Below are 65,792 nucleotides of genomic sequence, written 5' to 3' on the forward strand. Positions count from 1 at the left end.
TCTAGATCTTTGGAATACACTAAGACAATGAGTGTAGATTGGGTTGGTAGAAAAATATCTTGACAAATCATTCCATATAATGAGTGTTACATGTTATTTTTAATGGCCACAATAATGCATGTGTGTGTGTCTTGATCCTATCATGCAAACAAAGAAGGGGCTTTGGTGGTCATGGGCTGTGATTGGAATTTAGATGATTTATTTTGTTAATTAAATATCCATGCTCTTCGTCTCTCTCTCACTCTATATTTATTAGTTTATATGTTTAGTTCTCTTAGTGTTGAGTAGTAAAACGAGTTCACTTATATTTAACTTATAATGTTACGTACCCATATACATCTAACGCGCTCGGTTGTGGCTGTGTGTGCATAGTTTGTTATCCCTAGTTGATTATTTACAAGACCCGTGCTTATTTGAGTATAAATATAACATTCGAGCCAAATATTATTTTAATATCATAGCTGCAAAACATAGATATAAGTTTTTGTGTTGCCACATGTAGTATTATTAGTTTTGTCATCAACCTTCTATACTTTTGTGTTAGTGACATTTCACGAAATTGGTTTGCTATATTAATAACAATAAACGCTCGAAAAATTAATTCGTCTTAGTTTTTGATATTCTACAAAATATATTCGTTAGTATAAAATCAAACCTTAGAGGTTCGTTAAATGCGTTCAACTTGTTTAAACAAACTATCATCAATGCTCATATCTGTCGGGTAACATCCAATAGTTGAGCAATTTCAATAACTTACTTATATTCAATGTAGCGTGCACATGAGGGATTATGCTAGATTCATTGTGATTAAACTTAACAAAATTTAATCTAGAGGGAATTAACATAAAGAAATCAAGTTTAGTGATTGTACGGAAAATGACTGAATTTAAGGAGTGTCACATTCTCCCCATGTTATTAGGATTTCGTCCCGAAATTCAGTTGCACTAAAATCTTTAAAAAGCATTATGAGGACGACCTTTATAGGAACAGGTCATTGGAATTTAGTGGAGAGATTTATTTGCCTAAGAAGATTGAATTCGGAAATTTACTGTATAAAGGCTTGGCCTAAAGGTCAATGGTGTTGTGAATTCTTGATGAATACATTCCAAGGAGCGAAGTTACTAGATCACGGAAATGATTGAGAATTTTGGAATTGCACCAAATGCTTGAAGTGCTTTCTCTATTTTTTTTTAGGTACAAGGAGACACCAATGAAATTGCTAAGGCAGGAAAAACGTATAGTTTAAAATGTCAACCCCATTAAGGAGTTAGCAGTCAAAACCGCAATAAATTGGGCGCCAGCAGTGGGAAAATAGGTCGCATACTAAAAGAGCGTGTCACCACTTTCAAAATTCCGTTGTCCAAAATGATAATTTAAGATGGTATTGTGGGCATATCGTTTGGTATAACAATACGCATGAGAGAGAATGTGCATAGGATATACAAGACATCCATTACCCAGAAACAAGAGTATATTAAAATCATTTATTGCGATCAATAGTTGTTGCTCTCAACAGTTGAGATGATCTGATTAGAGTGCGAACTCCAACAAACGGAACAGATTGCTTTTAATATTAGATATTAACCAGAAGGCATGGAGACGAGGGCTAAATTATGCGGGGAGTGAACTCAGTCGTTAGGAACTTACTTGCTAGCAAAGATTTCGGATATTTTGCTGGTATCAAGGAATGCCGGTCTAAATTTTTAGATACACCACGTATCCATGGATTAGGGATCACTTGGATGCAGGGCCTGATAAAGAAATTAAAGGGAAAGAAAGAAGCCTCAGGCATCCGAGCAAATGTTACTTCCTAAAGGAATTTTTAGGACTTAGGCACGTAGACATGTCATTCATTATTTTTATGGATAATGATGAAGTAATCATCGAATTTTGTGTGTTTTAGACTTGAAAGAATCGTTTCATGAACAGGGGTGGGTGCTAGGCTTATAACAATTGAAAATGACAAGGCTCTAGAATGTTGTTCTGAGCGTATCAATACTAACGATCATTTCAAACCTCATGTCCCAAAGTTGGTTTATTGAATTTAATCGTAGACACCAATGTCGGTTATTCCTCGAGTGGACATTAGGGACCCAGTGGTTATGGAAAAGAATATATCAATGTTTTATTATGTTCCAATTCGGTTTGAATAGTAAGATTGCAGCATTGTATCGGTGTCCATAGAATCAACCGATAGGAGGTTGGTATAGAAGTAACACGAAATTCTGTTTTTGAACTCTAGTGTCCTTGCCAAGATGGTGCATGTAAACAAACATATAGCTATGAGACCGAGATAAGATTTGAATAATCAAAAAAAAAAAAAAAACTAGGCGAAACGAAGTAGAATCATTACAAGGAACCGTTAGACGAGAACTTGACGAAGTCCAAGGCTTACAAAAGATTAAAATAACCCAATAATATGTCGTGGGATTTGTTGAGACTCATGATTGTAACGGACGAATACAGATAAGTTGACCTGTACAGGAACATGTAGCAGAAGAATATTAAAAGAATTTAGTAACCTATTTATTTCTAGGGAGATTCAAATACTTCACAATTGGTTTTTAAAAATAACTATGTTGTCCGTAATTATAAAGATCTCATTTTGAATAAAAGAATTATTTCACTATTATTACATAAAGTCAGCGACGCTTACACACCAAAATTGTTGCGAAAAGCTAAAATTTGTACCCCAAAAGTATTTAACTAACCTTTTGTATAGTATACAACAACCTTTTTAGCAAAACTTGTATGATTTTTTTTTTAACCGTCATGTGCTAAAGGTCAACATATTTTTCTTAGAATTGTAATCTTGATCAAATAGGTTATAGATAATCAATTCTGAAAACCTGATAGTATGTAGATCTTTATTAAAGAAAGTTCTCGCATTTGAGTGTGGATTTGAATGTGTCGTGAGTGCAAGAACAATAGCGCTTAGTGTGGAATCATATGGTTAAACATGTACCTTTATCTTAGGGAAATTTGTTTTTAAGTCTTAAGGAAGACTAATTAGTTGTGAGTGTTATCAGAATCAAGCCGCGTTGCATAATTAGGGTAAGAATAAGTAGGACAAATTTGAGATATATTTATGCTCAAAACTCATAATAGATGAGCTTGATACATAAGAGTTTTGTTAAGTTTTAAACTTCATTTATAGAAATACCGTTCAACGAACTTTATAATGATAGATAAAGGCTCCATCTTCATATTAAAAAAATAAATTTGTTGTCGGCAATCGATCTAAGTGTTGTAGGAACGATTAACAAATTTTTTTTTTAATTCGTAAAAATCATGTGGACTTTATATAAAATTTGCGAACTTTAGTGTTTACATGACGTGAGTCCGGGGTATGAATTTGTTAGAACAAGACCATATGATCCAGTAATGAAATTTAATTCAGAGAGTTCCTTACATCGTTTTAGTTGGAAACTTTAGGCATGTCTAGAAAGTTGTCTAGGTGATTGAAAATTCTGACTGCCACATGAGGATCAACTTAAAACTGAATAGAATTAAATTTTGAGAAGTACGCGCATTCAACTATTAACATAGGTTAAGATAGAAGAACTTGATCTGTACGTGCTTAATAGGCGCAATCATTCCTCGTTTGAAGCCTTAGAACGATATAGGGTGGGTTTCGCCATTACAAAACAATCGGTCTATGAATTTAAATCAAAGAGTTGTATAAACGAACATCACATGATTGAAGATCGTTCGAGTAATGACGATAAACGCAAGGGTCGTGATGCAAACGACAGTCATCATGAAAGAGTGGAGAGCATTGATATTAATGTAATGCGTAAGCCAAGGGAAGCACACAAATGTATTAAGAAGTTTAGCATTTGGGAAAAAAAAAGTCCCAACGAAGATGAAGTACGTTCGAATTTTTAAGCAGATCAGGCTGAAGACACTGGGAATGCTTGTGAATTTTTAAGCAACCGACACCTTAAACAAAAACGGGTTGGTGAAAGCAACCGCCACAATAAATGAAACAGTCGGTTGGTGAAATCAACCGGCACGAACGAACTAACGAAACTACTAGTTGGGTGAAAGCGACTAGCATAAACCGACTTGCGAGTCAATAACGGTAACCAACTGACTTTACGCGTTTAGGACGTGTGAAGGCAGCGGACCCAGGTCCAAACTGAAATTGCTAACGAATTGAACACTGAACGTATGAGGTGAGTTTCACGACCCCTTTTTACTATTTTATTATTTTATAAATATCGGGGTGGAAAACATACACAACTGCTTTTATATACGATAATTAGAAACAAAACACCAATCCTTATGCGAACATGAGTTGAACTATGTAGTGCTATAAGCCCCTTGCTTACATACTATAACCATTAGCTAGCGGAGTTAGCCATAGGAATATATGGATATTACTATTGATTAATGAATAATGTGATTTCATATCGAATCTCAAAATCGGTGAACTCAACAACCATTGTGTTAACATTTTAAAACGTATGTTTTTCGGGGAATTAACAGCGCACGTAAGGAATCATGAAGACGGGACCTCATTGTACAATTAGGATACCATTTTGATGTTTAACTACTTTTTCTTAAAAACAAATTATGGTTTGTAAACACTTTTAAAACTATTGGTATCCTAATACATTTATGTTGGTGATAATCATATGCTTACGGTATGAATGACGTCACGTGCCCGCGATTCCGCCTTGGCGGGGTGTGACACGGTACCAATTACCCGGTTTGTTCCCAGTTCTCGAAAGACACAGTGAGTTGTGTAAAAGGTTACAGAACAATTGTTTTGTTTGGTAATCTGACTAATGGAACAAAGGCTTGTAGGAAATTTAGGAACGAAAAGGATAGAAGACATGTTTATGTTTTTCGAGTTACTTATGGATCCTATGCCATGAACGGGGCTTGAAGATCCATCAGCAAGACGAACCGGTGCATGAGAAACATAATGCAGTCTAGATAAAATACCTTGATTCCCAGTCATGTGATGTGTGGCTCTAGAATCGATTACCCACGAAGAGTCGAGGGTTGAAAACTTACCCGAATGTGCCGAGTTGGTTTGAACATGAGAAGATTGCGAGGCAAGAAAACCGTTGAATCAAACAATACTCTTCTTTGGTAAATGTATATGTGTGTTTGTTATCTCCCATTAAATCAGAAAGTTAGTACCGAGAGAGAACAAGCACACGAGCTGAGACAGAAAAATAAAAGTGTCCGAATCGGAAAACTAACAGCACAGAGAGGTTCGGAAGTAAAAAATAAGTGGCCTAGAAAAATTCCGGTGACCGGAAAATGAGTCACGCGCCGGCGCGTGGGCGGCAGTGGCGGAGCAGCGGTGGTGCATGGGGGCGGGTTCGGCGGCGGGTTTTCAGGGTAGGTGAATCGGGGCTTGCTGGTTACGATGGTGGTGGCGGTGATGGAAGGAGATGTGTCGAAAAAGGATATGTGGCTGGACAAGAGGTGGCGGCGACTAGGGTTTGTGACTGAGCAGGAGGTGGCGGCAGTTAGGTTTTGTGACTGAGCAGAAGGTGGCAGCGGCTAGGGTTTGTATAACGAGACCGGAACTCGTTTTTAGTTTCAGATTTGGATCGAGAGCCGTAGCTCTGATACCATGTTAAAGAAAGGATGTTTATTAATTGAGTGAATATTGCAATGGTGAGCACACCAATATATACAAGAAGAAAACCCTAATTACATCCAATAATAGGCCCATGGGCTTTGTCTAACCATCTAATGACATATGGGCTGAAACCCAATATAAACTAACATTAATGTTAAATTTTATATTTTTGTCGTTTATATATCAATATCAGTAAAAAGGTTAAATAAAATAAAAAATTAACGAGCTCGGCGCGAGCTTTTAATTGACTTGAGCTCGAGCTTGATTTTCAGCTCGAAAAAGTTAACGAGCCAAGATCGAGTCAGCTCGTTTAAGGTTGATCTCGAGCCCGAGCTTGCCAGCTTGACTCAGCACGCCATGATCTAAGCTCTACTTGGTGATAAGCTTATATTAAACATGTACAAAACAGTTTATATCTCAAACCGGTTTGGGTTAAAACCAGTTCGGGTTGGTCAAGGCACGGTAAAAACCGGCTTGGATGAAACCGGCCTTCATTTGGGGGCAAGAATGTTCAACTTGATCAGACCGGTTTGGATCGGGTTGAAACCAAGTGGTCGCGATTCGTGAACTAACAGGTTGGATCTTGAACCGAACCAGTTTGGGGCATCCGATTTGAGTTGTGACCGGGTCAGACTGGAAACCGATTTGTTTGTACATGTCTAGCTTAGATTCGAGTTTGGAACCATTAGTATTCTTTTGCATTATAAGTTTTTTTTACCCTAATAAAACTGGTTTTGGGATTATAATATATATATATATATATATATATATATATATATATATATATATATATTAATAGTTACGCAGTTTCGGAATTTTGTTAAACGTCAAGCCGTAAAAACCAAACCATAGAACGAATCGTTTAGATCTTAAACCGACTAACTTATTTGGATAGCATATATATACAGATTATAATATTATATAGATATCTATATTTCATACACATATATAAGAACACAAAATGTACTTGATGCAATCATGTGTTTAAATCAGCATTGTTTGAGTAATAATAGTAACAATAACAATAATAATCTTACATAGTTGAATTAAAGAATTTGGATTATTGCAAAATCTAAATCTATAAAACTGGAGAAACCAAATTTATCAGACTCGAAAAAAGGTGTTGGTTTACTTCTTGGTTTTCCTCGCCTTTTCTAGTTCTGCTACCACTTCTCTAAGCTCTGTTTGTAGATTCGAAACTCGAAGTTCCAGCTCTTCTACGGTTCCTCGAACAATCGTTTGTTCGTACGGTTTTCGAAAATGCTGCGAAAATGCTTTCAAAGCTTCCACTCCACAAACCTGTCCATTAAATTATGTTTTTTTTTTAATCAAACAAATAGAACACAAGCCTGCAAATTGTTGTCTCATTGATGAGGGGTCAAGGGCGGTTTATTTTCAAGGGTTGGTTAGTCATTTTGCCTAAAATTAAAAAAAAAATTACAAGAATGAAATTTAGAGAAAACATGTGTCCTGCATGACTGCATTGAAGAGTCAACAATGAAATCTTATTAAGGTGAGTTATAGTGAGGGTTCAAGAATGCTTGTATTCAAGGGTAGATTGGTCATTTTGCTAAAAGAAAGTTTCCTGCTTGCTAGGCTAATCACTCAAGATTGCAACAAAAATCACATATTATGGCTTGATACCCTTGAGGGATCAATGATGATTATCCCAAGGGTAGATTAGTCATTTTTGACAGTAAAGCTTTCAACTTGGAAAACCATACCTCTTCCGGCAGCAACGGCAACTTTGTAATATTGAAGTCGTCATATAACATGTAGAACTGATCTAGGTATTTTTGTTGCATTTTCATTCTAGCTTTTAGCAACTTGGATTCAACACCTAAAACCGGTACACTTTCATATACTCAAAAAAAAAAAAAAAAAAAAAAACTGTATTAATATGTACCTTCCTCATCAAAAAGCACTTGATTGATGATAATATTATGCGACTCTATCTCAAATTTTGTGAGTTCTTGCACCAATCTCTCGGTCTCATATAACGACAGGAATTCTGGGATGCATACGCATACAAAAGTTGTCAAGTCCTATTAAACAAGAAAAAAAGTCAAACCTTTTGATATTTAATATCACAGAAAAAGAAACTAAAACCGTTACCGGATCTTTGAACTGCTTGTTGACTTGTTCAATCACATCTTTCATGCCCTCGAGCTTTCCAAGTATCGCATCCTCACCAAACTCTTCTCCAACACCAAACAAACGACCCATCTGCCATTAACGTGACAAAAACAAGGCAACTCATACAATGTGTTGTTACAAGTTCAAACATATATTTATAGAAACAAAAAGAAAGTACCTGGCCCAACAAGCCACCAAATTTACTCTTTAGACTCATCATTTTGGTAAGACCTTTTCCTAACGTTGACGGGAATTGTAACAACCGAAGTGTGTGACCAGTGGGAGCAGTATCAAAAACTATCACCGAGTAATCCATCGTTTGTACCAACCTTATATCAGATTTTAACAAAATAAATAACATTATTATATACTGCCTATATTTCACTTAAGGCGTCTTCCTTTGACATTTTAGTGTCAAACCTTTTTAATTCTATATCCAAAATTAATGCTAATTCTTTTATATTATTTTCCTGAAGTTTTCGTATTTGCACAAATATGTGTAAAAAGTCTAACTTAGCAATTAAATTTACGCAATAATCAAATACATTCGTACAAATTATGAGGTTGGAAAAAATTAATTTGACATTCTAAAGTCAAAAAAGTCAAAGGCAGACACCAAAGGTGAACAGAAGGATTTATATATAAGTCACATTGAATGACATTAATTCCAAAGTTTAAAGGGTATATTTGAGTGACAAACTTATACATGCTAAAAAACAATAAAGACCATACTCAGTGGATAATTCCATGATCCGAAATCGTTAACATGTTAACGGTTGACAAAAATCGTAACAAAAAACTTCTAAACAAATTTCAAATTAACCCTAGTGCTGACAAGTATACATGAGCACTAATATTTGATCAATCATGTGTGGGGGCGCTTGCAGGGACCGTGTGGAGTGTCGACTAACGGGACCAAAGATGTCAAATACTAAAATGCCATGGTAAAGCAATATTGTCTATATATTTGAGTCCACAAGATTCTTTATGATACCATTATTGAGAAAAAAGTTGGATATCTAATAACTACTTTCTTGAGCCATTTCGTTGGCGTTTGTCAAGTTTTTTTTTTTATATAAGTATAAAAAGGGAGTCTTACTTTAACATCTCTGCAAAACTCATAGCTTCATCGATTCCAGGAATTGAATTTGCTAAATCTGACAAGAAACCGTCCATTCCTTCTTGCCCGTTTTCTCCTTCCTCCACATTCGGATCCACCTCCTATAAAACATAACACTATCCATTATGTCACAATATTAAGATACAAACGCTTTGGTTTGAAACTAGACATGTGAAAATGGCTTAAGCATGATAAACCATTTCATCAAACAATATAACACAATCAACTTAAATAAGAACCAGAACTTGCCACAAGTTATATAGTTAACGAAATAATCGTTCCACCACTTCATCATATCATGCAAATTAGTGAAAAATTAAACTAGAGCGGAAACCCCTTGGCCAACTAACCGTATCAATAAAAGTCAATTACATCAATCACTTATAAATAAGAAAAAGAAAATTCACAGGACTACCAATACCCTGCTAACAACTAGGGCTGTAAACGAACCGAACGCTCGGCAAACTGTTCAGCAGGAAGTTCATTTACATTTGTTCGTTTAATAAATGCGAACATGAACAATGAATTCCATTTGATTACTAAATGAACGAACACAAGCAAAGACTAAGTTCGTTCACTTGTGTTTGTGAACGTTCATTTAAGCCCGTTTATGTTCGTTAATGCTTGTTCATTAAAGGTTTTTATTATTTTTTAATGACTATTCTAATCTCATCATATAGATTTAAGCAATATTATTCACTATAAAACATAAGTATATGAGTATTATGTGATTAATTTATATGTAAAATTAATATGAATATGAATATGAATGTTAAAAATAACAACCAACACAAACTTGGTAGTCAGATTGAACCGTTGGCACTGACCATTCTCGGCTAGCCAAATAAAAAAACATTGTTTATGTTTGTTCTTTGTGTTCATCAACCGTTCACGAATAAGTTCATTTCCTTAATGAACGAACGCGAACAAGAAATTTAGATGTTCGTGAACCGTTCGCTTGTCCGATAAAACCTCAAAGAACTAACATGAACATGGCCTGGTTCGGTTCGTTTACAGCCCTACTAACAACTAATGGAATAAGGTAAAAGGCAGCTTGCTTCAATGGGGTTAAGTTAAGAGGCGAAAAACAGTAATGAATCATGATAATTATCAGTTGCTCTGTTTTTGTAAATTTTCAAACTAACCAATAACAAGAGCCAAGACTATTAAACATAAACTAAACACATAATTATTCTAAACTTTCAAGCTATTAATTAAATCCTATTTAATTCATAATCTTTCAAAATACCCCTTCAACTTTCACTTTCTTCCAAAACCGACTCGTAAATATAGAGTTCCAACAAAATGCTCTGTTTTCCAAAATTAACCAATAAAAAGAGCCAATACTATTAAACTTAAACTAAACACATAATTATTCTAAACTTTCAAACTATTAACTAAATCATATTTAATTCACAATCTTTCAAAATACCCCCTTCAACTTTCACTTTCTTTCACAACTAACCCTTAAATTTTTAGTTCTAACAAACTGCTCTGTTTTGCCATTAATTCCAAAATCAACCAATAACAAGAGGCAATACTAACCATAGCATACAAATTAGTGAACCCATTAACCAAAGTAGGAGCCTTTGTAAACCTCTGCTGGAACGCATCGCTGAGATTATGAGCAGGGTCAGTAGAAATAATAAGAACAGAGGATCTTGCAGAGGCCAACAAGATTGACAGAATCGAACTGCACGTGGTTTTGCCAACACCACCCTTGCCACCAACGAATACCCATTTCAGAGACTGCTGTTCCAGTACGTTTCGCACCGTTCCTTCCGGCATTTCACCCATTTTTCACCAATCTTGATTTGGGTTTCTCAAACCCTAGAATTTGGGGTTTGAGGAAATTGGTTTGGGAAACGATCTGGGTGTTGTGTGTTTGGAATTGTGGACGTGAATTTGGAGGGATTTGCGTTCAAAGATTGGATTTTTATTGTGAAATTGAAATTGGTTAAGAAACAAGAAACAGGGGAATTTGGTTTAATTTGATCTAGCTAGCAACAACCATTGATGGGTAAAAAAAATGCATGTTTTAAAAACCGGTACGTACCGATCGGTTGAACCGGTTTTACTGGATTTTGGTAAGGCAATCGTTTTTGGAGCCCGGTATTTTTGAGTGGTTTGCTATAACATTGTATCGACTGTTTTTTTGTAAAATACCGGTTTTAAAATCAAGAGATTTTTTATATTTTTATGCGGCCCATATTTTTTAAATTTGATTTTAACCTACAGGGTAAAATTTAAACAAGCATACACAGTAAATGACGATTCGCAAATCAACAAATTTTGTATCCTTCAAATCCAAGATTGGTTTCTTTGCATCTTTTGCAATTGATTAAGTTTGTATACGAAATACGAACTTCCTATTTGACTAGATCATTGTTCATGTGTGATGTTTATTAATGTACTTTTGGGTTATATTTTAAGTTAATAGTTGTATTTATATGGAATTACATGGTAAACTATTCAACTCGATTAAGCCTCCCGATAAATCCCGGTTCAACCGGTTTGTACCATTTTTGAACCAAATCCGGTACGAGTAAAATACTGGGTTTTAAAACATTGAAAAGAATCATGTTTTAATATTTGTTTTATTAGTTATTTTTTTTAACGGCTAACAAATCCTTCAAACGGGATGCTGGATAAATTCACAACATTGGGATACACTCGTCTTTGATCCGGAAAAAACTCTCACCTAAGGTCAAGACATGTGAATTTTAAAACTATTAAGAATTGTATATTTTGTCATTTTTTTAGAAAATAATGAATTTTAAAAATAGCATAGCTGTTAGAACTCGTTATGTAACATTGGCTTCTTGTAACAAGAGCGGTATTGTTGGATCATATAAATATTTAACAAAAGGATCCAATTACAACAGAGAGATGGGTAAGCGGGCAACAAGCTGCGCCGACACCCCTTTTGAATAGCAAACCCGATCCGACTAGTCTTGTTAAAGGAAAATGTCATACCGAAAAGGGGACCTCTTCTTTCATATTCGTTTGTTACATAATTCAAACGCTATCCATTACAACCCGCGTCATAGTTATTGCCTACCTTAAATCCGACATGTCATGAATGGTCTTCGAGTGAGGATGAAACCAAACCGGTCGAGGTTCCCCCTTAGTTATCATTTACTATGTACAAAAGTCGCACCGAACTAATAAAGAGAGTTGTAAGTGAAGGAAGTGGCTGCAATGGTGCCAATGCAAATAACCAATGAAGGAAGCAATGTGATATTCAAGAGCTCACTCATACCCCAATATCCTGCAATCGTAATCGTCCCATCTGCAACCACTCAAGCTAGCGTCCCAGCTTCAGTCGACAACAAACCACCATTGTAGGTCCCACGTGATAAGCGAGATGACATCACTCGTGATAGCAATGACAAGTTCACCCCTATAAATAAATAGTCAAGATAAAGAAAACTTATATATTATTAATCAACTGTATATAGGAATACAATGAGAATTATTAATAAACCTTCAAGAACTTCAGCAGACACGAATGTTAGCAAAGCCGAGAAGATGTATTGTGGAGCCGAATAAGGGATGATCATATGAAAGCTTAAAACGATACCTAAGAATACCATTATCTCCGAGGCCAACAAAACTTGCCTGTAGTAACAAAATCTTGTTCGTAAATACAACATTTATTTAAATAAAAACTTTAAATGTATGTTGCTTTTGGGATTTTCGTAGTTTTTACCTTTCTTCGAACACATTGCTAATGTAGCTCCCGACGAAAATGCTGACGGGAAGAACCGTCAGCCCAAGAAAAGCAAGAAACGTAGCGACGTTGCTTGTTGACCACACAAAGTAGTATGACGTGACAACACTCGATTCAGCAAGTAAAATCTCCATTGCGTATTTGAGCATGAAGTATATAATGAGTTGAACCTGTTATACACGGGCAGGTTGGGTAACAGGTCAAAATGTATCGCGTAACCCGTGGAGGCATTTTTTGTTTCATGATCTAAAGTTTTTATAAATAATATAAAAACTATATTGTTAGGATGATAATATAGTTTTTAAAATGAACCTTGACTGAAGGAGTAAGCAGCCGGTATGCAGACATAATAGAAGTCACAGGCTTCCGGTTATCTTCAGATAACTCGTCACTAGGATCATCGTCTTCTTGTTGCTCGTCTTCATCTTCGTCTTCTTGGTTTTTCCCCAAATCCAAAAGTAAAGGCTAGGAAAAACCAATTTCTACAGTGGTACCTACTTCAACAACGTGGCCCGTTTACTTTTAGCTATTTTTTTATTTGGCCCGTTTGAGATAAAAACTCGGAAGTAAATGAGTTAACATAGTCACGTACGGGGTGTTTCGTGTTGCACGATAATATCTTCTTTCTCGAGTGGTGGCTCTTTGAAAGAGAACCATAGCCATAGTAAATAGACGAACCATCCAAACGCCATGAACCACCCGGGTAAGGTATCTTGGTTAAAGGTGAACCCGAAGATTTTAAACTGTGTCTGAAACAAGCAAGCAAGAGCGGGCCCACAAGCCATTCCGAGAGCACTTGCGCTCACGAATCCAGCTGACGCTTTCATTCTTAGCTTTAGTGGCACGCAGTTGCTAATATAACGCCTGTTAACCGCCCGAGCTGACCCCAGTCTAACAAACAATCAAGTCAAACTCTTCATAAGTCTGACTTTTACGGTCAAATATATTCATTCTAAAAGTCAAAATGGTATAGATAGCGGGCTTACCCGCAAAACAAACGTCCAACGAGAAGAACATATATTGAGTTAAGATCATAAGCGAGAGCGTACATCGTATTTCCCATAAGAAGAACAATGCTGCTGAATATAAGTGGTTTGAAGTATGATTTATTCGACCATGTAAAATAAACCGAAGAGAAAACTTGTGCAACCGCCATTGATCCAATGACAACACCACAAACCGTGGCTGCAGCTCCAAGGCTCAACGAGTAGTCGTCTGCGGTTGGTACAATGATGTATGTATTCACCATATATAAAAAAGTGTTCACTAAGTTTAAAAGAAGTGACATGAAATGATATCTTTCATTCCCAATATTGTCTTCAGATGAAGGCGATTGCAACTCGTCTTGCATAATGAACGCGTGTTTTCCCAAATAGTGAAGGAAATCGGTTGAGTTCAGTAGTCGTTTTTCGGCTGCTTTTATTGATTCAACAACCGGATCCTGTAATTTGTAGCAGGAAGTGAAAAAACCAAACAAAAATCGACGGTTTGGTTTTATGTTTTCGTTAAATCTGAATTTTCGGTTGGGTTTCGATTTTGAATGTGGTTAAAACTGAAAAAATCAAAACATAAACAAGTTTATGGATTTTCACTTTTTATTTTGATTTTTAAGTAATTCATAAGAATTTAATAGATAGCGTAAGCTAGATATTTTAACACAACACCAATGTATAATAATTAATTAATCATTTATTAATTAACAAAAAGATTTAGCCCAAAATTCTAGGCTCAAATTCATTGAAGCCAAAAAAAGAAAATTACAACCAAAATTTTAAAACTAAAAAATTAAAACTGAGCGGTTTCTAAAAAACAAAAAACCGAATTTTCAGTTTTTGGTTCAGTTTAAGCCCAAAACCGACCCAGTTCCAACCCCCCCCCCCCCCAAAGCACCGAATACATTAAATGATTTAGGTGAATCTTACAAACCGAAGAAATTTTAAAAAAAATATACCAAGATGTCAAGATTCGGTTGGTCATAAATTGAAACATAACGCCTATCGTCGTCCTGCAGATCAGCAAGATTCCTAGTAATGGATCCAACAACCGCGGATATGCCCTGTAGTAAGGTACATAGTTATCAAACAACAAAAGTTATTTATGTTTCCAAATGCAATAGTGTCGTTATTATCGTACCACATGCTTAAACACTTGACGGAGCTGCGAATAAGGATGGTTGGCTCGAGTTTTGACATAGTAATTAGTGAACTTATATCCGAACCGCTTATCAAACTTTTTAAGAATCTTTCTTAAACCAATAGCATTCATTTCAACAAAGAACAACAGCCTCAAAAGATCTCTTCCCACTTCTCTATATCCTTCTCTTCGTTCGGTTATCGAGTCACTATGTTGTCCATGTGAATCATACTCATCATAATGGTCAGCAAGACTCGATAGCCTTGTCGCGAGTTGACCTTGTTGTTTTAGTAAAAACAACACTGTCTTCTCAATCTGAAACCAAATAATATCCTCATTAAACAGCATATATTATAGGCTTCATGAGATTTTTTTTTTTTTTATAAACAACACAAATTAACCTGTTCATCGAGCATTTTGGAGAAATCGCGTAGAACATAATCGCGATTATCTTCAACAACCTTGTTTTGTTGTGCATAATGTTTAACTTTTTTCTTTAGTAACTTGTAGTCAATATAATAACTGAAAACATTAAAACAACAACATAAGAAGAACATATCTCCTACATTTTACTGGTGTGCATGAAACCGAAAAAACCGATCCGAAAAAACAAAACTGAAACAAAAACCGACTGTTTGGTTTTATGTTTGTAAAAACTGAACTTGTGGTTCGGTTCTGGTTTTGCATGTAATAAAACCTGAAAAACCAAACGAGACCAACTTTATAGATTTTCATAGGTCTGTAAAAGAGCCGAACGTTTGGTGAACTGTTTGTGAATTGTTCGTAAGCGAATGAACATGAGCACGTGTTTCATTCGTTCATTTGTGTTTGTGACCATTTGTTTATTTATGTCCGTTTATTTATGTCTGTTTACATATTGATAGCAAATAATTAAACATTATCCGGAAGAGTTATCTACTTAATGGTTTTATATTTGTTCAATTGTTCATTTGTTTTCATATATGTTCGTTCATGTTTGTTTGTGTTAATTTATGTTTGTTTATCATTGTTCGGTTATGTTCATTTATGTTCGTGAACTATTCATTTAGATTTTTAAACAAACGAACATGAACATGTTCATATTTTAAATAAACGAACACAAACACAAAATATGTGTCCGATTAAGTGTCCGTGCATGTTTAAAGTTAAAATGAGCGAACACAAGCATGCCCTTGTTCATGTTCATTCGGTTCGTTTACAGGCCTAGATTTCATTTTTCATTTTTTATTTTAAGTAATTTATATGAATTTAATAAATGTGTAACTCATATATTTAGCCCACATGTATAAGAATTTAATAATTTTAATAATCAGCTAGTTATCAGTTAACAAAATGATTTACGCCTAGGGGTGCAAACGAGACGAGCCGAGCTCGACTAGGCTCGGGCTCGGCTCGTTTAACTTTCACAGAGTTCGAGCTTGAGCTTGGCTCGTTTCGAGCTCTATTTTCAAAGCTCGAGCTCGGCTGCTGGTAGATTTTCAAGCTCGAGCTTGGCTCGTTTGCTATTTATCAATTATTTTTTATATAATTATAATTATTTTTATATTTTTTTCTATTATAATTTTATGTATAAAATAATATTTTTTATTTAATTTTCATAGCATTATATATATATATTAATCAGTAATTATTAAAAATATATTTTTAAAAATTATGACAAGCTTGTCTACGCTCGCGAGCCGGCTCGAGCTCGATAAGTGAAGCTCGGGCTCGGGCTTGTTTATTAAACGAGCTTAATTTTAGGCTAGAGCTCGGGCTCAGGCTCGATTAAGCTCGGCTCGATCGAGCTTTTAAACGAGCCGATCTCGAGTAGCTCGCGAGCAGCTCGGCTCGTTTGCACCCTTATTACGCCCAAATTCAAATTGGCTCAAAATTTTTAAGCTTAAATGACAAAACTGAAAAACCAAAACTAAACAGTTTTCAAAAACGTAAAAACAGAAATTTCAATTTTCGGCTCAAACCAAACCATGCACACCGCTACATTTTATCACTTGTTAATTAACACAATTCAAAAACATTACCCTTTCCATTCTTGAATCTGCAACTCCTTCAACTTCTTCCCGAATGCGACCATAGTTAACAACCACACAAATCACAAGCCTGCAACATATGAATATGTTTCAAATATATAGACATCAAACAACAGAGTTAGCATGAGTAACATGCAAACTTGTTTCATCAAATTTGAGGTAGTTTAATTCATCGAGATTCTAAGCAAAAAATATGTGACAACACAAGATTTTGTTTGTATGTTAAATCAGTCAAGGTGTAACGTTTACCATTGGAATTTGATCATAGGAATATATATATATACGTGTCACCAGTGGGATCAGTTCATGCATGAAAGAAAACAAAAACTATAACGTACACGTTGTTGTGTTGGTAGTTTAATAATTTTGTTTGTGTAGAATATGCTTTACACAAAGTTACTCATTTTATTTATTTGTTTAAGATTGAATGGTAATTAATTAATAATTTTAGTGACTAGGGGTGTTTTGGAATAGGATTTATATAGTTATATTATATGTTTATATAGAATAATTTTCTCAATCTGTGATATTAGGTTATGTGGATGTGGCACCTAGTTTTATTTCAATTGCATTTACTTTTTTTTTTAACGGCTAGCGAATAAAGCCCGGCTACTCAGGTTATTTCATTGGGTAACTCAGACCTACCATCTCATATACTGGAGAAAACCCGATGCTTGAAGGTCCACTGTGATAAAATCCGGTTGATATCAGATTCAAACTTAAGACCTTGCAGCCTTCATTATAAATCTTTACTTATCCTCCAATGCCTAAAGCTCATTGGCTATTGCATTTACTTATTCAGGTAATTACGCAAAACCATTTTTGCCTTTTGAGTACTGCTAATAAGTTTTATAGAGATAGAGAGAGAGGCGGGTTTATTAAGGAATCGAGACCGGAGAATCACGAATTTCACAGGTAAAAAAAAATTATTTTTGCCTGTTCTTTTTTTTATCCTTTTGCATATAAACACATGTAAAATGCTATCTAAGAAAAATCATTTTGTAAAAAAAAAAAAGTGAATGTTTTTAACTGCTTAAAAATAATGCTTTTTTTACTTTTTAATTTTTTTATTAAAACAGCTTCTACATGTGTTTATAAATTCACATATAAATGCTCTAAAAAATATTTATGTAAAAGTGAGCTTTTTACATGTAATATGAATTTTTTAAATGTAAAGGTTCTCCAATAAACTTGCTTTAATTGCAATTTTTACATAATAGTCTCATAAAAATGATGGAGTTGAAATATAACTTAATAAATACATACAAATTTTATTGAGGGGTGTGTATGTATTGATTTAAGGTTCTTTTATAACAATTGAAGATTATTGATTATGTAAAAGTTTTTATTTTTGTGGGAAGATGCGGTTCATATCAAAGTTGGCCCAGTGACCCATATGAATATGCATGATTTTGACCCTCCATGATAATAACATCATTTTTATGTGGTTGTTAGACATCATTTATCTTCATCCACTTTATGTCTAGCTAGAAAACTATAGAAGGTAAAGTAATTCACTAGTAGTTTGGATATCTAAATATAAATATATGTAAAACATAATTATGGTAAATAAACAAGTAGAATCTTTTTTTTTTTAGTTTATAGATATACCAAATTACTGTATTGTTCTTCATGTTTAGAATGCATGTTCTTTTGTTTTTTAACTGCATGAAAAAGAATACAGGAGAGGGAGTGTTGAAACACTGTGATGGTAGCCCGCGGTGGTAAGATTGAGAACGATGGTGGTGGTGGTGCGATGGAGAACAAGACTAGGCTTTTCTCTAAAGCTTGAGCTTAGGTTATGAGTTGTTTTTTCAAGCTCGGGCTCAGCTCGTTTATTATTTAATTAAATTACATATACACGTTTAAATATTTTTATATATTTTGAGAAAAACCTTAAACAAGCCTAATTGTTTTGAGCTCATGCGGTACCTTAAACGAACCTAACCTTAACTCGAGCTTGACTGCATAGTGTAAAATTAATACACAAAAGTTCAAAAGAGGTAAAGCCGTAAAAACTTAAAAGTACACAAGGCTTGTCGAGCCTAAATAACTTTCTCCTACAAGGCTCAAGCTCAATAACTAAACAAGCTTTGTTTGAGGCTTGAACTCAAGAAAGCTCAACTCGTTTCGAGCTTTAGTTTATCGATCTGAGGTCGAGTAGCTTGGTTCGTTTGCGTCCGGCCCCTACTATAGACGTAAATAAAATTTCTACATATAGAGTAGAGAAGCAGCACGTTTAATTTAGTTGAACTATATGTATGCATATATATATATATACATAAAGACAAAGAAGTTGTATGTATGCATATACATACATGAAGAGAAGATATTTTGACTTACGAGTTTGTAGGGTATATTATGAAATTTGAGAACGTGTAACCCTTCTGATTTCTGAAGATTCACTTCACCTGGACTTGCATAGATATGAAGACAAGTGGTGTGCATATATAGAGAGAGAAATAGAGGAATAAAGATAGACGAGGTGGAAGTGTCTTTAAAGATATGCAAAGGTCACTACTATATATATAGAAGGATCTTGTATATGTAAATAGATTTGGTACTTGTAAAATGTGGTGAGTATTTCTTTTAAAAGTTTAGTTGTATTATTATAGTAATTCGAGTTGTGTTCCAATGATATGGGGTGACGGTACGTTAAGTCTTAAAATCTTTAGTTTCGGGCTTGAAACCTGGTTTAAAAAGTTTTCTCCTTAATGTTGTTTCTGGGTGAGTCAAACCCGGAATGTCAAAATGAGTATGAACTATTAACATCCCGTCTTAAAAAGACTCACTCAGGTATTGGGATTTCAGAGTAATTAATTATACCAAACATTGTTAAAAAAAATTGTATTATGGCAAATATTAACAAGATCTAGAGATGCTACATGTAACTAATCCTGTTGTTGTAATCATGGGAGACAAGCGGAAATGTTGATTAAATGATTTTCATGTGACTAAAACAAATTAAAAGTATTGTTCATGTCATTTTTAGTTCATGGCTATATGATTAAAGTTTCCTTGCCATGTTAATTAATAAGTTAAAATATGGCAAACTGAAAATAAATAATCCCAACTTTTGTATATTGGTTGATAATAATTCCAACTTTAAAAATCAATACCAACGGTCAACTTTTAACTATTTTTGTCTCGATAGACCTCCGTGAAAAAACACTTAACGTCGTTATGTTTTTTCCCGAGTTTTAAACCGATGTTTTAGGGCTTTTGATCAGAAGAACGATACGATTCGACTTATGTAAAACTTATCTCAAAATGGTGATTCAAATTAAATGATTTTTGTTAATTGGAAATTCAAACACCCGAATTGAAACATTGTTTTGTCGCTTAGATAACCATTTCGAGATAAGCTTTACATAGATCGACTCGTATCGTTCTTTCAATCAAAAACCCAAACATCAGTTTGAAGTTCGGGAAAAAACTTAATGGTGTTAAGTGTTTTTTAACAGAGGTCCATTATGACAAAAATAGTTGAAAGTTGGGACCGCTGGTAGTGATTTTTAAAGTTGGGATTATTATCGGCCAATACACAAAAATTGGGATTATTTATTTCCAATTTGCCTTGCTTTTGTTCTTTTTTTTTTATATAAAACTAACAAACACAATCAAATTTAACTAATATACGACATTTTATATAGTATGTAAATAAATAATAACTTAAGTAGTTTTAATTACCTATTAATATATTAACATATTACATGTTTAAACAATTTGTGGACGAGTCTTTTTTGTTGTATCATGTTTGTTTTCTTTACACTTATCCAATAATAACAAGAGACGCGTGATTATCACAAAAGAAAATTTTTTGGCCATGTAAAAATATAGCAATTTTAACACCACATATATGTACTTTATATATCAATCCTTTTAACATAAAACGTTAAACATCGATAACAAGTATAAAAATAACAATCAATTATGCAATTATACATGTGTTATTTCTTGGGAAAATTCTCAAAATGTCTCATTTTCAGATAAAGATTTCAAATATGTCACTTCAAAATTTAAATTCCTTATTTGTCCCTTTACTAACTCGTCTTCGCTTCTATATTAGAAAATCGAGACAACATGTTTCTTAATTCGCCGTCTCTCCACCATATTAGCTCATAATTCGTCGCCTCCTTGCCATGTTAGCTCAAAACTCATCATCTCTCCTCCATGTTAACTCAAAACTCATCGCCTCCCCACTGTGCTAGCTAAAAAAAATTCTACTTTATCTTTACAAAAAACATGGATTCAAAACTTAATTAAAAAATATTTGAATATTTTAAATTTTATTAGTTTTTAAGTTCTTGTATATTGTTTGGATAATAATATGATTTAGAAAACTCATGCATAACATCAAATCATTTTATGTGTATTTTGTTTCGATATAAGTTTTTAAATAACAAAATTGATTAGATTTAAATGTTTAGCTAACACGGCGGGAATGCAACGAGGTTTGAGCTAATATGGAAGGGAGACGATAGGTTTTAAGCTAACATGACGGGGAGACGGCGGGTTATGAGCTAATATGGCGGAGAGGCGGCGTGTTTCTTAGCATGTCGTCTAAATTTTCTAACGTAAAGACGAAGACGAGTTAGTAAAGGGACAAATGAAGGATTTGAGTTTTTGAAGTGATATATTTGGAATCTCTCTTTAAAAATGGGACATTTTGAGAATTTTCCCGTTATTTCTTATATGGGTGAAACTTAATAGGGGTAAAGAGGGATTTCGATCCCTCCTCTTTTCGGCTTAGAGCTTCTAGATGCATGCATATATTTTCGATAAATATAGCTCATATATTTTCAATAATATTTCTGGGCTCGAGAATGATAATATTTGATTTTGATAGCTCAAAACAAACCAACTAAAAGAATTAGTTATTTGTTTTGAGATTTATGGTCTTTATTTGGTAAAAAAAAATTGGCTACATATGTGTATGAATTTAATATTAATTTATAATGTATTAACTTAGTTGTGTACGGCTTGACGTGGTTGATGAGTTTGTTGGTTAAACAACTTAGGAATTAAATAACTTAGGAATATCCATTACACGCGTGTTTAAATACATGGCATGTTTATTAAACGGATTACATGCACCATAGACGTAAAATAGCATGATTTTCATCAAGGACGGATCTAGGGAGTGTCCGGTGGTGCCCGGAATACCCTCAACTTTCTTCCTGTAACTCAAACCATAATAAATATGTAACTAAACAATTCTTGATATTATCAAATAAAATGGCATCTCACATCAATGAAGAATATACTCTATATGGTTTCAAAATTGACACATTATTTAATTCCCCTTGATGGTGATATACTAAAACATAATATTTAATAAACCTAGATATTACTACATTTTAATTGTGAATTTCTGATTAGGAAATTAATAACGCCAAAAGTTAGTGATGTAGCATGTGCATTCTCTATGTAAGGATATATAACTTTGAAAGGTGAAGTTAATGTTTGGTAAAAAGCATGCATATTGCTTTCATACTAGATGCATTTTTAATACTAAACATAAACATTCATATTTAATTGAATTTCATTTGCTAAAAAACAAAAACACGATAAGATATTTTTAGCATCATTATTATATAGCAAGTGAAAGCTTGTCTAACGTTAAACTTTAGACAAATGGTTAAATATAAGTTGTTTAGCAATCTTATGCTAAATCATTAAGAGATATGACCGTCTAACCAATTAAGAGGTAAACTCTGAATCGTTTAGCAATTTTCTTTGAAGTTGTTAAGAAGTTACTCATTAACAGACTCCAAATGTATCTTTTTTTATAATACACAAAGAAAGTTACACTTTATAAACAAACCTTTAATCTATGTGGAACTTTTTTCTTCCTAAACCTTTTTTTTTTCCAAAACAAATTAACATGTTACCTGATTACTAGCATCTTTTTTTTCCAAAACAAATTAGCATGTTACATGATTACTAGCATATGTGTTTTCCTATTAATTCATTCTTAAACAAACATTTCCCATGGCTTTTAAGGTTCAAAACCTTTTTTTAAGTATACACTTAAAAAATAGTACACTTTATAAACAAACCTTTATTCTCTTCGAATCTTTTCAAAAATAAATTAACATGTTACAGATTACTATTACTAGTATCTGTGTTTTCCAAAAAATTATGCTATCACCTTTCTAGTGTGTTAAAATCTCTAGTCGGACCCCAGTCACCCCACAAGTATAACACACGACCTAATAGATGTCTCAATCCAAAATTCTTGACAATAACAAGAACCACCCTATTTTCAACATCCCTAAAACTCATGGTTTAGTGGTTACCATGGCAATATTGTAATTTACATGAATTTGTTTTTTAATTCAACTTTTACAAAATACTTTTTGTAAAATTTAAAAGACAAAAGATTCTTTCTTTCTGCTTAAACCTATGAAAACTTGACACCATTTTGTACCCATCACATCCACAAAGTTAAAGAGCACTCAAGGGCAATTTAGTCATACCATAATCCTAATATAGATCATTAGCATTATCAAATTATCAAAACATAATAAGTTGTGCATCGACTCTTTTGAGTTTAATTTGACACAACATATCTAATCTTCTAAACTAGCCACATCCCTAAGCACCCACCCAATCATATAAGCTGCAAAACCCGCAAGTGCACCATTGAACAAGGTCCCGGACACCGATAACATGTAATTCTGCCCTGCGATCTTCGCCTTCGCGGCTCCAAGAGCTGCGAGTGCAAGCGCGGACAAAAATGCATGCACCTATAAACTTATGCGTGTCGTTGTGGGTGAACGGAATAAGGATGATAAATGCAAGAATAGGAGAACTACCAAACACTAAAAATGCTCCAAATGTTATCAAACCTTTCTTCCATGGCTTCTCACCTTCGTCCGGTGATAAGACTCCCTCTTGGACCATCTTTTCATCCACCATGATATCCTCATACTTTGAAAATATGTTCACAACCTTAATAGCAACAATAGTAGTTTTAACTTTCAAATAATCAATAAAGTAAGAATGCAACTTAACTTGTTAATTAGTAGAGAGTAAACTGCGGTTTTCGTCCATATGGTTTGTCCAAATCTGCGGTTTTAGAAAAATAGTTTCAAATTTGCGATTTTCGTCCCTGTGGTTTTATTTCACTTGCAATTAAACCCGAATTCACTAATCCCGTTAAGTCTGGCCGTTAACCCCATAGCGTGTCCTTCACGTGAGGGACATCTTTGTCTTTTTCTCCCAAAAAGAATCCCAACCCTAATTCGCAAGCCCCATCACGTGAGGGGCTAGGGTGCATTTTGGGGAAAAAAAGACAAAATTGCTCCTCACGTGAAGGAGAGACTGATGAGTGAATTCGGGTTAACAACCCGAATTAAGAACCAGACTGATGAGCTTAACAACCAGACTTAAGAATATTAGTGAATTCGAGTTTAATTGCAAGTTAAATGAACCCACAGGAATAAAAATCACATTTGAAACTATTTGACTAAAACCCAGGTTTGGACAACATAGACGGAAACCTCAGTTCACTCGTTAATATATTATAAAGTTATAGTTATATACCGTTGTTGCATCATTGATGTTCATGCCAAGAGCTAGATACCGGTCAACTAACGCTTGTTCTTGGCGTCTTCGGTGGTTCGTTACCTCCCATTCCGTCACAAGCTGCTCCTTCACCGCCACGTCTCGTTCGGTGTTGCTAGAAACATAGTCTCCAAACCCCATTGATATTCCATCGGCCACCAAGTTTGCAAACCCCAAAACCAACACATCAACTACAATGACACAAACAGTGACGATTTTTTATTATTTCTAAATATATGGGTTATTATATATGCACTGCAAACTGCAAAGTAAATAAAAAGTTTATTACACAGATGCAAATCACTTTTATTTAACTATTTAATCATTCTGGATTAGTTATGGAAATAATAAAACTTAAATTATACATGTAGTTAAAATTTAAAAATATGTTTTAAGTTGTTTATCAATTAAAATTTCAAGTTGGATTGTTTTAAATTTTTAAAGAAACTTAAATTTAAACCAAATAAATAAATATTTACATAAATAAAAGTTAACGGTTATTTTTCTTTTTACTTATTAAAAAGTAGGCACATATATAATTGATAAATCTAATTCCAAACAATCACTCCTAATCATTTATGTAATTTTTTATTGATAATTTAGCTAGTAGCATTTTATAATTAAGATTAGTTAGGGAAATAAAAAGTTATAATTACATTACATATAGTTAAAAAAATACCTTTATACCAAAAAAAGAAGTAAAAGTTAATAATTATAATAATTCAACCCGAAAATAATGCATATCTTACCATAAGGCATAAGATACGCACAAAATTTCTTGTTGTATACGTAACTAGGTTATAAACTCATGTATTACACAAATTGAATAAAATACTAAACACCTAATAACAAAGATTTAAGAATTATAAAACCATATTTTAAAATAACATAAAAATAAAATTAGTACAAGTTACTAATTTAAGGTGTGACATAAACAAATCGACAAAAAAAATCTTGAACTTATAGAATTCTGACACGCGCCATAGTAAGTGACTCATTTATTACGTATAGACACGTTCCAAACAAGTCACAGACTCACCGGAAGATAGACGACCGGCCGAGATGGAAGATATAAGCGAAAACGAAGTGATAATGGCATCGAGTCCGGCGTAAACTATACTCTTCACAAGTTCTCTTTCCACGGTTCCCTTGGCCGTTCTCCGGCGTTATTCGCCGTCGTGGCCGAGAGGAGAGTGGCGGTGGCTCCACCGTCCATTTTATTTAATTTTGTTAATTATTAACATGAAACGTTATTTTTTTTACCGTGGATTTTAAATAAAGACAAAAGGGTGTGATAGTGATGTCGTGGCAGCTTGCATGTTTAGTCACTTTACACGTGTGGGTGTTTGGTCAATCGTTGACTAATGCTAGGTACACGTGGCATTTTAATGTTAGGTTGAGAATTGAAATGTAGCTAGTGGGTGCAACGTGTATCATGAACGTGTGGTGTGCACAAGTCTATGGTTATTGGTAAAATCTAGGGGTTTAAACGAGTTTAGCTGAGCCTAGGCTGTAAATGAATCAACGTTTAGTGAATGGTTTGTAAGTTGTTTAGTGAAAAATTCGTTTATGTTCTTTCGTTTAATAAATGAAAATTCAGGATTCTACTGACGACTAATTATTAGTTGTCCGTTAGTGGGAAGTGACAAAAACAAATAAGGTGAAAGTTGTGAGTGGTGGGTAAGAAATCGAAAAGTAAAAGTGTTATCAGCCAACGGGTGAGTGTTGCGAGTATTAAAAACCAGTATTTCAGTAATAAATAAATTAATTAATAGTTTCTTAATTTTTTTCCTTCGCTAGGGCCCATGATGTTGAAGCCCTTTTTGAAAGCCCAACTTATCATTCTAAAGCAACACAAGCCCAATAACACTAGTATCTTCTGTTTGGTGTATTGTATGATCCATAACATGCTTTTAGTTAGTAGTCACATGTATTTCTTGTAACTTTTATGTGTTTTGGATATATGCTTGATATATTCTATTATGTGTATTTATATGGTTATATTATAAAGGATTTATTATTATTTGTTGATCCATATTTATAAATCTGGCTTGATGTTATTAGCTGTCATTGTTAGGCTCATGATTTCATCTTGATTGATGGTATATGTGGTTAAGAGTTCTTTTCATATTATATTTCCTTCGATGTATATCACTCATGTCTTTTGATTGGTAATCATGCCAGTCTAAAACGCGTATGTCAGGCGTATCTTTGTTCTTGTTTTCAGTGTGGATGGAATCGAATGTGCAAATGCTTGACCCATCATGCCACATATTCGCATGTGGTATGATAGTAGTTGAAACCTGCTGAGTATATAGGAAAAGTTGAAACTATACATGCGAAAAGCATATTCTATAGGTAGGCTTGCATCTCTCTAATGCGTTCTATAATGTTAGGCACGGTTACAAGTTCGCAAATCGTAGTGGTATACATTGGACGAAATCCATTAATGTTACGGCCATTTGCTGTAGGTGCCACGAATGCAAGGGATATGAGACAGTAAGAGGGATCCTGAGTACATATCTTAGTTTAATATTGCATATCCGGCTAGTGTAACTTTTCTAATCTTGTGTGCATTTCACAAGTTCAATCATGTTTTCTTAAGCAGGACATGAGTTCCTCATGTTGTTACACTCACTGCATCTTTTACTAGTGTTTTTTCATTGCATGAAACATAAATTATTTTTATTGTATTTGGCTTTATAGCATGAGAATAAAAGTGACCTAAAGATATGTAATTTGCTGAAGACTTATTGAAGATGGTACCAAGTAAATGGTACACATTGTTTGTTTTTACTGATCAATGTAGAGGTTTAATCAATGGTTAATTTTGCCATTTGTGCAAATTGTCAACATAAAAGCTCATTGTCAATGTAGACTTTTTGTTAAGGTTGATCTAGTGATGACCGTGGATTGGATTTGGGAGGGGTTTAGGTAATCCCAACCCGACACTCAGTTTTGGAACCTGTCGGTTTTATTTCAGCTAAGTACCCATTGGGTATTGCGCAAACCCGTTGGTTTCGGGTGTGTGTATTAGTTTAATAGAAATACCTATCAGGTATCTATCGTGTTTTGACATAATATAACGGTTCAATTACACTGGGTAATTATTAATCAATTATGAAAAATTTTAGCCACCTTTTCTCGAATTTCTAGTTCTTTGTTTCACAACCAATTCATATAATTTGAAACAATACCACGATAATAATAGTATATGTGAGTGGTGGGAAGTGACAAATTATTAGTTGTCCGTTAGTGGGAAGTGACAAAAACAAATAAGGTAAAAGTTGTAAGTGGTGGATAAGAAATTAAAAAGTAAAAGTGTTATCAGGCAACGGGTTAATGGGTGAAGGTTGTGAGTGTTAAAAACCAGTATTCCAATAATGATTAAATTAATTAATAGTTTTTTAATTTTTTTCCTTGCTAGGGCCCATGATGTTGAAGCCCTTTTTGAAAGCCCAACTTATCATTCTAAAGCAACACAAGGTCACAAGCCCTAACTAGTATATTTCTTCTGTTTGGTGTATTGTATTTGTATCCATAACATGCTTTTAGTTAGTAGTCACATATATTTATTGTAACTTATGTGTCTTGGATATATGCTTGATATATGATATTATGTATATTTTATATAGTTATATTGTAAAGGGTTTATTATTATTTATTGATCCATATTTATAAATTTGGCTTAATGTTATTAGCTGTCATTGTTACAGTCATGATATAGGTAAGTTTTATTGATCCATATCCTATTTACGTTAATAGGATAATGCCCGTGTGATACACGGGTGGTTAAATAGTAAAACAAAAATGTTAAATTTAATAATATACATATTAACTTATCTTATGGATTCTTAAGATATAAATAATTTCCTAAAATACATAGATTACTAAGAATAATTTGAATTTGCATTTTAAAAGGAATAAAATGGAATTTTGAATCTATACCAATTAAGAAAAATAAAAGACTAACATCAATTCAACCTAGTTGAGTTGATAAGTCATAAACATTTTTAAAGCAAGATAGTGAGTTCAAATCTCACCAACAACAAGAGTCTAATTGTATGGCATAAAAATTATGTTGCTTTAATATTATAGGTAGATATCAAGTACTCTGTATTACTTTAATACTAAGTACATAAAACCATGTGTTTATTAGCTTATGCAAGTATAAATATTAGATACTTGAAATATGAATCACATATAATGATATATGAGGCAAACGAAATGGCACTTTTAAAGAAAGAGAGTTATGACATTCAAAATACCTGAACAATGGACAGGTTTAAAACTAATTCATATAATTTACCACAATTTCATTTCTTTATTTATAAGTTGAATATATTTGTATAATTTAAATTATTAAACAATATTTTCAAATGTTATACGAAAAACGATCATATTACAATATTATTCAAGCATGATTTGAGAAAATATGCAATTTTGTATGCTTGAAGGGAGATATATGCAATTGCCTCTAACAACTTTTTATGTTTTTTTAAATAAAAATAAAAAAATTGTCACTTTATTTTTTTTTACTTTATTTAGTCACGCAAAAGAAGCCAGCAAGACAAATTATATGGCGTGTTGTGTTTTTCTTGTGATTTAATTCGAACATGTATGGTAATGAACCTAAATTTAATAAAAAGTAGGTTTAGTAAAATGGCCGGTGTGTTAGTTTACTTCCTTTTATTTATCTTCTCTAAAACAAGGACATGGAGTTATTAATATGATTCATGTTATGTTTGACACTTTAGATAGCTTATTATTAAAAATAGTTCAAATTGTATGGGATACAATATTAATCTTAAATATATAAACGAACCCTTTAAAAGCTCTCTGATTGATTCCTGCATTTGACCCGAATTTACAGGTATGGGTCTCACCAAACCCAGATAACCTTAAACGGGTTATAACATCTTATTAAATTAAAAATTAATCCATCAAATATTTGATATGAAAATTATATAAATAGAAATATACTAAAATTAATATCCGATTTTTTTAAAACAGTATAATTTATAATTAAGAAACAACTTTATAGTAAAAAAAAAATAAGCGGGACATGGGTCTCACCAAACCCATATAGCTTTTAAACGGGTTATAACATCTCATTTATTTGTGAAACATTTTTATCATCAAACCCCAATTATTAATTTTCTTACAATAAATAAAATTAAAATCTAAAAAAATATATCAATATTATAAACGAAAAATCTAAAACAACCACCGTAATACGAACGATAAAAGCTAGTATTGATATATTTTACTTTCTATTCTATATAAAATAACGATATTTACATTTAAGAAATGTTTTAAAAACCCATGTCCTGTTGAGATTTTTGAAGCTTTTAGGACATTGGATGTTTTGGTTTAAAAAAATCACTTTATTGAAAATCATGTGTTGGTTTAAATAGCAAATCATTGTTTATAGAAAATCATGAGATTTAATTTTATAGTTGTTTTATACGCGTGAAATGTGATTTTTAGAGTTGTTATTTCATTTTTATATTACTTTTATTACAAAAATAGTAAATAAACCATGACTTACATGATTATAAAAGGTAGATACTACGTATGATTATATATAAGGCAAAAGAAAAGACAATTTTGGAGATTCATGAGTACAAAATTACGTATACTAGAATTGTATTAATGTATTACTTATTACTAGTATTAAAATATATGATTTTAGAGAGAGACAAGTAATAAAAACAGATACTCAAATCCGATTTGCATTTTATTATGAGTTGAAAAATACCTTTTAAGCGATGCACGACTTTAAAAGAACATGCTCGAATTTGATTCACCTATCATTTATTGATTTGCGGAATAAACATTTTCTAGATCAGATATTAGAATTTAACTCATATATTATTTAAGTAATCCGTTGTGTTAGATGTAAAATGTGAAATATGAGTTTGTCACATAGATCTTGCACATTTCACATTCATTTATTCAATACTTTAGTACCTATTTAAATTATAAGAAATATGAAACATATAAAAAATATGACACAAAATAAACTAAAATTCATTTGAAGTATATGTTTTACTTCATATTTTATAAACAATCCTAGACATAACCTACTAGAATTAATCACAAGCACACAGGCAAAACTTTTATATACACTCCACCAAATTTGTACAAGGGCTATTTTGTGTTTCGTTATCGTGTATGTTTGATGATTAACTAGTATCTATGCAGCATTGTTCACGACAAAAGGCGCTGTACGTCGCCTTTATACCTTTGACAAATCACTTTCCCTCTGTTCCCCAGGATCATATTATGTACATTATGCATTCCTTATGCTTTCTTTCGACTACATTTGTGTTGGATTGATGATAACCCACTTTTCTTGGTTTTTTAATAACTCCGAATCCCCGTTCGATATATTTTATTGACGATTCTTGGGCTTTTTTTTATTTTGAATAAAATTCATTTATCCTCAAGTTAGTGTAAACACTTTCACAATAGTTGCGTAATTTGTATAAATACCATCAGAATTCCAAATTTATGTTCAATATATTTTGAAATTTAAATGGTAGAGGGTGGCTAGAGTGATGATCATACCTCATAGACGAAAATGACATTTTACACTAAATTTAAAAAATATTATTTTATTTTACTTTTTTATTAACAAAAAAGGCACCGACAATCCAACACCCCTGGCACCCTGTCAGAAGACCTATCCGGCTCAATTTATAACAAATTGCTTCAGACAAAACTCCAAACTATGGCTTCACATAAGAAAAATAATAATATTACAGCTAATCAACTGACGCTTGGTAATAAATAGGATTATTTTGTTGTTTGAAAAATAAAAGATAATAATAATAATAACAATAATAAAAAAAAGATAAAAATAATAAAACAATAGGTAATAATGCTTTAGTTAACCAATGAGCTGATGATGGAGAATTAAGAAAGAGACCTGGTGTTTCAAGTGACTCTGGTTTGATTCTTGCCCTATTATTTAGTTTTAGTGGCATCGAGGTGAGGGTGAGAGATTAGGTGAGTAAGTGACATTTATCAATTAGATCCTTGAACTAAACGCACTGTCGTAATTTCTGACGAGTGTTCACAGATGTTATGATGGTTTTCCCCGAATCAAAAGACGGATCCATCCCACTCCGTTAAGAAAACAATACATTGTTTGTTGAAAAAGAAAAACCCCTAATATAATATTACACCTCCTCTCCTTCTTCATGAGTTGGCGGCTTCTCACAAAACCAGACTCTGTCCGTATTTGCAAACTCCATCTCATCTCATCTCTCTCCAAATTAAATGTAAAACCCACCCTTAATGCTTCATGTCTTCTCAACAACGTGATTGAACCGATACGCTCCCTCTATTCAATTCTTTTTTAAACTACATGCACAAATCCCACTTGATGATCAATTAATATTAATATATATACACATACACACCAAAAGCTATTAGCTTTTTACAGCAAGAATGAAGAACAACGAAGAACAATCTCGATCTCTGTTTGGTATCTCTCTTTCTGATCGACCCAAATGGCAACAGTTTCTCATTTGCTCTTCTGGGTTCTTCTTTGGTTACCTTGTTAATGGCGTTTGTGAGGTAATTTTTTTATAAAGTTTGTATTTTTAGTAATTTTTTAGGGTTTTTGAGATTTTTTTTCAAGATTTTTAAAACCCATGTTTGGTTTGCTGAGGTTTTTCAGGAATTGGGTGTCTTTTTATTTAAAAACCTAATTTTGATATGAAAGATTGGTCAAGATTCTTGATTTTTTTGAGGTTTTTCAAGATGTTGGTGTTCTTTAAAACCCATGTCTGATTTGCTGAGTTTGTTCAGGATTTGGGTTTAAAAATCCAATTTTGATCTGAAAGACTATTCAAGAATCTTGATTTCTTTAAAACTCTTGTTTGATTTTTGAGGTTTTTCAAGATTTTGGTTTGTTTGATTTTCTGAGATTTTTCAGGAATGGGTGTTCTTTAAAAAACCAATTTTGATCTGAAAGATTGTTCAAGCATGAAGAATCTTGGTTTCTTCAAACCCATGCTTGATTATTATTATTATTATTATTATTATTATTTTAATTTTATTTTTTTTTGAGAATTTGGGTTTTCTTTTAGAGAATCTACAAAATGTGCCAATAAGTTTAATAACTTTATATTAAATTAATGTGGGGATGGATTGATCTTGAATTCTTGATGAAGTTTATGGCTTGCATGCAGCACTTTGTGTAAATTGCCTGCATACTTTTGGTTGATTTAGGCTTTATTGAGTCTTTCTTAATCTTAACTCTTACTTTATCTTTACATATGTGTGCTTTTTGTCAGTATTTTTTTATTAAAGATATTGAGTACTTGATTATTGCCTTGTGGTTTTGGTGAATCCTAAATGGGTCCTACACAACTTATAAAAAAAGTTCTTTTCTCAATTTAGCACCAAGGAATAATGCAAAGGTTTGTTTGTTTGAAGTTTTGGATGATATCATTGTCTTTCTTTGAGTTTGAAGTTAAGATTTTGTTTTTTTCACAGAAACTAATTATTTAGGAACATAAGTTAATATTTAATTTTTGAATAATTTGTTTTTGGTATGGAAAACCTGTTAAATTAGTTTCAAACTCAAAGAAAGATGATGATATGATTAAAATTTAAAACAAACAAACCTTTGGAAGGATTATTCCTTGACACCAAATTGAGAAAAGAGTTATTTTTATAAGTTGAGTAGGTCCCTTTTAGGTTGCACCAAAGCTACAAGGAAGTAATCAAATGCTCAACATCTTTAATAAAAAAAAAATAGAGACTAAAAGCATACATATGAAAAGAAAAAGTAAAATGACTAAGATTAAGAAAGAGCCAATGAAGCTTAAATTTTACCACAAATATGCAGGCAATTAGCAAAAAGTTAATATGTTACTTGTCTAGAATGGCTAAAGATAACTTCTTTGGGTAGGTTCTATTAAAATTTGTTTTCGATATATTATTTTAATTTTTGATGATCACTTTATTTAATTTCTGCGTGTTTTTTTGTTTAAGGACTTGAAATCTAAACCTGTTTTATTGTTTGTGTTGAATTTGACCAAAAAAAAAAAAACAATTCATTTGTCTAAAGATTCAAATGCTAAATTTTGGTTATCAAAAATCAAATTTTACATGATATATTTAGTTGTGTGATCTTAAATTGTGTTTCTTTATTTTTTTATTAATTTATTTGATTAGAATAATGTGCTGTCATGTGACTCATGTTTAGCGTTATAAATATATCCTTGGACTATCAAAAGTCAACTATGGACTTTTGGTTTTGTAAGTAATGCAGCATTAGTTTCTTTTTATGTTGATTAATGCTAATGAATACATTCATGTATTTTTTTTTCAGGAATATGTATATAATCGTCTTAAATTCAGGTTGGTCATCTACGCTAAATCTTGAATTTAATGATTGTTAAAAATGTTTTAAAACTTTTTTCATGAAAATTTTATTTTGTGTAGTTATGGCTGGTATTTTACATTTGTTCAAGGATGGGTTTACATTGCTTTGATTTATTTGCAAGGGTTCACCACCAAGCAAATGGTGAACCCATGGAAGACATATGTTAAGCTCTCGGCTGTACTCATGGGTTCACATGGTCTCACCAAAGGGTCTTTGGCTTTCCTAAATTACCCTGCTCAACTCATGTTTAAATCCACCAAGGTGAATACTTTATTTCTGTATATGTCAAAAGTTTAGATTTTAATTTGCTTCGGACAATGTTTGCTTTCTGTACATTATCACCCTGAAAGTGTGTCTCATGTTGAAGAACGCTAGGAGTGTAAACAAGACGAGCCAACCTTGAGCTCGTTTGACTTATGTGAGCTCGGCTTGTTTCAAGCTCTTTTCCTAAAGTTTGAACTTGGCTTGGGCTTGACTGTTTATATTTATTAATTAAGTTATATACATTTTTAATAATTTTTTATGTGTTTATAAGTCTTAATTTTTATATATAGCATGATATATATTATTTGGTTATATTTTAGTTTAATTTAATAAACAGTAATATAAACTGTAATTATTAATATAAAAATATATATTGAATATAGTAAATAAAAATTATAGGCTTGTTTAGCCTAGTTGTGCTCGGGCTCGTCACTCGATCTCATGCTCGTTTATGCTTGGTGCAATATGGCTTTTAACGAGCTGATTTTGAGTAGCTCACGAGCCGGCTTGGCTTGTTTATACCTCCAATTCTCCTAAAGGATTCAATATCTTGATGATATTCATGCGTTTTTAATCGTATGGCAACCATGCAATGTTTGGTTGTGTAAAGTCCTGTGTCATAATTTTGACGTCTTTTTATGGCATGTTATTTCTGATCACAATATATCATTTTGGTTGAACTTTTTGAACTTAAATTTGATAGGTTCTGCCTGTGATGATTATGGGAGCATTTATTCCCGGGTTAAGACGAAAATACCCTCCCCACGAATATGTTTCCGCGTTACTTTTGGTTGTGGGTTTGATACTATTCACCCTCGCGGATGCAAATACGTCCCCAAATTTTAGCATCCTCGGTGTTGTGATGGTTTCTGGTGCGTTGATCATGGATTCGTTTCTTGGGAATTTTCAAGAAGCTATATTTACCATGAATCCCGATACGACTCAGGTGATTTGCGCGTGACTTGATCTGTTTTTGTGTTTATGGGCACGTGACTTGATCTGTTCTTGGGAATTTTCAAAAGTTGACTTTTTTTGGTCGGGAATGATCGGTTTCTTGTGCAGACGGAGATGCTATTTTGCTCAACCGTTGTGGGCTTGCCTTTTTTGATTCCACCAATGCTTTTGACCGGAGAGTTGTTTAAAGCTTGGAGTTCTTGCTCTGAGGTGAAGTTTCTTTAATTTCAGTTGGCCATTTTTAGTGCTTTGCAAGTTGCAATTAATTATGAAATTGTTTTATTATTATGTGTCATTAGCTTACACAATTTTGCAATTTTTGTCATAGAAAGTCAACATTTTCTTAGTTTGACTTAAAAGGTCAACCCTTTTAGCTTTCAAGTTCAATATTATGTAAACCTTTTACAAGTATAACACCCATTTAGTGATTAACATCTCTTGAAAAGTTTGAAGGTTGACTTCAACCAAAAAACCTATAAGTTTGACCTAAGTCGGTCAAGATTTGATACGAACGGCCACACATTTTGACCGCTTTGCTAACATGTTGTAGCAATCATTTATCATTGCATGTTTATCGTGTCGGTTAAACAAATCTTGAAAGTTTCAAGATTTTCATGCCAAATTATATCTTCTAACGGTGTAGGTTGACCCACAAAGTCAAAACTGACCTATGCTAAAAAAAGTAGTGACCTTTACATACTTCTGACAATCTTTGTATTTGTGTGCAGCATCCTTATGTATACGGTGTCTTAGTCTTCGAAGCAATGGCAACGTTTGTCGGTCAAGTCTCGGTTCTTTCCTTAATCGCCATATTTGGGGCGGCCACCACAGCAATGGTACATTTAACTTCAATGCCAATATTATTATCACCATCACATTTATACTGCATGCTTCTGAACTTGTCTTAATGACATAGATAACAACGGCTAGAAAGGCGGTTACTTTGTTGCTATCATACTTGATCTTCACAAAGCCGTTAACCGAGCAACATGGGACGGGCTTGATTCTGATATCCATGGGAATCGTGTTGAAGATGTTACCCGAGAACAAACCGGCTCCAATAATGGTCTCGAAGACGAAAGAATCGGTTAAAGATGAGAATTCGATAAACGAAGAGGATGAAGAAAAGAGACCTTTGGTTTGATTACAGTATATTATTATTATTATTATTATTAATTATTTTTATTTACTTGGTTTTTGTGTTTTAAAGAAGTGTAGGAAATTTTATTCAGTTTGCTGCCTTTAAGTATTTGAAGGTGGTTTGTGGCATGAATAATAATTAAAGGGTTTATTAGGTAAATTAATTCAGAAATAAAAATATTTGAAAATGATGAATCAAGCTTTATTACATATTGAGGTAGAACATAGTTTGTTTGATCTTTCTATTTATAGGAAGGACTCCACAAAAGTACACAACCCATAATAATGATAATATAGCACAATGGACCACATATTAACTAATCACTAATCTGTGTTTTATTTATCATTTTATTTATTTTCTTCACCATTATAACTAGCTAGTTAATCCATAACATACTCGTTAACGGGTGAGCTGCTAAAGCCTCACTGCCAGTGTGATTATAATAACGTGATGCTTTAACTAGCCCTTGTTATTTTAACCACATCACATAGCCTTACCAGACTGAATTTAATATTTCAAATAGTTTAAAAATGATGTACATCATGTTTAAACCTTGCTTGACATGTTTAATTTAATTATCATGCTTAAAACTTATTAAACATGTTTATTTTAATAATCAGACGTATGATTTAGCTTATTTTCATAAATAGAATCTATTAGATATCACTAGTCTATGGTTGGTGTAACACATTGACATATATTGGTTGGTACCAACGAAGGTCGAAGTGTACGCTTTGTACAACCAAGACTATGTAGTAAGAGCTTAGACTTAAGTTGCAAGATCCATCGCATTTACCCTAGGTCGCGTGCCCATTTAGGAACGTGGCGTAATCTCAGTATGATAAGCTGGATTGGAAATTGAACTTTAACATTAAAATTGCGATGTCTTTAACATTAAAATCTTACTATTATATTAAAGCAAAACACTGTGGATAGGATGACACATAAGCTATTTCTAAAATTAAACCATGTGGAAATCTATTAAATTAATTTGCTACATTTATTATTACTTTTAAAATTCCTAATTAAATTTTCATTAACTCTCATTTAGTGTGATTTCAAGAAATTAAAAAATGTTTAAGTTTATTTATTTATTAAGCCTTTTAAACTAATTTTTAAATATTTTATTTCAAAATATTGTTATTATAAAGATCCTTTGCGCAAAACAACTAATATATGCATAAACTATTAAAAGTCTCTCATGTGTACATCTAAATACTCAGAATTTGCCTTATGTGAAAATTTAGTTAAACTTGACTTGACTCTTGATTTGTTTTACCATTTTAAAACCTTAAATTTATCCTTTAGTACCATTCAATAATTAATATGGGAAGACTAAATATGTTGTGTACAATGAGATATTTGAAGGTTTATAAACAATTTTTGTATTTAATTTTTTTTCAAATTTATATATAATGTAATATTTAATTTCATATATTAGAAATTGTTATACAATCCTAACTTATACTACGTATATAAACATCATTTTTATTGATTTTAAATTCTTTATATAGCCCGTGCATTACACGGGTTACTAAGCTAGTTGACATAATAAGTCTTTAGCTTTCGAAATAATCAAATGAGTTAACTGAGTTCTTGACTAAGAAATGAAATACAGAAGTCAAAGAAGTTTATGGAATGAAATTATACGATCATTAAAGTGAAAACATAAATTGAAATTTGACCTTGTTAAAAGTCAACGTGTACATTTAGAGGCATGGAGAAACAAACATTATAACACAATCACATACTAGCTTTTTAGGGGTTGCAGAACTTTATCCGTGGGCGTTTAACAAATCAAGAACTTGAGAAAAGCTCGTGAACAACGGTCCCAATATCCATTCGATTTTGTGGAGACTCGAAAGAGCATTGCACTCCAATTTTCACTAAAGAAATCAAAGTCTTTCCATCAACGTCGTCACTTAAAAGTACTGGATCTAGAATCTGAAGCGTAGAACCATCAGCCAAGGCATTCCTAGCATAGGAATGCAAAGTTAGGCCTTCATCAAACATCGGGTCAGCAAAAGAATTCCATTGCTATATATGTCCCCACTGATTGAGACTTCACTTCCAAGTCCATATTCTGCAACTTATGCAAAGTTAATAGTATCGTATATCGTAGACTAAAAGAAGACATTTAAATGGACTAGTGACCATTAGCTTACCTGGAGGTGCGTACCCAATGGTTCCTCTGAAAATACTTGAGCTATAGTTGTTTGCATTAGAAACTCCTTCAAGGGAAAGAATTTTTGCAAGCCCAAAATCTCCAACACGAGCGACCATATCAGCATCCAGTAAAATGTTGCTAGGCTTCAAATCACAATGAACAACTACGTTGCCGCAGTGACAATGTAGATAATCAAGAGCACAAGCCACATCCTTGATAATGTTGATTCTTTGAGCAAGATCTAGCATTTGTTGTATTGAATGCAGCCAACTCTCCAAACTCCCATTTGGCATGAAATCATAAACTAAAGCTTTAAAATCACTGCCTTGGAAATCGATACTTGAACAAGAAGTTATAAGCTTCACCAGGTTGCGATGCCGAATATTTCTCAAGGCATTGCACTCAGCCATAAAACTCGTAAAACCTCCTCGAAAGTTAAGGTTCAACACTTTGATTGCCACAATGAAGCCACTTTCATCAAAAACTCCTTTGTAAACCGAAGCAAAGCTACCTGTACCAATCAGATTATCTAGAGAGAATCCTTCGGTTGCTTTGAAAAGTTTATCATATGAAATCCTCTCAAAAGATTCGGTCGATATTGTTTCTAATGATTTATGTGCACTCCTTTTTATACACAAATAAAACAAGAGAAATGACACCAAAGCTAAACCTACAAAAGTGGAAGATAGTGAAATTGCTACCCCCCGAACCGAAAGCTTTTTAGTACTTTTCTCAGAGGCGCTAGTTGTGCATTTGGGTAGGTGAAGCTCAGGTTCGCCAGCGCAAAGTCTACGGTTCCTAGTGATTGATATCATACTTGTGTTGGCAAAAACACCTTTAACAGGTACCTCAAGTTGTTATATGAAAGATCTAGGTACCTCAAATCCGTTTCTTGTAAATATGTTGGAACAGGCCCAGAAAAGCTATTTCGTGACAAGCTAACATACTCGAGGCCTTTCATAAAACTCAATGCCTACGGCATCTATCCATGGAAGAAATTTCTGGAAAGATTTAGTGTTTGAAGGCTGATGCAATTGCTAAAGCTACCTGGAAGTTCACTGGATAAATAATTATGGGACAAATCAAGATATCCTAAGGTTTTCAGGTTGCCAATCTCTTGCGGAAGAACTCCAGACAAATTGTTTTGACTCAGATCTAGACCAATGGTAAGTGAAGACAATTGGAATATTTCTTTGGGTACACTTCCGCTAAGGTTATTTACATAAAGTACTAGTAATAACAGCCTTTTGTAATTGCTAAAAGTCGATGGTATAACGCCTTCCAATTTGTTTACACCAAATACTACTTCAATTAGAAATGACATGTTTCCTATAGATGTTGGAATATTTCCAGAGAAAGCATTGTTGTTAAGATATAGTATTTCCATGTTTCGAAGCTTTCCTATGCTTTCAGGAATCATGCCCGTGAGGTTGTTTAGTTCTAGATTAATTTCAGTCAGGCCAAACAAATTGCCTATAGATGAAGGGAGACTGCCTAAGATATAATCCTTGAAAGCTCTAGGTGCTGCAGTTTGTATGAGTAGTTGCCAAGTGAACGACTTTCGGCAAGTTCTAAAGTCTCTAAGTTGCTACAGTTGGATAAAGAATCAAAAAGATTCTTGCAATCAACACTATTGCTATCAAATTTATTGGTACCAAGACCCAAATAAGTTTTTTTAGTTTTCCAAAGGCAATATTAAGTCTCCCTTTAAAATCATTTACGGAAACATCAAAAATTTCCAACTCTGAACAGTTTGATATCGAGGGTGGAAGGAATCCGTTGAAGTGATTGAAATCTATTGCTAGCATCCAGAGACGAGGTTGGCTCAAACATAAGTTTGTGGGTAGATTTCCATTAAGTTGGTTTTGTGGGATGCTTATAAGTATTAGCTTTGAAAGGTTAAAGAAAAACAATGGAAACTCCCCCGAGGAGGTCATTATCTCCGAGGACCAATTCTCTCAATTCTTTCAATTGATTGAAGGATTTCGGAATACTCCCTCCTAACAGGTTCCTAGCTAAAAAGAGGCCTATTAGATTTGTGAGATTGCCAATGAACGGTGGAATCCCACCTGCGAAGTTATTATTGCTTAAACTTAATATTTCCATCAACCGTAGCGCGCTAAAAATATTTGAAATTTTCCCGGACTACTTATTTGAATATAAGCTAACTAACCTTAGTTTTGAGCAACTTGATAAGTTGGCCGGGATTTCTCCTGTGAAAGAATTGATGTGAAGGGAAAGCTCTTGTAATCGTGACAAGCGGCCTATTTCATGTGGGATACTTCCATAAAACCGGTTGTCATCTAAGATGAGTGATTTAAGGAAGCTGAGGTTTCCAAGAAAAGGAGATAAAGAACCTTCTAAGGCTTTGCTAGTCAGATTCAAGCTTGTAACTCTTTGGTGTCGATGACCGCATGTCACTCCTTGCCACATGCAAGGAAGAGAATCGTTCCACGATTTGAAAACACCATGAGGATCGTTGTAATCATGGATTTGATTTTCAATAATGCAACATGATCCGTAGTGAAGAAGCGTGTATCGACTTACTTGTATACGATCAACGTTCCTCGGGTACAAGTGTGCTATATCACCGATGGTTTTCCGAGATACGAGTTCTTCCACCTACAAAACGAACAGCACCGTGAGCTTACCCCTCAGAAAGGGACAGAGGGGTCCTCTTTGAGGTAACCCTCCGGTGTGAGAATCATGTATTGTAGGAGAAGATAATCAGGATGTAAAAATGAGTAAAGGACTTAGAATATATTTTCTTGCCTCCCTTTGCACTGTTGAGGTGGTGTGGTATTTATAGTATTAGGGTTTCCAATGATTGGGCTCAGACCCAATTAGGGCCTTTTTGGCCTCCTCCTATTGCTTCGCGCCACGTGTACTTAGGACACCTGGTGCCTTTTCATTGATTATTCTCTGACCAATGTATTTCACCTGACCCATGTGCCATCACGTGGTGGCACATGGGCTTTGCTGAGTTGTCCACCCTTCATTGGCAGCTGTCAACATCAGCACATTCTTTATTCCTTAAAAGATACCTTCTGGAAGGTTGCCTGATGAGTACAATCATGGTTGTCCTTATCCTGATTTGGATTAGACTATTGTCTCATTTGTTGTGTGTCGCTTACGCGCGGCCTTTATGCGCCTATCCCGGGGATGCGCAAGGTCTTCTCTTTATTCTCACAGATGTTTCATGCGCTTGCGCGTATGTGATATGCGCCACGCGCAGATGTTTCATGCGCTTGCGCATAGGTTTTGGCTTTGTGTCTTCATGACATCCTGATTTCAAGCCTCTTGTCTATATCTTGAGGGTTTACCCGCCCCGCTCGATGTTAAGGCAGGTGCATACCCCTTCAAGCCCCCCAGTCTAATATGTGTCTTGTCTCGCGCGAGCGAGGTAAGATAGATATTAGACTTAATAGTTTGATTTTTCAATAGGGCTTGTTTTTTTCTTTTTCTTTTCTTGTATGCGCGTTGCGCGAAATTCCATCCCTTTGGTTAAAACGAATCGTCAATGCACGTGGTTGGTTGGTGTTGACATGCATCAGAGATAGAGACGTTATGTGTCAGACCTTTCGTGTGCTCGAGGTGCTACAGTGGCCTTTCACGTCTCCTCATGCAGTGTCAGGAACACGTGTCGCGCTTATGTTGGCCTGCGCCTGCGAGTGGGGGCGCGTGAGCGTAAATCTGATTATTACTTGTTTCTCTTTCTCTCCCCTGAGCCTATAAAACCAAACCTTTTGAACGGTTTTTTCTTCATCTCCACTGTCATTTTCAGAGCTTTTGCCTATCATTTACATTCCGATTAAGAGCTTTCGTCTTCATCCCTGAATTCCGTGCTTAAAGTAACCATATTGTTCGATTCGCAATTGTATATCTGATAACCCAGACACCACAATTTCCCCTAGTAAAAGCCGTGTAAAATCAGTGGTTATGTATACTTTGAAGAAAACCGGCAAGGGTATTCGGGTTGCCGAGACTTCGTCGGAGGAGGGGGGAAAGAATAAAACGGCGAAAAGATGGGACGAGATCCCCTGCAAGTTGAAACAGCCTGAGTTTGATAGTCTCATTGCTTCTCAGGGTTTTCTCCCTGAGTATGGTTGTCTGCTCCCGGCAGCCGGGCAGACGGCGACGGATCCTCCCGCCGGCTATATCTCTTTATATTCTCACTTTTTCACCCGCTGTAATCTTCGTCTTCCGATGACGAGGTTTATAGGTGCGCTCCTCCAATTTTACGGGATTCATATATCTCAAGTCCATCCCTGTGGATTAGTGCGCATGACTCATTTTGAGTTCATGTGCAAAGCTCAGCGCGAGGAGCCCACCCCTTGGCGCTTTCAATTTTTTTATAAGCCGAAAATCCAAGATTCTTGGTTCTCATTCACACCGCGCAGTCAGAAGGTTAAGTGATGCACTGTTACCTTCAAAAGCCTTCATGACTGGGCTGAAAATTTTTTTTATATCAAGGCTGGTGTTATTCCCATTTGTATGACCATGCGCGCGATTACTTCCGCGCCCGCGGATGATGACGTTCTTAAGAATCCATCTAGCGCGTGGGTTAAAAAATTAACTGCTGAACCATCCCCCGCCAAGAATATTTGCGAGGAAGCATTGGTGGGGGTTGGTATGAGCAAGAGGTGGACTGACAGCGAGACTGAGCCTGTCATCCATGTTGATGGCTCAGGTGGGTTGTTTGTTCATTGCATTAATTTTGCGCGAGTATAATTCGTTTTGCTGATATCACTTGTCTTGTTTTATGCAGAAAGCAAGGAATACATCCACGCCGCCTATGACGAGCATACAGAAGGTGGCTCTGTCGCCCTGAACGCTGGGGAAGTTGCTTTCCCTGATCGCTTCGATGATATGTTCATCCCTGTCGACTTAGAATTTTGCTTTGACAGCGATGCGCCTGGTAAGCCCTTGTATTTGTGTTTAGGCCCTTGGAATACCAAATTTGGTTTTAACATTTCTGTTGCGCGTATTGTAGATGCGCTCGCTAATTATGGGTTGGAGCCTGTGGAAGAGGAAGGGGAGGAGGAAGAAGCTGAAGCGCAAAAACTCAAGCGCAAGGCTAAAGGCAAAACTGGCGCAGGGGCCAGTAAAAAACAGAAAAAAAGATGATGCCTCTGTTGCCCAGAATCTTCCTCCTACTCAAGTGAAGGGACTTGAGAAAACCAAGGGTTTTACTTCCAAGTTTTCCTCGTCTTCTTTGCCTCAAGGTGTGGGCAATCCTCCAGTCCACACGAGGTATGGTGCTGCCACCTCATCTCTGCGCGCGGCAGACAATGGAAGCGGTGCTGCGCCTGCTGTTTCATCTTCTCCAACAGGTATACTTTGTTTATATTTTGTGGTTTTATGATCGTGATTCCGATAGAGTTATTAATGAAGCTTTGTTCACTCAAATGTTTGTAGAGCCGGCAACGTTGGTGGCTCAACCTCAGGCGCAACAAGGTGCCAAGGCTATGCCGAAAATTGTTTTGAAGTCCTCTGTTTTGCCCTCAAAAAGGGGGAAAATGGACTTCATGGCGATGCTTAATTCGCGGACTGCGGTGCGCCAAGGTATTTATTGCGCTTTGATTGTCTGATTTTTTCCTTTAGTTCAAGTCATGAATCATTTCTCCTTGTTGATTTTTTCATAGGAATTATAGCTGGCACCCAAGCTGCTGGTGGCACTGCTAGCGCTGGCGCCGTTAGTTCTGCTCCTGCTCCAACAAGTACTGAATCTCCCCTCATTGGGATCACTAAAGAGCAGGAGACTATATTTCGCGCTACTCTAACAGCGTCAAGACCTCCCTCACCCCCTCCTGCGCGCAGCCCTCCTCGCGAGACTATTTTTGATTCTTCCATGTCGCAGGAGAAGAGACCTGTTATAGAGGATGACGAGGAGGTTAATTTTGAAAATTCTGATGGTGGCTGCGTGAGCCCTGTAGCGCCACGAGATTTCGTGGCGCAGCCTTTTTCTCATGGGGCAGGCAGGAGCTCATCAGCTGGCGCTAATCTTTCTGCCGGTTCTCCTCAGGTATAAGTTTATTTTGCTCCGCTGTGCAGACTTCCAAATTAATGTTTAGATAACTAAAACGTTTCTTTGCGTTGCTTTGTGTTTGTAGGGAGCCGATCATATATATCGACCGAGCTGGAGTATCACTGAAGAGAGCTCATTCCAATCCTTGGGCGTATGTGAAGACTTTTGGGCTCACTCTGTTCCTCCAGCTGAAAGGAGGTTTCAAGAGGACCGCGCTCGCGTGGATTTGCTTAATGACCACCTTTTTGCTGGGTCTGCTTTTTTTGCTGCCTCCCAAGAGCTTCGCAATGATTATATAAAGGTACGTGATGCCCTTGTGGAGGCCAAGCAAGAGGCTAAGATTTCTACTTGGAATCTTTCTGATGCCCGAGAGAAAGCTGAGAAACTACAAGCAGAACTTAGCGAGAACCGGGAAAGTTCCAACGCTGCTTTTGTGAAGCGCGGGCTTGAGCTGCAAGCTGCGCGAGAGAAACTGCAAGTGGCAGAGGCAGATGCGGCAAAGCACGCGCGTCAAGCGCGTGACCTGGAGTTGGCAGTGGAGGCGCGTGACCGAACTATTGCGCAGGTTAATACTGAAAAATCTTTGTTGGAAAGTGAGGTTGCGCGCCTGAAAAAAGAGCTTGTTGCTGCGCAAGCAGAGAAGAAAGAAACCTTGGCGGCGGCGGCGTCCGAAAAGGAAGATCTGAAGCAAGCCAAAGAAACTGTTGAGTTGTTAAACTCTCAGATTCCTGCTTTTGAGACGTCTGTCTCTTCTCTTGCGCAGGATCGTCATTGGCTGATTTCACAGGGTGTGACTCGTTGCGCTTATGCCATGAAATATTCAGACGATTTCCAGACCCTTGTGATGGACTGTAATGCGGCGTCGCGCTTGGTGGGTCGGGCTGAGGGGTTTAAGGATGGTTATGAATATGGCATGCTAAAGAAGAATCCATCCGACTACCCTTATCAGCTTGACGCTGTCTGCGCTGACATGGCTGAGGTGGGGGAGAAGTACTTGAATACTCCAATTCCCATCCTTGAGCAGATATTTTAACCTTAATGAGTTTACTTGACTTATTTTCATAATCTTTTGTACTTATACTGTTCCTTGTGACTTGCAGATAGCCGCGCTTGCTGACCAGCCCGATCTTGGCGCTTTAAAGAAATTACTTGATGAATGTGAAGGGATTGGTGGCAATGATGATGGCGCGGGCAACGCTACCTCTGCCAGCGGCTCTGGCGTGGCCCAAGGACCTACTCCTGACGCTATCATGACAGAAGACGACTATATTCAAGACGAACAGCTTGATTATGGTAAGTTTGGAGATGACGAGGAGCGGGCTGCGCCAGATGCTGAGGGAGGAAATTATGATGAGGAAGATGAAGAGGCTGATATTAACATAGAGACTTGAAAAGCCCTTCTTGTTTTTTTTTTTTTTTTTTTTTGTGTTTGTAGTTTTTACCTCATCATTTGTAAACTTCTATGTTTCGGAATGAAAGTTTTTTTTTCCCTTATTCGCATCTTGCGCATTCCCAATTCATCTCTTTATATTGCATGTGTGTGCTTGTTGAATATAATGTATGCTTACACATTGAAACTTGAACAAGGTTGTAAGGAAATTATTTTTACTTAATCCTTAACAGTTGTCATATTTCAAGTTTCTTTTTTTGCGATATTCTGAATATGCTGACACGTGCCTTGGCATTTCATTATTCCTCTTTTGCGCGACGTTATCGTGCATTTATTATAGGGAATTATGAATGAGTTTTTTAGCCTTTACGTGTCAGTATGTGTTACTCTGCTTATATCCATTATAATCCCATGCGCGGCCCCGACCTGAGACCTTAACAACTATGCTTTGGCATGTGCTTTGCCTTAGTTGTGCTTAGGTATTTTTATGGTCCAGCTGCGCAATACGTAGGATGGATGCTATGAGTAATTTGAGCTAAGGCTCATATTATTGGGCTAAGGCCCTGACGTTTTAGAGTTAAAACTCGTTAACGCGTCTGAGCTTGAAACTCGCGCATGTATGTTTTACGTCGTTTTATTTTTAGTTTGATGTCAATACAATGTTGTCATATTGCTCAAAATTAATAAAGGGAAGTGTGAAACATGTATGCAAAAGGTAATAGAACGCATATAGAGCGTATCATTATTCATAATGGCTTAAAAAGCCTTGATTACAAACTTGACAACTTTTACATGAAACACTTTCTAAGTTGTGCTGCGTTCCATGTGCGTGGGATCTTCTTTCCATTTAAATCTTTTAAAGCGTATGCGCCTTTTCCCAATTTTTCCGAGACTTGATAAGGTCCCTCCCAGTTGGGAGACATCTTTCCCGGGGGTATTGCGCGACTAGCTTCATTGTTCCGAAGGACAAAATCATTCTTCTTGAAGTGTCATTCTTTCACGGGCTGATTGTAGTATTTTTCTAGCTTTTTCTTGTATTTGGCTTCACTGATGATAGCCGCCTCTCTGCGTCCCTCAAGCAAATTGAGATCCAACCTCCTTTCTTGCTCGTTATCCGTCTTACTCATCATGAGCACTCTATAAGATGGGCATCCAATCTCTGCTGGAATCATAGCCTCCGTTCCATAGGTTAGGCTGAACGGGGACTCGCCATTGCTGGTTTTGCTTAATGTCCTGTGTGCCCACAGGACATAAGGTAACTCCTCGACCCATGCATGGGACTCTCCCTCCAACCTTTTCTTCAGCCCATTCAGCAAGCTTTGGTTCACGCGTTCCACTTGACCATTCCCTTGAGGGTGGTATACTGAAGTGAAGACCTGATTGATGTGCAATTCCTTGAACCACCTGGATATCTTCCTGTCAGTGAATTGTTTGCCATTGTCGCTCACGATTTCCATGGGCAGGCCAAAACGGCATACGATGTGGCTCCAAATAAATTGCTTCATTGCCTCGGCTGTAATTTTTGCCAGTGGCTTGGCTTCAACCCATTTTGTGAAATAGTCTACTACCACTACCAAAAACTTTACTCGCCCTGGCGCTTGTGGTAAGGGACCTACAATATCGATTGCCCACTTGTGGAAAGGCCATGCAGAGGTTACCGGAATCAAGTTGTTCTTTGGCCGCATGGTATTTGGCGCATAGCTCTGACACGCTTTGCATTTTGGATCTCTTTTAACGCGTCCAAGTACATGCCTGGCCAATAGTAACCTGCGTTCATTGCCTTGGCGACCACCATGCGCGGGCCAGCATATATTCCACAGATTCTTTCGTGTATCTCTCTGATCACATAGCTTGCTTCCTCAGCGTCTAGGCATTTCATGAGTGGTCCAAGATAAGAGCGTCGATATAACGTACCATCGAGCATTTCGTAGTTTTGACTTGTGTCTTATCTTTCTCGCCTGTGCGCGATCGTCTGGTACCTTTCCCTCCTTCAAGAATTCCATTATTGGAGTTATCCATGATGAAGGTGTTGTATGAATTACAAGAACAGACTTCGCTCCCACTGACGGGTTGCTCATTACTTCCACCCTGACATCTTTGCCAAAATGATCGAAGCTGGTTGATGCCATCTTGCTTAGCGCGTCGGCAGACTTATTTTCACTGCGCGGAATGTGTATGATTCTGAAAAAGTCAAATTTTTCGGTGAGTTTCTTCGCCTGCTCTAGATACAGAGGCATGGTGTTCTCCTTGGCATCATAAAGGCCATTGACTTGTGCTGCTACCAGGTATAAATCTACATGAGCCTCTAGCTTTTTAACTCCGAACTTTTGCGCGATGCGCAAACCAGCCAGCAGGGCTTCATACTCAGCTTCATTGTTGGTGCTCTTGAAATCCAACCTGATTGCGTAAGTATACTCATGATTTTCTGGATCCACCAGTTTGAGGCCTGCGCCGGACCCTTCGTTGTTTGAAGCTCCATCAGTGAATAATCTCCAAATGTTTTCTTCATTATTGGCTTGCGGAGGGTCTACTTCGCGCTGAGCCTCTTCGAATTTTCCTTCAGGGATTTCTGCGATGAAATCAGCTAAGACTTGTCCCTTGATTGCTGGACGAGGCTTATAGGTGATCGTGTGCTCCCCTAATTCCAGCGCCCATTTTGTCAGCCTTCCTGAGAGCGCGGGACATCGCAAGACTTGCTGGATGTTGTAATCAGTTAGGACTTCAATAGGATGACCATTGAAATATATGTGAAGCTTGCGCGACGCATGCGTTAGTGATAAAACTAACTTTTCTATGATGGTGTAGCGCGTCTCAGGATCTGTCAGCACCCGACTTACATAATAAATTGGTGTTTGGATTCCCTTGTGATCCACCAATAATACTGCGCCAATGGCGCGCTCTCCTGCTGACAGGTACAACGTTAAAGTTTCACCAGGTAGTGGAGCTGTGAGCGCAGGCAGATTTATCAGACATTCTTTTATCTCACTGAAAGCTTGCTCGGCCTCAGGCGTCCACTTGAATTGGCTTTTCTTTAAGCAATTTCTCAGTGTGTTAATGAATGGGGTAGATTTGTTTGCATGGTTTGCTAGGAACCTGTTAATTGATACCAATCTACCATTCAACTTTTGAACTTCCTTCATGGTGGATGGTGAGGGCATGCAGAGGATAGCCTCCACCTTCTCTGGGTTCACCTTGAAACCATCCTTGGTGACCATTACGTCGAGAAATTTCCCTTCTTCAACACCGAATGTGCATTTGCTCGGGTTGAGCTTCATGTTTACTTCCTTTAGGCGCCGAAGGGTTTCTTCGATGTCTTTGAGCATTTGTTTTTCCTCCCTGCTTTTAATCACCAAATCATCCACGTAGACTTCTAAGTTTTTTCCAATCTGCTCGTTGAAAATTGCATCCATGAGTCTTTGGTAAGTGGCTCCTGCATTCTTCAAACCAAATGGGCATTTTTGTGTAACAGAAAACACCCTTGTCAGTTCTGAAAGCAGTCTTGTCTTCATCCTGTGGTGCCATTTGAATTTGGTGATAGCCCTTATAGGCATCCAGGAAACATTTGAGCTTAAATGGCACCACAGAGTCCACCTTCATGTCAATGTTTGGGAGGGGGTAACAATCTTTTGGACACGCCTTGTTGAGGTCCTTGAAATCAATGCACATTCTCCATGACCCATTGCTCTTCTTTACCATCACAGGATTGGCTACCCATGTTTGATATCGTATTGGGCGAATGATATTCGCGCACAGTAGATCTTCTACTTGCTTATTCATGGCCTTTATCTTCTCGTCTCCCATGACTCTTTTCTTTTGAGCAATTGGCTCCACGGACTTGAATGTGTTGAGAGAGTGCTGCGCCAGGTCTCGCGGAACCCCAGTCATATCAGAATGTTGCCACGCGAAGACTGACATATATGTTGTGAGCAATCTTTTCATTCTCACTCTTGTGTCATCTGATATCGTAGCTTCGATTGTGATTGTTTGTTCTGGGAATTTTGGGTTGAGAATCCATTCCTCTGGCGCGTTGTTTGCCACCGGAAGCTTCATTCTCCCCTCTCGAGGTATACTTATTACTGCGCATAAGTGATCTCGGTACACAAATGTTACTCCTGTTGGTGTTGGGAACCCCAACGCGCCATGCGCTGGTGACGGTATGGCGTTGAATTGGGCAATCGTTCCTCTGCCCAAGATCATACTATGGCATGAAGTGGTGGGCAAGACCAGGAAGTTGACAATTTCAGCTCGCTTGTGCTTCTCATCCCCCATAGTGAGTTCGAATTGTATCTGACCTAGGGGGTGAATAATTTCGTTTGAGACACCCGAGATTGGTGCACTCACAACTTCAAGCCTTGCTTGGTCTTCTGGATCCAACTTCCTGAAACATTGCTCATACATGATGTCTGACTCACTACCGGTGTCCACCAGGACTCTTGACACCTCATAATGAGCGATGTGTGCAGTGATGACTAGAGGGCTGCTGATAGACGGACCTCCTCTGATTCTTGGAAAGATTACTTGTTGCTCGCGCCAATCCCCTTGGATTTGCGCGCTTCTCTTCCTCGATCGTTGCCCTTGCCTTCTTCCGTCAGCTACACAGATTCTTTTGAATTTTTTACTGGCTGAGGCTCCGTCTGGTTGTTCGTTCTCTGGTCTTGGATTTTTTACCAGGTGAGCCAACTTGCCTGATTTCACATCTTTTTCGATCGCATCCTTCAAATGATGGCATGCATCAGTGTTGTGCCCTGTGGATTTGTGAAACTCACAATATTTGCCACTGTTCGGTGGTCCCTTATGGAGTAATGGCCTGGGGTTTTTAAACTGGACATTCTCTGTGCTTAACACTTGCGAAGGCGTTTTGGTGATGGGAGTCCATATTCTTGGTAGAGGTCTATTAGGCTCTCTGCCGCCTTCCTTCTTGTCACCTTCTCCGCGATTAAGAATGTCTTTTTGGGGTTGGGGTGAACTTTGTTGCGCTTGCTTTTCTGTAGGAGAATAATTGGTTTGTTGCAACCTGGACCATACGGAGTTTTGTTTGCGCCTCTTTTCATTGTTGCGTGGTGATTCTGTTTGATGCCCTTTATCTCTTGCTCTGTCTTGGGCAATTTGTTTTTCATTTCGCGCGAAGACTCGCGATGCTTCCATAAGCTTAGCCCAAGTGGTTGGCATGCCTTCTCTGATCACGAGAGCTCTGCGGAGTTGATCATTGCGCGCACCTTGTATAAAGGCCACGCGCAAGAGTTGTTCAGTGATGCCTCCAATTGCAAGAGATTCCTGATTGAAACGAGTTATGTAGTCTTCAATGGTTTCATCATTCCTGCGTACGCAGTGCATGATGTCATCGGGGTCGCGCGTGTGTCTGCGCTGCTGTACAAAGTGAGCCTGGAACTTTTCCAATAGCTCTTTAAACCCATCGATTTGTCCTGTCGGCAAGCTTTCGAACCAGACACGCGCTGCGCCCGTGAGGCAGCGAGCAAACATGTGACACCATGTTGGCATCGTCCAGCTTTCTAAGTTTCCAGTGTTATAAAAACCTTGTAAGAAATCATCTGGATCTGTTGTACCATCATACTTGCCTAAACCACTTGGCATCTTGGTTTTGTGTTGAATGGGAGCCTTCGCGATGCGCTCAGCGAATTTTGAATGTTTTACCAAGATGGCTGGCCTATATGGTGTGGTTACGTCCACTTGCTCTTTCGCTTGTGGGTTGTATGGTGTGTATAAATCCATATCAGCTTTGGCTCCAGGTGCTATGTGCATGTGTGCGCGAAGCTGTGAACCTCCTGCATGAGTATCTCGCGTCTTCTTCATGCTGTGCACCTCTTCCTCATCACTAATATCAGCTTGTTCGGTGTGAACAGAATGACTGTCTTCCAGCACGCGCGTCTTTTTTGTTGTTCCCTGAATGGTTTGTTTATCAAATGCGAGCCTTTGTGTTAAATCGGCTAACTTTTTGTGTTTTACCAACTCATTGTATTTGTCCATTAAACGCCGGTGTTCGTTTATGAGCCATTCTTTAGGGTCATTGGTTTCAACTTCCGGGCCCATTGGTCCTTTTTGTTTTGCACCAGTCAGATTTTGGAACGTGAGATCGTCTGGGGGAGTTTCAGTTTGACTATGAGGTGTTGTGTTGAAGGGGTGGTTACTGGTGGTGCGCGTAGTGTCACGCGGCGCCCTTAGAACCTGATGTCCCTCATTAACATCCTCAAGCTCATTATCCTCCAGAACTTGATCATTGTTTCGAACACCGGAAACCATGGTGAAGAGAAAATTGATGAAATAGTAGTTTTGTTGCCGTTGTAACAGGTGATGGCGCCAATGAAGAAGCGTGTATCGACTTACTTGTATACGATCAACGTTCCTCGGGTACGAGTGTGCTATATCACCGATGGTTTTCCGAGATACGAGTTCTTCCACCTACAAAACGAACAGCACCGTGAGCTTACCCCTCAGAAAGGGACAGAGGGGTCCTCTTTGGGGTAACCCTCCGGTGTGAGAATCAGGTATTGTAGGAGAAGATAATCAGGATGTAAAAATGAGTAAAGGACTTAGAATATATTTTCTTGCCTCCCTTTGCACTGTTGAGGTGGTGTGGTATTTATAGTATTAGGGTTTCCAATGATTGGGCTCAGACCCAATTAGGGCCTTTTTGGCCTCCTCCTATTGCTTCGCGCCACGTGTACTTAGGACACCTGGTGCTTTTTCATTGATTATTCCCTGACCAAGGTATTTCACCTGACCCATGTGCCATCACGTGGTGGCACATGGGCTTTGCTGAGTTGTCCACCCTTCATTGGCAGCTGTCAACATCAGCACATTCTTTATTCCTTAAAAGATACCTTCTGGAAGGTTGCCTGATGAGTACAATCATGGTTGTCCTTATCCTGATTTGGATTAGACTATTGTCTCATTTGTTGTGTGTCGCTTACACGCGGCCTTTATGCGCCTATCCCGGGGATGCGCAAGGTCTTCTCTTTATTCTCACAGATGTTTCATGCGCTTGCGCGTATGTGATATGCGCCACGCGCAGATGTTTCATGCGCTTGTGCATAGGTTTTGGCTTTGTGTCTTCATGACATCCTGATTTCAAGCCTCTTGTCTATATCTTGTGGGTTGACCCGTCCCGCTCGATGTTAAGGCGGGTGCATACCGCTTCACGTAGGAAGATTCGAATCGGATCCAGCAACATTCATTTGCATAAGAACAACAATAAGCATGGCTGCTTTTAAGAAGAATGAATAGCACATAGTTACCGGTTTAAGTCGATAGTGAATCGTCTATTTGTCCAAATATAATCAAACTAACTGTTATTCAAAAGATTTATAGTTTGATGTCAAGTCATTAGACTTTTCGACTTTGCATTATTGTAGTTCACATGGTCTAGCTATTTAAGTCCAATAGACATGATTAAAGGTAAGACTCAACTCAGTCAAGAGTTGAGTAATTGGATTAAGAAAACTATGACAGGACCTTGGAAAGATATTGCTAGTGAGGTTGGCACTGTGCACTAATGAATATTAATGTGAATGCACACCACAAATTGAATGGACAATTGGGTTGGTGACTTGGTGGTGGTCCTTTATGTGAAAACTTCAAAAGAGTGACGGGTCTAGGAATTTTGCTCAGTGGGTGTCAAAAGAAGTCGATCTAGAATGGGTCATGTCAAAGGTTAAACCAAAACGAGTTGGGTAAAAAAAATTGCATTAGATAAACTATGTATAGAAATGTAAGCAACAAGTTGTTCTTAAATATAATAAGCAAAACACATATTACAATTGATCTCTGCTTGATATTATTTTTTAAAAACGGTCAATTACAGCTTTATTCATAACACTTGCAAGTGTCTCTTTTTCAACAGCTACAAATTACAAAGCATTCAATCTTTCGTATTTTCGCACACTATTAATCACTGTACATACTTGAGATGTGAAACATAAGACACTTGTTAAACTTCGGCTTGGAATGTTCGCACACTATTAATCAATGTACATACTTGAGATGTGAAGCATAAGACACTTGTTAAACTTCGGCTTGGAATGTTCGGCTCAGGAAATTGGTTTTGGGGCACTAAAAAAATTATGAACGGAACACTTGGGTCTTTGGGCCTAACACAGTAGAAGTTTATAAAGGAAACTATAGATTTGAGAAAGTGCAATTACTCTCTCTGACGAAGCACTGGATCCGCCCCTGGGCCTGAAGATGGAGAAATGGCCCAAGTTCAACAGCTGAAGTCAAGTGATAATTTCTTATGGCACTGATGGAGGGAGAAAAATTTTCCTATGAATTCTGTATATTTAGGTTCTTGGGTTTATAATATTTGGTCATAAATTTTTCGTGTCGAGTAACATAATAAAAATGCAATATCATAACAAAAGTATATCATTCATATTCAATAATATACTAAATCATTTAAAATTTAAAAAGAAAAAAAATGCATATGATAATCGTTTCCTACGGGTTCACATTTTAAAAACAATTCACAACATTTTTGTAAGTGGTATTTTGTTTGGTTTTTAATAAATTTGACCTTTAACTTTAAAAAGTAAAAGTTGAACTGATAATTTGACCATGCTAAAGAGTTGTTAAGGCCATGAAGCACATCACAAGTAGTACACAAAGATCGTCATAAAGATTCACACATTCATCCATACCAATAGATATCACTAGATAACATTCGGATGCACAATTTAACATGTTTCATAAGTAAATCAATTAGATATCTCTAGTCTATGGTTGGTGTAAGCAATAGTTGGTATCATACCTCGACATAGTACCAACGAAGGTCGAAGGGTACACTTTGGTACAACCCAGACTATGTACCATCTGTCACATCGTTCCAACTTTCACGTCGGTTTTTAAATATCACTGCTTTCTATGGACAAACACCAGCAATAACAATTTGTTATCGTGGGTTATGAATTTAATAAAAGAATTGGAATAATCTTTATTAGTATGTTCTAAACGTTAAGAAGATCGATTGATAACTCGTCTAAGAAGTGATTAAGCATCATTTTCTTGATCTCAATCACAATGTTTTCTCGATCATCTTCAAAATCATTCCAATTCATTCGTTTATCCATTTCTCGAATGCATACTTCTCTTCTACCTTCCATCTCCCACTCTAAACATCCATCATCTTCCCCTTTAACCCAACATTTTGCAACATTTAAAACCCTAGATTCTAATCTACCATTGTTCTTCACATCCTTACCAGTGATCAACTCATCCCTAAAGTAATCTAATAACAAACAATCCAAGCTTAAGTCCCACTCGTCAACGAAGCTTGTTGTTTTCACATGATCCATTAACTGAATCGCCTGTTCTTCTATTATAAATGATTCGGTATCGTGTAACTCAACACTCTTGTTTAGATCATCGACGAAAGAAGGTTTCTTCATCTCCATATCTTCAAGGATTTGATGAATTGGAGATAAGGCTTCTACATGTTCATGTGTGAAATCAAGAACCGAAATAGGACTAAATTGTTCCTCTTCTTCTACAAGCATGATCCGATCCTGTATCACAATTTAGACACGTTTATAAGCCCCAAATTTTATCAACCAAAAAATCATCAAAAATTTTAGGGCGTCACGATTTTTGGTCTGCCTGGCTTGGTTCGGTTTGTGTTAAAACCAAAACTTTCGGTTTTTAAATTTTTAAAAACCGTTCAGTTTTTAAAAACCATTTAGTTTTTATTTTTCCATTTGACCTTTAAAATTTTGAGTTGAAAATTTTTTTTCCCCAAAATAATAAATGTTGGCCTAATAATACTCAAATTACATAATTATTAAATTTTTATATTTTTTTTAAAATAAAAAAAACAAATTAGATTTTAATAATTTCAAAGTTTTACAGTTGGCCGATAATAATCTAATCTTAGACAATACCTTTAACCGGTCCCATATTTCACACTAATTTTTTTCATCACACATCCGTTAAAAAAAATAATTAATAAATAGTAATAGAGCTTTAAATTTAAAAACAAGAGTCGAGTTCGAGTTCGAGTTCGAGTTCTGTGTAAGTTAAACTGTCGTTTGCAAATGAATCACAATTATTACCTTTAGATCTCCGGTGTTCCAACCGCCACCGGAGATATTAATGTGAAATATCTTCTTATCTGTAACCTCCAATTCACCGGAGACTTCACGGAAACACACCGGCGAGTCATCACCGACGGTGAAATCACTATCGCACCAGCTACTCCTCGGCGTACCGGCGGAAGTTGTGGTAGCGGTAGTAGCCGTGCACCGAGGAGACTCCGGCGTGACGTCAATCTCCACCGGATCCGTCAGATCACGAAACGACTTCCACCGGAGAATATCCTTCACCGTAACCGACGTCGTCCTGGTCATCTTCGGCTCCGGTACACGTGGCACTGACCTAATTTTGTTCGAAAACCGACGGGAGATGCTCCGGCGTAAAACCGACGGAGATTTGACGGCGGCGTGGAGGATGACAGAGATTGTGGATTTGCGACGGCGCGGGAACGGGAGGTTTTGGTCTTGAAGGAAGTCTTTGAGCATGCGAGGTTGAATTACAGCCATGGAAGAAGTGATTGTGTTGCAGGTGTGACTTGTGAAGAAGATGATGACGTGGCAGGAGGTAGATATAACTAAATAACGTGTTACGTTACTTATGAGTGTGTGTGAGTGTATGTATATATGGTTTATATGGAGAAGAAGGTGACACGACGTGAAGCTTCTAATGAAACGACAAAATAATTTAATTTACTACCAAATATTTCGACTCCTTATGGGTACGTACTATTTTTGTTTTTATTTTACTTTATTATTGTTTTAGTCAAATGTGTTCAAATGATATTTTAATAGGATAAAAAACTACTAGTTATTATTAATAGTTTAATACATAATATATATACCAGAGTATTAGGGGGGTGGAGGTGGTTCACAAGCCATCACTTGCTCCCACCAATCACGGTGTGCCATCTCATCCCATCACTTTTCATCACTAGTGATGGAATTTTGGTGGGGGTAGTGGTGTGATGGAATTTTTTTTTACAATAAATACTATTACAAGGTTAAATTAAATAAAAAATAAAACAAGATTAAATAAATATTACAAAGATAAATAAATTAAAAAAACCGACAAAAAAAAAACCTACGGCGCTTCCCAACCCCACTTCTAGCATAGCTCGCGTTTGCGTTGAAGTATGATCGACCTAAAGGGTTCGTTAAGATATTCGTGCAGTTGTACGATGAATGTTAAATCGGCGTTTTTTTTTTGTTTTCATTCAAATGGTTAATATACGCCTCGTCACGTTTTAATTTTGAAGCAAGAGCTAGTTGCTTTCGCTCCTTCGTCTCGACCATTTCCGCCAACTTAGCCGACTTGTATTCGTTGAAGTCCTCGGCCACCGTTTCCTTTCCTAGTCTTCGTCGGGATCGTCTCCGGGTTGATCGTTCAAGTTCATGTTCGGCATGTTGCTTGACAAGCCGTCAGTAGACGTTGTGTAGAAGAAGGTGGAATAAACGGTTGGTTTTGATACGGTGTTGATGAAAACGGTGAATTAAATGTTTGAGATTGAAATTGTTGGTTTTGGAACGGTTGTGGTTGAAAAGGTTGTTGTTGGAATGATTGGGTTGTGTCGGGTTCATCTTGTATTCGGAATCTCGCCGGCTCGCCAAGATTTTGTCGAACCTTTGGTCGGGATTGGGTTTTCTTTGAACCCGAGCCACGTTTCTTTGAACCCTCCATTTGTGTGATGTTAGAATGTTGTTTGTAGTAGAGGATTTGAGTTAGATTTGAGTTGGATTTGAAGATGGATTTGATTATATTTATATAGGTTAATTAAGGTTTTTTTTTTAATATTGCAACGGTAACAAGCTTCCAACGGTTGAATTGATTTGTGTGATGGCCATCACGGCCGGCCCCCCATCACGCGTGATGGGAGGACCGGCGGCGGTGTTCCACAAGCCATCACGAGTGATGGGAGGTCCATAACGGACCACCCCGTCTCCCCTTAGATTATTATTAGATAATAAAGCACTTTTTCATTTTTCAACGTTGTATACTTTGATATCTATTACAAACTAAAGAAAGGATAACCAATGTTTTCTTAACCGAATCGGATAGTGTAAGGGACAGACAACCGGTTCATAGATCAGATTGGCCGAACAAATTTGGTAAAAAACGACGGTTAGGGTTGAAAAAAGATTTTGCAAAAAAAAATATTTTTTTCATAGTAAATCGGTTCAACCGGTCCGATTTTCTGGTTGGACCGGCCAGTTAGACGAGCAAACTACGTACCGGACCGGCTAGTAGACCGGATCCCGGTCGGACCGATCCGCTTTTAACAACATTAAGGATAACACAACCTTCTCTTTCTTTCCCTTTTATGTCATACATTATCTATTTTAATTGACTAATTGAAACAGGTCTTATGAAAACCTTCTAACAAAGCATACAACTCGCTGCGATATTCATATTATCAGAAGTAATACTTTCGGGTTAATGATCTTGCCCACCAGGAAGATGTTGATACCTTATTTAATAGATTTTTTCCCATCGCCGTCGTGAAAGCATTATTTAAGAGCTTACGGTTTGTAACATCGTCAAGTCAAGCAACTCCTGTTCAACGGGTCATGCATAGTAATGTTATGACTCCAAGATCAGCTAATGTAGTTTTTAAAAAATTGGGTTTTGCAATTCAAAAAGGAGTAGCGGCGCAGCTTGTTACCCGCTTGCCTTCTGTTTCGATGTAATCGTGTAAAATATATAGTCGGTTGTTATATCAACAATAATCAATCAAGCTACTGAAAAAAAAAGAGAAGCTATTTGAATAGTTTAACCACCTCTAATACAGTAATACTCATTTGTCACAAACTTGGCATGCAAGGGCTTTTCAACATCCTTTAATCCCCAAGGATTAACCATTCTGTCTTGGGTATCATTGAGGTTCACTGGTTTTACGCTGTCTTAACTCATTATTAATGAGTATATATACTAATCTTTGATTAACGGGCTATTGACAAGTTCAAACACTTCTAACATAAGTCATACACCATTTGTGTGATGCTTCTTTCAACGACATTACTTTTAAGAAAAATGTAACAATAGTAAACTTAGAATCTTACAATCGGAGGCTTATCATTGATTTCATTATATTTCTTTAACTACCCTATCAACGATAACTATAACATGTAAAGATTAATAACGCTAGATAATCTTATTAACACAAATTTTGGTCAATAAACAAACACTCTCAGAATACCTCTATAGTTCAATGATACAATGTATAGAACGACAAACTAAATAAACCCGAATCAATCTATTCAAATGACTGATATCTTGATGCCATACAAAATCTGGGTTTTGGATTAATAAATTTAGAGGGTGTTAATATAAACGGGGACACGAGTGGAAGTGGAAGATAGAAGGTAACTTCGTTCCCATCAAATCCAGCTCATTTTCACGTGTAACAAAGCCAACTGTATATTTAATATTTAATTGATATACATTATACATATAAAGCCAAATCAGACATAAGATTTTGACGAGTGAGTGTATAGATCGATATAGGTGAAAACGTGTACCCAATAGTTTTATATATGAAATTATATAACTTTTTGGTATGTCTGTCTGTAAATATTAGTTAATAAATAAACCTTATATTAAAAGCTCTGACTCCTAGGTTGAAGAAACATTAGATCGAACTGGATAGTCCAACCTGATGAATCCCCAACTGTGAGTATTCTGAAACGTAATGAGAGCAGATCCAAGCTAGTGCCTGCAACACAGAACACCGTTAAGTCTCGTTATGGGAAGGACAGAGTGGGGGTCTTCCCGTAACCACCCTCCGGCGTGAGAATAAGTATCGTACTCTGGTCGGAATAAAGTAAGATACCAAATGTAATTGCTTGAGGCTTGAGACTGTGAATGAATACTTTGAAGAGACGATCTCCGTATTTATAGCCGAAGGTGGAGGGAAGGTGATTGGTGGAGTTGTCACTATCGAGTTATTCCCCCTCTACCTGAGTGGACACGTGTCGGACCTTTACCGGATGTGACAGCCTGGACCCGTTTATGGTGTAGCCATTATCTGTGCACGTCATGGGATGGCCATCACGTGTCCAGGTATCCTCTTTCCATTGGTCGATGTCGCTATCAGGGGGTATTGGAGGAATCTTCTAGAAATAGTTTGTTGCAACTGCTCTTCCATATCACGTGGGAATCATGCGTATGATGAGTCCCTTGAATTGTTTGTGGATTCCTTCCGCAGGTGCTCGCGTGGCAGTCCGCGGGTTATGGTGGAGATCCACAAAGCGTCTCTTGAATTGTGGATTGTGGATGGCTTTGCCAGTCCATGTGTTCCTTGCGCGGATGTCTTTCGACGATCCGCGGATCGGCTAGGGGATCCATGGGTAGCTTTGCTACCCTCCCTCTATATAGGTGTTGACTTGAGTCTTGAGGTTGACAAAAACCTTAATTTCTAATTTTGATACAAACATAACAATATAACATGTAATGTGACATTGATGTATGCTTTGGTCATTTAATAATAGTAGTAGGCTGATATAAAGCTGGTATATCTCGGCGTTCTTATCCAAGCTTCGTCACTGGTTTTTTCTAAGAGTGGGCAATGATTTGGTATTGAAATAGCAGAAGCCTTTCGAAAGGAACTTCAAAGAAGCTAAGCCGCATTCGTTCACTTGGATCAGGAACGCTTCAAAATGTAAAGCAACACAAAGCTATCAATTAGGAAAGGTGGTACAGGTCTCTGTTTGAGTGTTTCTAGTTTAGCTTTGGGTTGTCGTTGGACGAAATCTTGTATTTTCTTTCAGCTTTTGCTGATACTGGTTTTTACATTTTAGTCGTTTAGAAAAAGTTGATATAATACAAAAATTAAAATAGATTGTTATCAGCTATGTAAATTAAAAAATAAAAAAGGCATGGTGATTTAAATTGTTACCAAACATTTATTTTACTTATGTTAACATTATAATCGACGACCACCCAACAAACTTAGTAAACTGAAAGAATTATACCTAATTACAACTTATGTTCTTTAGAATATCCAATACTATAAAATGAGTCATTTATCAAAACGACTTTCAGTTACTACACTTTGTATGAATTCTCGTCCTGCGTTTTGTTCTTTTCGATAACGAATATTAAATTTTTCAGTTAAGTAACCTCATAACTGCATATAAAACATTTTAGTCTTTCTACTTTTTAAAGGGCTATTTAATTTATCATATTCAATATGTATATAACTAAATTACCACCTTAAAAAGGTTATTCTAAACGTTTAAAAACTAACTAAATTACCATCTTAATCAATTATATTTTTATGAGCTTCAAATCATCGGTTGTTTGCTTCTCTTCTGATTGACGATGCCGGTGAGTGTCGACCGTGAGGGAGACTATGATAACAACAATTTCCAAACAATTCAAATAGAAAAAAAACTTAGAAAGTAGATTTAAAATGACAGGAAATCCAGAGAATATAACTTCTTAGAAGTAACAAAACCAACAAAATGACTATAATCTTATTGGGGTAAGGACAAAGGTTGTTTTGTTTGTTCAAAGGACAAGTATTGCTAGTCGGTGAGACAGCTATATCTTCCCTTGGATACCATAAGTACCAATTTTATTTGATATATTTAATTGATCAACATGTAATATTTTGAACATATTTTGATAATTAGATTATTGAAGCATCAAGGGGTAAGCATTTGTGATCTAGTTGATTTAATTTTCTTATATTAGGTAAGGCGGAGTTTGCAGAGGTGTTAGGTTCGCCCAAACCCATTCTATTTTTGATTTTGTATATAGGTATAACTAGATATAGAGCCTGTGTAACACACGAAATGATCCAAATAATAAAGTTATAAATAAAATAAATAAGTACATACCGTATATGAAAAAATGATTACATCTATACTTATATTTGTTCTATATGTACATAAATTGATTGTATTTGTATCTGAAAATAATTTTTTTCAAAAAAATGAAATAAATAAATAATAATAATGCAATTGCAAAAACATACGTGAGAGTCTATGTATTGGAAATTTGATTCTCGGTATCATATATATATATATATAGGATTAGGTTCATTTCAGAAGTGATTCTTATAGCGAGAAGTGCAAGAAGTGATCTTAACCATTAGATTGTTAATCAATGGTTGAAACATTGTTGCATTTATTGTAATTAATAAAATTTGAAAGACATTAAAATAAATATGAAAATGTTAGTTTAAGTAGAATAAAATAATTAATTATTTAATTTATCTCATCTATCCCTAAATAAAAGCTCAAAGCATAAATATCCAAAAATTATGATTTGTAAGTTACAATTTATTTATTTCATTATATGTTAGTGTGAGATCTAACTTTGTTCTTTTTTCACCAATAAACAACTTTTAATTTATAAGATTTAAGCAAAATAGTATCTTCATCATTTATTACTCTTTTGAAAAAAATAATAAATTGAATATTAGTAAGATGGAAAAAAATGTGTACAAAGAAATTGAAAATGTGTAGGAAAAAAATATAAGATGTGTATGAGAAAATTAAAGATGCGTAGGAAAAATTTGAAGATATGTAGGAAGAAATTAAATATACGTAGGAAAAAATTAAAGATGTCTAGGACAAAAAAAAAAGTGTACGACGAATGTAGACGTGTAGGAAAAAAATATGTTGTGTATTAGAAAATTAAATATGTGTAGGAAAAAAATTAAGATGTGTATGAGAAAATTAATGTTGTGTAGGAAGAAATTGAATATGCATAGGAAACAATTAAAGATAATGTAGTTGTGTAGGAAAAAAATATGTTGTGTATGAGACAATAAAATGTGTGTAGGAAAAAAATTAAGATGTGTATGAGAAAATTAATATTGTGTAGGAAGAAATTGAATATGCGTAGAAAACAATTGAAGATAATGTAGTTGTGTAGGAAAAAAATATGTTGTGTATGAGAAAATAAAATGTGTGTATGAAAAAAATTAAGATGTGTATGACAAAATTAATGATGTGTAGGAAGAAACTGAATATGCGTAGGAAACAATTGAAGATGTGTAGGACGAAAAGCATAGGTACGAAAAAATTGGAAAATGTGTAGGAAAAAAAATTAAAATGTGTATGAAAAAATTAAAGATATGTATGAAAATTTTGAAGAGGTATAGGAAAAAATTATAGTTGTGTAGGGTGAACTCAAGAGATAGGATAAAAAAAATAAATTTATTGTATTATAGATTTATTGATTTTTTAAATCTTTTAGTTATTGTTATTAGATTAATATATTAGTTAGAAATGTAACTCATGTGTTTTAATTATATATATTAATTAGAGAGAGAATACATTTATATTACTTTAGTACCCTTTTTATATATTTTTAATGATGAAAGATTGAAAATTAGATTAGTGGCCAAGATTGACTTCTCGCACTTCTCACTGTAACTTGACTTATCGCAAGATCCATCCCCTATATATATATATATATATATATATATATATATATATAATTGAAAGATTTTGGTTGTGAACCAATTTCAAAAAAGACTTTTCATAAAATAATAGTTCTGAACTACACCATAAAACTGATTTTTATAATTTTGAGGGGATTTCTCGATTTTGCTATAATGACAATACATAAAAATAAAACGCTAACCTATTCAATTTTGTGAATGTTTTGCTTCACTTAAGCATAATTTTGTATGACATGTTTCATACACAACATTTTAACCACCATTAAAGGAAAAGTCAATGCTGACACAAATGTTTCAAATTTGATAAAAGTTAGAAGCACTGATAGGACTAGAGGTAGCATATCGAAAGTGTTTGCAGTATTTTCTTAAATTTTAATAGTGGTGGGAAAAATAGTCAATTAGTCAAATCCTGAATCTTTTCATTATTTCCAAAAATGTCATTAAAAATAAACTCGAAACCTGAATCACATTTAAAATTCTATTTTTCATTTTTTTGACATTTTCAAGTCAAAACTATGAACCTGTAATAAGTTTGATGATAAATCTACTTGCATTCTCAAACTTTTAAAAATACTCATATTACCCTTTTTGACCCGTAACAAATTTTTTTGAGCCAAATGTAGTTAACCGGTACCACACAATCTATTTGCCAACTTTTGACCCGTAACAATCAAATTTAAGTCCCACAAAAGACCTGAAACAATCATTGATAAAAAAACCGAGAAACTGGCTATGATAAACTTTATTATATATGAAAGTTAATGGTATATATTATTACATTTTAGCATACACACACACTAGATTTTATCCCTCGTATTACGGGGGTTGTTTTACATTATTCGTTTTTAATATTTATATATGTATATTTGGATTTTAATTTTATTTATTGTAAGAAAGTTAATAATTAATATACTTGAGGTTTGATGATAAAATTGTTTCACAAATAAATGATATGTTATAATCCGCTTTAAAAGCTATTTGGGTTTGGTGATACCCATTACCCGTTTATTTTTTTTATTATAAAATTGTTTCTTAATTATAAATAATATCTTTTTTTAAATAAAATAGGATATTAATTTTTAGTATATCCCTATTTTATAGGATTTTCATACCAAATAATTTATGAGATTAATTTTTAATATAATGAGATGTTATAACTCATTTATTTAAAAGTTATCTGGGTTTAGTGAGACCTTTACCCGTAAATTCGGGTCAAATGCGTGATAAACCTTCATTTGCAAATAAAGCAATTTGATGGCTTGAGAAAATGGTTGTTTTACATTTTTTGTTTTTTAATGTTTATTTTTTTGGATTTAATTTTCTTTATTGTAAGAAAGTTAATAATATACTTAGGGTTTGATAATGAAAATGTTTCATAAATAAATGATATGTTATAACTCATTTAAAAGCTATATGAATTTGGTGACCCATAACCAGCTTATGTTTTTACTATAAAATTGTTTATTAATTATAAATAATATCTTTTTCTTTTTAAATTGGATATTAAATTTTAGTATATCCCTATTTTATAGGATTTTCATATCAAATAATTGGTAAGATTAATTTTTAATTTAATTAGATGTTATAACCCATTTAAAAGCTATCTGGTTTTGGTAAGACCCATACCCATGAATTTGGGTTAAATCAATGAGAGGCCTCCATTTAAAAATTAAGCAATCTGGTGGCTTCCATAAAAAGGGGGAGCGACCACATCGCGACACGTAGGATTTTAGGGTTTTCGTTTATATATATATATATATATATATATATATATATATATATATATATATATATAGGAGGGATATTTTGAGAACCATGTTGAGTTTTAAGAACTTAAGAACTCAATTCTAGGCCACACGTTTAATTAAATGGATTGGAATATGTGGTTGAGATTAAATCTGACAAAAAAGTCAAAGTAGGAGAGAGAATAAATATGTAAGTGGTTACACTAACTTTTACGTCCGTTACACATGTGTAAAAAGTCGACTTGGTGCGTAAAAAATTCTGTAATTTTTTTAAGTGTATGTAACTTACATATATTACGCATGAGTAAAAAAAATTAAAAAAAAATATTATTACACTGAGTTCTTTCGAGTTCTTAAAACTCAAAGAGGTTCTTAATTAAAATCTCCCCTCTATATATATATATATATAGTTAGTTAGTTAGTTTAGTAAATTAACTGAAAAAATAAACAGATAGATTTAAAACATATATTTATAATTTATAAGAATATTTATTTTTATAAAAATGGATAGTATATATAATAAATTAAAGTTTAAAGATAAGTAAATAATTTAATCATGTTATAGATATAATATAAATAGAGTGTAACAGGAAAGTGAATAATTATTAATCTATGGCATAATTATTAGTTTGGAGGGAAAAAATTATGAGGTTTAACCACAAACTGACACGTGTCTACAATTATTTTAGTTTATTAGAATAGGTAGATATCATATCGCCGAACACATTATTCTATTTTGGTGAACGAACCCGTTATTATTTTAAAAAATATTCTCACACACTAATTATGAAAATTTTAGTTAATTTTTATTTAGTAGTTAAATTTTTTTACATAAACTTTGAAAAACTTAAAAAAAAACTATAAAAATTACTAAATAAGAATTATAAAAGTGGGCCAATAACTGATAAGGCAATAGCTC

At 35.4% G+C, this 65,792-nt stretch overlaps 3 protein-coding genes and 2 pseudogenes across 4 annotated transcripts; 1 reads left to right on the forward strand and 4 right to left on the reverse strand.

The window, feature by feature from the left end:
* Positions 1-6,724: 6,724 nt before the first annotated feature.
* Positions 6,725-10,658, reverse strand: LOC143565058 (ATPase GET3A-like). The gene is made up of 7 exons (XM_077052154.1): positions 10,407-10,658; positions 8,841-8,962; positions 7,920-8,070; positions 7,721-7,831; positions 7,512-7,650; positions 7,330-7,445; positions 6,725-6,904 (listed from the first exon to the last, which is right to left on the reverse strand). The coding sequence occupies exons 1-7, from the start codon at positions 10,656-10,658 to the stop codon at positions 6,734-6,736; spliced, it is 1,062 nt and encodes a 353-aa protein (XP_076908269.1). The 3' UTR covers positions 6,725-6,733.
* Positions 10,659-11,855: 1,197 nt separating this feature from the next.
* LOC143565059 (SPX domain-containing membrane protein At4g22990-like) lies at positions 11,856-16,805 on the reverse strand. Its single transcript, XM_077052155.1, has 10 exons — positions 16,749-16,805; positions 15,129-15,249; positions 14,728-15,042; positions 14,546-14,650; positions 13,581-14,035; positions 13,187-13,485; positions 12,907-13,088; positions 12,574-12,764; positions 12,349-12,482; positions 11,856-12,264 (listed from the first exon to the last, which is right to left on the reverse strand). Exons 1-7 carry the CDS (start codon positions 16,799-16,801, stop codon positions 13,060-13,062), a joined length of 1,377 nt encoding a protein of 458 aa, XP_076908270.1. The 5' UTR covers positions 16,802-16,805; the 3' UTR covers positions 11,856-12,264; positions 12,349-12,482; positions 12,574-12,764; positions 12,907-13,059.
* Positions 16,806-23,221: 6,416 nt separating this feature from the next.
* On the reverse strand, positions 23,222-25,545 carry LOC143565071 (uncharacterized; annotated as a pseudogene). Its single transcript, XR_013140991.1, has 3 exons — positions 25,369-25,545; positions 24,309-24,520; positions 23,222-23,714 (listed from the first exon to the last, which is right to left on the reverse strand). The product of XR_013140991.1 is annotated as an uncharacterized LOC143565071 (transcript).
* Positions 25,546-31,704: 6,159 nt separating this feature from the next.
* On the forward strand, positions 31,705-36,232 carry LOC143565060 (UDP-galactose/UDP-glucose transporter 4-like). The gene is made up of 7 exons (XM_077052156.1): positions 31,705-31,916; positions 33,682-33,710; positions 33,795-33,996; positions 34,703-34,945; positions 35,062-35,163; positions 35,682-35,789; positions 35,870-36,232. The coding sequence occupies exons 1-7, from the start codon at positions 31,788-31,790 to the stop codon at positions 36,095-36,097; spliced, it is 1,041 nt and encodes a 346-aa protein (XP_076908271.1). The 5' UTR covers positions 31,705-31,787; the 3' UTR covers positions 36,098-36,232.
* A 1,659-nt stretch (positions 36,233-37,891) lies between these two features.
* LOC143565072 (uncharacterized) lies at positions 37,892-56,224 on the reverse strand (annotated as a pseudogene).
* Positions 56,225-65,792: the final 9,568 nt, after the last annotated feature.

Source organism: Bidens hawaiensis, unplaced genomic scaffold, assembly GCF_021521415.1.
Source record: "Bidens hawaiensis isolate Kalapana, Puna unplaced genomic scaffold, B.hawaiensis_p1.1 tig00022253_1, whole genome shotgun sequence".
Classification (NCBI taxonomy): Eukaryota; Viridiplantae; Streptophyta; class Magnoliopsida; order Asterales; family Asteraceae; genus Bidens; species Bidens hawaiensis.

What these genes read in the sequence shown, in the direction of transcription:
- LOC143565058 (XM_077052154.1), bottom strand. Translation starts at nt 10,658, where the DNA reads ATGGGTGAAATGCCGGAAGGAACGGTGCGAAACGTACTGGAACAGCAG. An exon ending in AGTTTTGCAGAGATGTTAAA is followed by an intron (nt 8,071 to 8,840) that starts GTAAGACTCCCT and finishes ATCTGATATAAG; the next exon opens with GTTGGTACAAACGATGGATT. An exon ending in TTGGTGGCTTGTTGGGCCAG is followed by an intron (nt 7,832 to 7,919) that starts GTACTTTCTTTT and finishes CGTTAATGGCAG; the next exon opens with ATGGGTCGTTTGTTTGGTGT.
- LOC143565059 (XM_077052155.1), bottom strand. Translation starts at nt 16,801, where the DNA reads ATGGTCGCATTCGGGAAGAAGTTGAAGGAGTTGCAGATTCAAGAATGG. An exon ending in CAGATTCAAGAATGGAAAGG is followed by an intron (nt 15,250 to 16,748) that starts GTAATGTTTTTG and finishes TAATGTTTTCAG; the next exon opens with TTATTATATTGACTACAAGT. An exon ending in CGTGCAACACGAAACACCCC is followed by an intron (nt 13,089 to 13,186) that starts GTACGTGACTAT and finishes TTGTTGAAGTAG; the next exon opens with GTACCACTGTAGAAATTGGT.
- LOC143565060 (XM_077052156.1), top strand. Translation starts at nt 31,788, where the DNA reads ATGAAGAACAACGAAGAACAATCTCGATCTCTGTTTGGTATCTCTCTT. An exon ending in TATAATCGTCTTAAATTCAG is followed by an intron (nt 33,711 to 33,794) that starts GTTGGTCATCTA and finishes TATTTTGTGTAG; the next exon opens with TTATGGCTGGTATTTTACAT. An exon ending in GGGCGGCCACCACAGCAATG is followed by an intron (nt 35,790 to 35,869) that starts GTACATTTAACT and finishes TTAATGACATAG; the next exon opens with ATAACAACGGCTAGAAAGGC.